At 47.8% G+C, this 69,495-nt stretch overlaps 7 protein-coding genes and 1 non-coding gene across 11 annotated transcripts in view; 2 read left to right on the top strand and 6 right to left on the bottom strand.

The window, feature by feature from the left end:
- LOC114798784 (AMP deaminase 2-like) overlaps positions 1–2,381 on the bottom strand; it is a 14,101-nt gene extending 11,720 nt beyond the window's left edge. Inside the window, exon 1 of the mRNA XM_028994738.1 lies at positions 2,172–2,381. Coding sequence (XP_028850571.1) covers positions 2,172–2,256 — 85 coding nt within the window. The 5' untranslated portion in view covers positions 2,257–2,381. The remainder of the gene's footprint in view (positions 1–2,171) is intronic.
- A 3,734-nt stretch (positions 2,382–6,115) lies between these two features.
- LOC114798792 (guanine nucleotide-binding protein G(t) subunit alpha-2-like) lies at positions 6,116–11,886 on the top strand. Its single transcript, XM_028994751.1, has 9 exons — positions 6,116–6,507; positions 8,850–8,892; positions 9,327–9,468; positions 9,556–9,713; positions 9,796–9,924; positions 10,007–10,136; positions 10,308–10,461; positions 10,570–10,779; positions 11,079–11,886. Exons 1-8 carry the CDS (start codon positions 6,390–6,392, stop codon positions 10,758–10,760), a joined length of 1,065 nt encoding a protein of 354 aa, XP_028850584.1. The 5' UTR covers positions 6,116–6,389; the 3' UTR covers positions 10,761–10,779; positions 11,079–11,886.
- A 2,730-nt stretch (positions 11,887–14,616) lies between these two features.
- On the bottom strand, positions 14,617–26,011 carry LOC114798791 (guanine nucleotide-binding protein G(k) subunit alpha). 2 transcript variants are annotated; one of them, XM_028994748.1, is made up of 9 exons: positions 25,649–26,011; positions 20,326–20,368; positions 19,481–19,622; positions 18,132–18,289; positions 17,098–17,226; positions 16,302–16,431; positions 15,636–15,789; positions 14,872–15,083; positions 14,617–14,788 (listed from the first exon to the last, which is right to left on the bottom strand). In XM_028994748.1, the coding sequence occupies exons 1-8, from the start codon at positions 25,764–25,766 to the stop codon at positions 14,890–14,892; spliced, it is 1,068 nt and encodes a 355-aa protein (XP_028850581.1). In that variant the 5' UTR covers positions 25,767–26,011; the 3' UTR covers positions 14,617–14,788; positions 14,872–14,889. The 2 variants fall into 2 exon arrangements, with proteins under 2 accessions (XP_028850581.1, XP_028850583.1); XM_028994750.1 differs by lacking the exon at positions 25,649–26,011 and adding an exon at positions 20,761–21,480.
- A 414-nt stretch (positions 26,012–26,425) lies between these two features.
- Positions 26,426–26,497, bottom strand: trnam-cau (transfer RNA methionine (anticodon CAU)). Its single transcript has one exon. It is a non-coding gene; the product is annotated as a tRNA-Met (tRNA).
- A 1,235-nt stretch (positions 26,498–27,732) lies between these two features.
- Positions 27,733–33,437, bottom strand: gpr61 (G protein-coupled receptor 61). Its single transcript, XM_028994747.1, has 2 exons — positions 33,123–33,437; positions 27,733–31,182 (listed from the first exon to the last, which is right to left on the bottom strand). Exon 2 carries the CDS (start codon positions 31,017–31,019, stop codon positions 29,616–29,618), a length of 1,404 nt encoding a protein of 467 aa, XP_028850580.1. The 5' UTR covers positions 31,020–31,182; positions 33,123–33,437; the 3' UTR covers positions 27,733–29,615.
- Positions 33,438–48,866: 15,429 nt separating this feature from the next.
- On the top strand, positions 48,867–53,254 carry LOC114798787 (amphoterin-induced protein 1-like). The gene is made up of 3 exons (XM_028994746.1): positions 48,867–49,167; positions 49,270–49,325; positions 49,391–53,254. Exon 3 carries the CDS (start codon positions 49,443–49,445, stop codon positions 50,916–50,918), a length of 1,476 nt encoding a protein of 491 aa, XP_028850579.1. The 5' UTR covers positions 48,867–49,167; positions 49,270–49,325; positions 49,391–49,442; the 3' UTR covers positions 50,919–53,254.
- Positions 53,255–53,939: 685 nt separating this feature from the next.
- Positions 53,940–60,806, bottom strand: LOC114798786 (ataxin-7-like protein 2). 3 transcript variants are annotated; one of them, XM_028994744.1, is made up of 10 exons: positions 60,671–60,806; positions 58,689–58,757; positions 58,240–58,498; positions 57,936–58,159; positions 57,764–57,846; positions 56,983–57,194; positions 56,505–56,685; positions 56,278–56,399; positions 54,861–55,662; positions 53,940–54,201 (listed from the first exon to the last, which is right to left on the bottom strand). In XM_028994744.1, exons 1-10 carry the CDS (start codon positions 60,795–60,797, stop codon positions 54,184–54,186), a joined length of 2,097 nt encoding a protein of 698 aa, XP_028850577.1. In that variant the 5' UTR covers positions 60,798–60,806; the 3' UTR covers positions 53,940–54,183. The 3 variants fall into 3 exon arrangements, with proteins under 3 accessions (XP_028850577.1, XP_028850576.1, XP_028850578.1); XM_028994743.1 differs by lacking the exon at positions 53,940–54,201 and having other exon boundaries at positions 54,511–55,662; XM_028994745.1 differs by lacking the exons at positions 53,940–54,201; positions 60,671–60,806 and having other exon boundaries at positions 54,511–55,662; positions 58,661–58,758.
- Positions 60,807–61,354: 548 nt separating this feature from the next.
- Positions 61,355–67,257, bottom strand: LOC114798795 (synaptophysin-like protein 2). Its single transcript, XM_028994763.1, has 5 exons — positions 66,861–67,257; positions 65,969–66,081; positions 65,694–65,892; positions 64,677–64,868; positions 61,355–61,770 (listed from the first exon to the last, which is right to left on the bottom strand). Exons 1-5 carry the CDS (start codon positions 66,927–66,929, stop codon positions 61,648–61,650), a joined length of 696 nt encoding a protein of 231 aa, XP_028850596.1. The 5' UTR covers positions 66,930–67,257; the 3' UTR covers positions 61,355–61,647.
- Between the last annotated feature and the right edge of the window lie 2,238 nt (positions 67,258–69,495).

Raw genomic sequence — 69,495 nt, forward strand, 5'->3', positions numbered from 1 at the left:
GTAGTACGTGGGGTTTGAACCTGGGTCTTCTGTTTCATAGACGAGTGTGTTACACACTAGGCTACTACCACCCTAGAAGAAGAACTGATGTTCTTCTCCAGACTCGTTGGCAGCAACATGGGGATTAGTGTGTTGGTCGGAGGCACAGCGAAGGATTTGTTGGCTGGTCGATGGAATTGCAGCTGTGTTTCTATCCAGTATCCAGTAAGTATTGTACGAGTTACCCTGTTCATAACTCAGCTGCTTCCCTATTCTTCCAGCGTTCACTGTGTCAGCAGTGGACTTAACTCATCGGTGATGGAATAAATCCAGCATCTACATTCAAGAACCAGTCCAGACATCAGTAAACTCCAGAAATTCCCACGTTTCTTTATCTGAAGAAACAAGGTTCTTCAAAGAAATGGGCTTCAAAGTCATGATCTGAAGGCTGCCACAGAAATAACACTGAGCAGCATGTTGAGTGCACAACAAAAGGCGGTTCTGCGGACGACCCTTTTATTTGAATGGCTCCACTACTTTCATTCTGAAAGGTTCCGAGTGACTCATGAAAAACGGGGCCATGTACACAACAGCTGCTCGCCTACCGCAGTGTCTGCAGGCCGAATTAACGTGCTGCAGCCGCCTGCATTTATGATCCAAGTTGAACGCTGCGGGGCATATTCGTGCACTGTGAAAACAGCCCGTGCACCAAAAAAAAATCTCAACAGGCCATCGGGTTTCACATGCACGTGACAATAAGCAGGCTCACTCTGGGAGAAGATACCTCTGCAGAGACCACTACTGTCCTATGCAGTGTTCATACAGTTTTATGGTTATCGTAAAACAAATGCATAAATAAATATAATGGAAACCCCGATGACAGATGACAGTCCTGCAACCACATCCACGGAGTAGCAGTGTAGAGGTCAGAGGCGCGACCTACAACCTCCATCGAAGAGGGGCTCCTACGGCAACACAGTGACACTTCAAAGCGCTCAAGACTTCAAACGGACGGATTTTATTTGCCTGCAACCAAGTCCCGCCTTCGTCACCATGGGATGGAGCTTTCTCCGACCAGTACTCCAGATGTTGCTGGTGGAAACTGACACCTGATGGACGCGGCAACAGCGTTAAAATGCCCAACCCCTTCCCATCAACCAGCGTCGCTCTTCTCAGATCTCGACTATCCGCAGTGCAGTGCAAATGAAAGGACGAGATGGTAACAGGCGTGTGGGCGTTGGAATATTGGGTCACGGTGGCCATTTACGGCGCCGCCGGGGCACATTGCACCTCCCTGCCTTTTTCTGGGGGCTGTTACCTCAGCCAGGGCTGAGCTCATAGTCGCTCAGTGGTGGTTTTTGCAGAAATAACTTAGCCCGGTGGCCGTGGAGAGAAAGAATTGTCGTGTAAAAGGATGAACGGAAAGGCTACTCCAGGCATAACATTTATGCAGGTTAACCCCCCCTGGGAACGCCGGGGCGAGATCCCTCGCCGACGGATGACTCATTTCGAATGTCTGGGACATCGCCGGCCAGCCGGACGGGACGAATTAAATGGTCGGCCTGCCGCCGGAGTGTGACGTAGGAGCGGCGGTTCATAAGGTGCATCTGATGAGTGGCGTATGAGTATTCAGAGTGTGATGCTGCTGCTGCATGTCCAAACTGTGCAGGTGATGGGAGGGCTGTGTTGCGCTTTGGGGAACGTGAGAATGTCACCTTACATAATACCCTGTAAATATATTACGGTTTGCCTTTGCTGATTTGAAATCACATTCTATGCATGGAATAAAATTGATTGCAATGCTTTAAAAAAAAGGTTAAAATTGCTTAAAATTATGATTCCCATAAATCATAAATCATCAACGCTGGCAAACAACACACTGCAGTTATTTAACAGGTCAGTCGAATTATTTTCTGTAAATGATTGAGCTGCAGCTTCGCTTTTTTCTTGTTAACTTTCTCTTAGCAACAGGTCTTTAAGGTTTAAGTCACTATAGCAAATGAATACAATGTCTTACATTTCAGCAGTTGAGTAGGAATTAAAACTGTTAAAATATCTACTGATGCGGCACAACGTCCTTACTTCCTCCTTCCTGTCTCCAAAAGACACATGCACGCATTCTGAATTCACACGTCCGGTGCTCGGCCGTCAGAAAGGACGCGTTGCCTCCGTCCGGGAGGTTCTGCGCTTACCAGAACTAGCGCTGTACTGCAGGCTGCCCCTCTTCCTGAACGGAGACATGGGCTTCTGCTTGCCTGGAGGCAGCTTGGAGGACATTTTCCCGCCTGACTGTGGAGACGCGAGCCTGAGATGCAGCGGAGGACGAGGGTGGGGATGGGGAAGGGGGCTTTGAGGAAGAGGAGGGATGCCACCGAGCAGACTGGGTCCTCAGGGGCTTTTATTGCGGTAGGGGGGGTCTTCCCACGCTGCAGAACCACTGGCTCCTCCTCCCTCCCTCGCTCACGTCCACGGGCTGGAAGCACCGTTGCCCTGGCAACCGTGAAAATGGGGAGCCACCAGCCAATCCAGATTACACGAAGGGGCCGTCACATTACCTAAGAGAGGTTAATGAAATTGAACCATGCGCATCAGAGAGACTACGGCTCTTCATCAGAACCCGACCACTGGTTACTTTTTGGCTAGTGAACCACTGTCTGCGCAGCAGTAGACACTGATCCTGGTCCAGTCCACTGCCGTGACACGCGTCCCACGGCTAACGTCAAATCTGCTCTGCACTACGGTGTGATCGGTGTGTGCAACGTCGCAGAGGCGTAAAAATGTGGAATCGATGAGTTGAGTGGAGTGACGGCAAGTGACCTGGGCCAGTTGTACGTTGCATCACTGCATGATGGAGCACAAGACAAGTGACTCGGGCGGGGCGTGTACACAGGAAGCCTGTCTTTTTACTGTCAGTTGTCTTAAGCCCTGGGATGAGCGGCGCAGCCAGGCCATTATTCAGCCTATAGAGTGTGTCTATTGAAAGTCCAGCCCATGAAATGCAGATGGCAGCACGTATGGAATCCCAGGCGAAAATGCTGTGATGGGCTTTTTACGTAACAAAAGGCTGTCCTCCTGTGTCTCTGTGGGACAGCAAGTGACAGCAGCCACCAAAAAAAAATACTCTTTGCTCACCACGTATGGTGCAAGTGGAATAAAAAAATGAAACGGAGCAAGTGCGCAAATTTTGATGACGAGGTCATATCATCTCCAGAACTCCCGAATGATGTTCCTCGTCAGGACCGACCAGTTCAGAGTTCAAAAGGTTCACGCTGGTTCTGATAGAAAGGGGTCAAAAAACACACAGTCCATCAGGGTGCCCATGCTGACCAGTGTCCACTACTCTACTCACTGCCACCACTAAAGGACTGATAATCCTGCTCACTACAATTTCACCCTCATGCAACTTTTCAACTGTTTTTTCAGCTTTTTCAATCTGCCCATGTTCATGTTTTCCGTGCAAAGGTATTTAAGTTCAGAGTAAATAAAAATGTAGCTGTTTGCATATGCATATATGTTTTATTTATTTGTATAAATGCACAATGGGATTCTGTGTGAAATTGTATTTCAATACACTTTATGTATTGATGTATTGACAATAAACCTCTCTTGAATCTTGAAATATTGCCCACAATGGTCATGTGGTACACTGCGGCACGGTCATAATATTACACTGTAGAGGTTGTAATTGACCCTGATCAAGATGTTACATTTATAAACACGCTGAGCATTCACACACACACACACACACACACACACACACACACACACACACACACATACACACACTCACACAGATCCTCAACAGTGAGGGCAGCACCCTCTTGTGGGACAGGACTAAGTATTCACATCCTCTTCTGGTTTATATAGGTTAAAATGCAGTTTTTTTGCACTGACACATGGAAAGCCTTGAAGCGGAGATGTTTGGAATGCCTTTTGAAAAGTACTTAAATGTATATATGCAATGTGTTAAATGCATGGTCTTGTGTGTATATATTAGTGAACAAATATTAGAACAAAAAATTATTTCAAAAATAATATCTAATACATGTTTGCAATAGTACAGTTTTATTTAATGAATTGCATTTAATACATTGCATATGTGCATTTAATATGATCATTAACTCTTACAGCAGGTGTTACATAACGTATTTGAAGACACAACTCCAGTCAAAAAGTGCTTCCCAAATACATTTACAGCATTTATCAGACGACCTTATCCAGAGCGACTTACAATCAGTAGTTACAGGGACAGTCCCCCTGGAGCAACTCAGGGTTAAGTGTCTTGCTCAGGGACACAATGGAAGTAAGTGGGATTCGAACCCGGGTCATCTGGTTCATAGGCGAGTGTGTTACACACTAGGCTACTACCACCCAAATACAAAATATGGCTCAGAAATTTGCTATAATTATGCACACAAACCAGAAATGCTGCACTATTGTTGTCTGCCATGTCCTCATGTCTCATGAAATTTTTATTGTCTAGACATTAATGGAGGTATATGCAGCTTTTGGTGACAAAGTGCACAGTTAAGTGATGTAAAGTCATGTGTAGCTAGCTACACCACTAACAGGTCAGCAGTAGCCTAGTGTCCAACAAACTGACCCAGAGACTCTTACTACTGCTGCTACCACCACAGTGTCCCTGATCAACACACTAAACGCTATGTTGCTACAGACTCAGTAATTAGATAATGGAAGAAGCTTTGGGTATAAATGTCACCTCAGCGACATCAGATCATGTTGCTGCAACATGCTGCTGCAACACTGGTTCTTTTGCACGTTCAGACATTCATTATATAGTGAACAACGTGTCTCTTTAAGACTTTCATAGCACTAAATAAGCGGTAAATAGAGGTAATAATAGGGGTTTCTGTGCACATCATGTCCGTTTGCCCTGAGAAGCTGGAGAAAGGCAGGAAGTTGCCATCTGCCATCATAAAAGCTCCTCGTCCCAGGTTTATCTAGGACTCGGTGAGTAATCTTGTCAATAGATCAACAGAGCTAATGCAGCGGGAGGGGAAGGGGTAGGCCAGAGAGACCGTAATGAGATTGGCACAGATGACTAGAAGGATACCATGATTAGCTTGCTCTATTCCTCTTGGAAGCATTTAGGGATTTGAGTCCCCAGCAACCTGCCACCAGCTTATTCAAAGTGACGTGGGTTTAATTCTGTCCCCTCGCAGAGAGGGGGCTGCGCTGGCAATGGTGGAATGCGGGGCAGGTGACTTTGGGCAGAAACTCACCATTTGGATATCTGGATCGTTTAATGTTGCTGCTTGTTTGACGTCAAGTTGCATAGACGTTTTAGCGGACCGGTGACTTGATGTTCCCATTTGAGTGTCTCTCAGTGACAAAAACCGACAAAGAATAATAAAAGACATGCGCAGTAGTGCATGCAAAAACCCATAAATCATGTGAGTCTGAAGATTGTTTGACCCCACCTCCGTTAATTGTCATTGCAGTGGGTTGGTGATCTCTTAAATCTATAGTGAATGTAAGGGATGATAATTAGGGAGCTTATTGTGGCTACTGCGTCACAGTGAGGGCCAGGCGAGGCATACTGACCTCTGCGGGCTTATGCCATTACAGCCAGTCCTCCGTCCACACACCCGTTACATAATGCACGACTGGATCTTCTGCAAATGTCCATTTTGCACGGCTGCCCGGCCTGTAATGGGGCAGTTAGTGCAATGCCAGACATTGCCAGAGCTTCCTAGAGACAAAAGACAGGCTCCCCCGGTCGAGGTAAACTGAAGACAGGATGTTCTGGGCTCCATTAAAGAAAAATGTAGGCCAGACTAAATGGCCAAAGTGCTGTGCTGTTCTTAGAGCTTTTTTATCCAAACCAAGTTATCTAAATTGTAATCTACTCTGGGTCACAGCGTGCAAACACAGGGACTTGGCCCACACACCCTGGCGCTCCAATGGTCTCGATTTTAGGGCGAAACCTACAGCTCAAGCTGGTCATTTTGCTCATAGATATCTCCCGCCCTCCATCCCACCCTGACAGAACTGGCCATGCTGGGCCATCACGGTCTTACGGTCTTTCGCAACCTTCACTGTGTGCCCTTGTTAGCTAGGCTAATTGGATTGGCCGGTTCACACAGGAAGATCAGAAAAAAACCCTGCCCAATCCCAACCTTAGGCATTAGGTTTGTAGTGAGAGGAATTAGAGTGGACCAAGCCTCGGAGCTGAGAGACAGTTCTGTTCACTTGGGTCCAGAGCAACCTGTCTGACGAGGGTGAGCCCGGGAGACCCAAGCCCCTAGAGTTCCTGCCAGCCTGAGCAGTCCACTCTCGGCCCGTCGCCTCGGTGGGAGCACCAGTTTCTCTGTTCTCTTTGTACAGAGACAGCCGGCAAAATTTCATTCCTCGAGGATTTGGACTCTTTGGACGGGGAAGGTGAAGACATGGGAAGTGGAGCGAGCGCCGAGGATAAAGAAATGGCCAAGAAGTCCAAAGAGCTGGAAAAGCAGCTCCAGGAGGACGCCGACAAGGAGGCCAAGACCGTGAAGCTCCTGCTGCTGGGTAAGGAGACAGTCTCCAATTTTAGGGGTCTTGTCCACTGGATCAAGCAAACATTTTTTGGACTTCTCACCAATTTCCAAGCATTTCTAATCTGCATGATATTTTTCTTCAGCTATTTATACATAATTTGCATAATGAAATGAGTGCAATGTTACTTGCTTCAAGAAAAAAAAACTAAAAAATAACAGGAAAGATTAGAGTCACACTTATCCAGGGAAGGATCCTCAGGCAATTAATATCACGTGTCATCTTGGTGAACCTCGTGAAGAGGAGACTGAGGGGTGCCATGGTTTCATTTTATTTACTTTGATCGTCTTTCCATTAAATTGCTGTTTCACACAAACAGACGTTGATGAACTTACAGTGTCATGTTGAAATTAGAGATTTACAGGCACATATATATATATATATATATATGTACACATACATTTTGATTGTCCCAGCTTCTACTCCATCACATTAATCGCGGTGATGTACGTGTAAATGAAGAGCGGGAAAATTTCTTCCCTTTCACTTGAGCCCCTTCGTTTTTCTGAAGGCAAGCTGAGGTGATGACTTCTTAACAGATCACAACCTCGGCTGCATTATGGTACAGTGACAGCGAGGGAGGAAATCCGATTACTGAGGGGTTAAATCCTGGGGCTCACACTGAGCTCATTTTTGGCTCCAGACCTCAAGGTCTAAAAAAAGACTTAAATTGTGTTGGGTGTACATAATATCACCAAAACAAAATCAAATGATCAATTAGAGTATAGATATAACATGGAATGCATCTGTTAAAAAGGCCAAATCAACCAACGACCACAGCATTCAAACCCCCCTGTCTTGTATTGTGTGGGTCCCACCTCTGACTCCTTGAGATATGGACACCATAAGATCTCTAAAGGTGTCCTGGAATCTGGTACTAATAGATGCTCAGCTGGATTGAGAAAGAGGGAATACGTGTACGTGTGCAAGTACCATCGGTACGAATGCTGGACCCAAAGTTTCCCAGCAGAACCAGGGCACCATTTCACTTCCATAGGGCCTCCTGGTGCCATTTCTGGTAAATGACACACATACACTGAACTAAACATGATTCAATGGACCCGGCACGTTCTTCCATGGCAATTACCATTGTACATGGGGTCAGGATGGACACTCTGATTGCCCCATCTGCAAACTTACAAACTGTGATGGACTCTAATGGACCAGTGCTGAAACCTCAGCAGGCTTGTTACACAACCCTGTGGCTGGATCACCCTTCCATTGTCCTTCCTTGGACCAACCACTGCATACCTGGGACACCCCCTTAGACCCCTTGTTTAGAAGATGCTCTGAGCTCATCATCTAGCATCTAACAAACCAGCTTTATTCACTCACATGAACTTCATTTCCAGGTTCAGGAAATTCATATTATTTTATTGTTTTTTTAAATGGCTTATTGGTCAATCAAGAGCAAGCATGTCATAAAAAGAATAAAAACCATAAAAAAACGGCTTTATAGATTAGAATATTAAGACGTGCAATTGCCTTATAAATTAAATCAGTATTTACCCAGACTAACAATATTCACATTTACAATTATAACAATTATAGAAAAATATATTGCCATGTTTGTGAGTGAAACAGACAGCAAAACAGTGCCATAAAGGATCAAGAATGATGCCGATGGATCGTTCTAGAAGGCAGCAGGAAGTCAAGCAGGACTTTTCCTTGCTCCTGCTAATCGTTTTATCGCATTTCATGTTCATTTCACTTTTTCTAATGATCAGAAACCAAACTTCAGGTAGATAGTACCCATTCAACTGCTATAAATATATATATATACACACACACACACATTGCTGTCATTGAAGAAATTCAGATCTTTCATTATTTGTACACTGTGATTGAAACTGATAATGGGAAAAAAATGGCACAGAATGTGACTGGTTTTGCAATCTTACATAGATATTATGGAAATGTTACATGGTCATGAAGATCCTACAAGTGCCAAGTCTCTTAATCCACTGTACACACAGTAATGGGTGTTTAGCAGGGAGGTTAGGCGGGTTGGAAGTGTCGTCCTCCTAATCAGGATGGGGAGTTAAGCCGATGAGCCGTGACGTACGTCTAGTCTAATTGAAGACCTGATCAGTTTTTATGAGACCCCCCCACTCCCCAGAGCATGTCGAAAATATCAGAGCGATGACCTTTTCCACGCGACCACACCGCAGCTTTCGTGTGAGGTTTTAAACCAGTGGCGTCATTTAAATCAAACTGATGAGCTCACGTCCCAGCTAACAACAGCAGACATGCATCAAGTAAACTGGATCAAATAAAGTTTGTTAAGTTGCTAATTCAATTTCTTATTCTTGAAGGTGCTGGTGAGTCGGGGAAGAGCACAATTGTAAAGCAGATGAAGTGAGTACTTGTCTTATTGCTAATTACTTATTTCCCCTTTTATAGATATGCTTGGGGCTTGAAACATTTGGTCCCCAGATGTTACATTAAGGTGCTAATCTTACATTTACATTTACAGCATTTACCAGACGCCCTTATCCAGACCTCAGGGGGACAGTCCCCCCACCCCTGGTAATAAGTGGGGTTTGAACCTGGGTCTTTGTGGTCATCTGGTTCATGTCACCCACTAGGCTACTAGGTCTTAACATGTAGTAACGACTACTGACCACCAAACAAGCGCAGCTCACTTGAACATTTAGAGCTGAAGTTTTGAGTAACTGTCAAAGATTAGAAATTCATGTCATACTATTTACTTTCATTACACAACGTGTGGAATGCATTGCCTCATTGAGAACGAATCTCTCGGCTTTGACCTTTATATTCTCCCTGCCTAGAATTCTTCACCAAGGTGGTTATACGAAAGAAGAGCAAATGGAATTTCGAGCCATCATCTACGGCAACATCCTGCAGTCTATATTGGCCATCATCAGAGGCATGGAAATGCTGGACATCAGCTATGGAGGCACATCAGCGCAGGTTAGCGGTTCACACCGAGCACTCGTAGGCAGGGGTGTGTGGGCCCACAGAGCGTAGCGGCCTAACTGAGGCAAAATGTGCATTCAGGAAGATGGGCAGAAGCTGCAGAACCTGTCCGACTCCACCGAGGAGGGCACCATGCCGACCGAGCTGGCTGACGTCATCAAGAGGTTGTGGAAGGACTCCGGCGTGCAGGCTGCCTTTGACAGAGCCGCCGAGTATCAGCTCAACGACTCCGCTGGATAGTGAGTACACGAGAAAAAAAAAAAAGCACCCACAATCCTCAGCGGTATCGGGGTGAGTAAAGGCCCAACCCCTCTTTCACAGCTACCTGAACGAGCTGGACAGGATCGCCAAACCGGACTACCTGCCCACGGAGCAGGATGTGCTGCGGTCTCGAGTCAAGACCACCGGCATCATCGAGGAGCAGTTTGGCTGCAAAGAGTTGCACTTCAGGTCAGTCTGGCGCGTCTCCGGCGGCGACGCGGAGGTTTCTTGAAGTCGCCGCGTCTCTAACCGGACCCTTCCTGGTGACCAGGATGTTCGACGTGGGCGGCCAGAGGTCAGAGAGGAAGAAGTGGATCCATTGTTTCGAGGGTGTGACCTGCATCATTTTCTGTGGCGCCCTCAGCGCCTACGACATGGTGCTGGTGGAGGACGATGAAGTGGTGAGTTATATTCCGCTGATAGCATCTTTCCGGGAAAAAAAAATAAGAAGGAGAAGATGGGTATCGGCCCGTCTCCTGATTCACATGAATCCAGCTCACAGGTTTTGCTGTAAGGCTTGGCCGGCTCCTGACTGAGTTCCTCCTCCTCTCTCTTCCCGTTCCGCCCCACAGAACCGCATGCATGAGAGTCTCCATCTATTCAACAGCATCTGCAACCACAGGTTCTTTGCCACCACTTCCATTGTGCTTTTCCTCAACAAGAAAGATCTCTTCCAGGAGAAGATTAAGAAAGTCCACCTGAGTATCTGCTTCCCAGATTATGATGGTAAGTCTGACGGAACCACTTCTTCTTCAGCCACAGTTCAATCTCCCCCACTCAATAAAAGATCTCACATACCGTAAGCATCGCCCTCTCATCTTCACCGAAACCCAGGCCCCAACACGTACGAGGACGCCAGCGGCTACATCAAGTCGCAGTTCGAGGAGCTGAACATGAAGAAGGGCGTGAAGGAGATCTACTCCCACATGACCTGTGCCACAGACACAAAGAACGTCGAGATCGTGTTCAACGCCGTGACAGACATTATCATCAAAGAAAACCTTAAGGACTGCGGCCTGTTCTAAGCACTTAGAACACATGACGGTACGTCCAGATCCTTTTTTTTTTACAGCATTTACCAGACGCCCTTATCCAGAGCGACTTAGAAACAGCAGTGACAGGGACAGTCCCCCCCCTGGAGACACTCAGGGTTAAGTGTCTTGCTCAGGGACACGATGGTAGTAAGTGGGGTTTGAACCTGGGCCTTCTGGTTCATAGGCGAGTGTGTTACCCGCTAGGCCGCTACCTCCCGTGTATCTTCTGTAAAGGACAATCATGATTAGAAAAGGCCCGAATTCGGGTGGCTTTGCTGTGCTGTGATGACGCTCTTCTTCCCCTCGCAGATGCTTCCCTCCTTCCTCCCTCGCCCGAGCAATAGGATTTGTTTGGTTCTGTGCTGAGGGCACAGCAGAGCGACCCGCTGCAGCTGGACCTCCACCCAAGCCCCTGGCCCTCGGACGTCCCCTCTCACGACACCTTTTCGCTGCTCCTTTGCCTGACAGTGAGCTGCGAGTCTCGACTTCAGTTCCTGCGTAGTCGGAAAAACACAAAACCCACATTTTCTTTCTTTATTACTATTATTTTTTTAAAGGCAGAACGGACAAATCTTCACTGAGCGCTAAGAGACACGTCTGGTAATTCGGCTTGTAGACGCCTCCTCATCCTGATCTGTAATTGCTAGAACGATGTGGCCCATTTTTGAAAATCTGCAAGTTGATGTAACTTATTAAACGAAGTAAAGTTATCTGAATAGTCATTTTAATCTGTACAGTGATTAAGCAGTAAATAGTCTTCGTTACCCATTACCAGAACACAGAGTCCCGCAAACCAGAACAGAACTGTTTTTGATGTAATCAGTTAAAACGTGTAAAAAATTATGTTTCTGGGGTCAAACACAGTAGGTGTGCTTTGTAAATAAGAGTAGGCGAATAAAGATTTAATTCCCAAATAATTAAAGCACCGCATGAACAACTCTATATCTATACAAGACTCGTATGAACGAAAGCATGAATGAACAGATATATATTTAAAGGTTTGATGGAAGGAGCTAGAGGCCTGTTGTTCCATTGCGAACCGGAGCTGTAAATCTCTCTTTAACCCTCCTGGCCTGTAAGTGTAGAAAACACGAAATAAAGATGTGCATCAACTTCACCTCACTGCTCCAGTCTCTCGTTTTTTTACCTCCACCACGTGTGACAGGTCAGATGTACATATATTCACTTGTCTTTACGCGTGGACCACAGAACCTCACGTAACATCTGCATTACGTTGAGAGGAAGCACATAAAGCAAGATTTGGGGATATTTCGTGGGGACATCAGAGATGAGCACCGTTTAAGCAGTGGCTTCGAAAGATAGAGCCACTTTGGCCTGCATGTGGCCTGCAAAAAGGGAGAAAAAAACAAAAATCATGTGAGCCTTTTCTGTGTCATTGGCCAGTAGTCATATTAAAATTCTTGTCATTGCATTATTAATTTTTTCTTCCTTTTTCCATAAGAGTGATCCCACAGATGAAGTGTAGCCTGTGCTGGCACTAAAAGTGGGAGAGAAAACTAGGAACAACTGGTCCAATACACAGAGCATTGCTGTAAAATGTCTTATATGCTTGAATATAGTGTATATGTCTAAAAATGGCTGAAAAACAGCAGTAGTATTTAGTAGTGGCATTGTAACGCCACCATGTCACATCAACTCTGATGAAATTCTGCCCCCTAGTGTACGGTTTTTACACTTTCCAGCTGCCACACTGTACCTTTAAGATGTTACAACTCTCCACATTACCATCCATTATTTTCTTGATATCTAAGATTGTTTATAGGGTTTATGGGAGTTTAACACGTTAATTTGCATTCCAAGCAAAGGGGAACTTTTGTCAGTGTCCGATTTCCTGGTAGGCCGATTACATTGATCAGGGCACTCAAGTCTGGAGCATCTCACATTTACTGCACAGAAATTCCTAAATTGGTTTCACAACCAATCAAAACTTGCAATCGGAGCTCATGCGCAGGTCTCTTCAATCAGCTCCATTTGCACAGGGGCAGTTTCCACATTGACAAGTTTTTTTCATGTGTTAAATGAGAAAAAAATCTGCACTTAAATGTTAAAATTTTTATTAGAATTTAATGACATCATTCTGAAAATGTACTTATATTACTTAAAATAGCAATTTATTTCTAACTTCGCCCAATTTTAGCCAGAGATTGAATTGAATGCTTTGACAATATTCATGTTCATGTCTATTATTTGATTCTGTCACCCACTATAACCCTATTAAATAATATATCATATTTTAATTAATTAATTAATTAATTGATTGATTGCAAAGACTCTGATTAATTACATTTAAAAAAAAAATTTAAATACAGAGGTAATTTGTTACTCAAGGCTACTATATATCATGATGTCGAGCCTTGAGTTACATTATGGACATCATGGGTGGAACACCTGTGTTTCTGCAGTGTGGACTGCAGCGGCTCACCATGGACTGGATCTGGACAACGCAGAAGTCTTGGATGAACATCAAAAAACAAAACCACCTAATTTAATGTAACTGTACATTACATATCAGTCTAATATTACTGTTGCTAATATAACATATTAAAATGGAAACTAACATCAAATGTAAAAGTCAACACAGGTAATTGATATTAATTAAATGAGTCATTAAAATGAGTGAAATGGAATGTCAGTCCTGAATGAACAAAAGTGAAGAACATTGTGCTTTTAATCCCTGAAGTTAAATATATGAAAAAACAAGCAAGAACAAGGCAGCGAGTCAAAATGTGATGCAGTGCTTTAATACATATTAGTGGTCAATTCTCCAAAAGGAACTGAAAGCACCGTTCAGCTGCTTGTCTTTTTGAAAGCTATAAAAGGAACAATAATAAAATCAGATGATCTTCGTGCACCATCGAACAGTGTTGAGAAACTATTCATTCGAACAAAGCCGAACTGTACCGGCTCTGTCCGCGGATCCACCTCCAGGCGCAGTGCAGCCATTTTAATAGGTGGAAGGGCTCACAATCTCTCACACAAGACCGCGGTCGGAACATTGGCAGAACATTCTCTGTACAAAGAGTGAAGGCATGCTACGGGGCCGCAGCGCCCCCGAAAACAGAACACTTATGTCCATTGAAAACGTTCCCTCAAGCACAAACCCGTTGATGTTTGGTCCAATGTAAAATTTTCTCTTTTTTGCTTTAGATGAAAATCCACAGGATTAAGGAGAAAAGGATCAAGTGCGCCTTGAGAAGAACCAAGCAGAGATGCCACGACAGGACTACATTTGAGCAGCAGTCAGCATCAAGGCCATGAGAAAGTCGATCTAGGGTGAAATGTACATGCTGGGCTGTAGTGGATCCTTACATAGAAAATAGCGTTTCATCAAAATGTCACCCATGTATTGTTAGTTGCAAAAAAAAAAAAAAAAAAAAAAAAAAAAAAAAAAAACATCAATCTGTTCTTTTTAGTTATAGTTGGCAATGGCTATTAAAATTTTCTATTGGCGAGCCTGTAAAAAGAACAAAAGAAAGAAAAAGGAGGTTTTAGAGAGTAGCACACAGTTTCCGCCAGATTCTTAAAAAAAAAAAAAAAAAAGACCAGGTTAGACCAGGTTATTAAAAGAAATATATATTAATAAGTTATCAAACGTGTGAAAACAAATCTAGTCTACTGGCGCGAGTGTGGGGGAAGGGGGAAGTCACAGTTCTTATGGCACAGACAGACACGCCCGCAGGGCGGGGCTAACAGTCTGGGTGGGGTAGTTCAGCCATGCATAGTACCAAGCGAGTCGGCTGCTTGTTATCTGGCAGCTCATCCCCGGTCACCAAAACGCTTTGCTGCATGCGGGATGCCACGTCCCAGGAAATGAAAAACAGAAAAATACGATTTTTAAAATTTATTCCCCCCCCGACAACCTCTGGTGGCTGAACATGGAGGAAAAGCCTCCAGCGTGCGGACCATGCGGAGTTTTAAATGTTCCGTGTGTACAGCCGGGTGATTGTCTCAGTTCTCCCAAATCTTTTCCTACACAGACGTCCCAGAATCCTCGAGGCCTGCAGGTGGGAGGGAACAGATCATTAATACGAGTTTTAACCACGGGCTGACGAACAAGCCACGTAGCGCCAGTCCAACACACCGTTTAAAAGCAGCACGCTCAGTAGTAAAGGCCACATTCCTTCAGGTTGTTCTTGATGATGACGTCGGTGACCGCGTCGAACACGAACTGCACGTTCTTGGTGTCGGTGGCGCAGGTGAAGTGGGTGTAGATCTCCTTGGTGTTTTTCTGCCGGTTCAGGCCCTCGAACTGACACTGGATGTAGGCGGCAGCCTCTTCGTACGTGTTTGAGCCTGAACAGACACAGATTGGCACATGGGAGTTCACCAGAAAGCGAGCATTGAAGAACAACCCTAAAATGAGCGGAACAGTGAACTTTGAAAGGGGTTCTCTGCTCCTGCCCAGCCCCATAAATCCTGTCCGTTTACACAGAGGGACGGCCACTCTTCAACAGAGCCACTCCAGGAGACCCCAGCCTGACCGCCTCACACATCAACAGAGCTCACTGGAAAACGCTGATTCTTAAAACATAGAAACTAATAATGTAAAAAAAAAAAAAAAAACGATTAAATGATTCAGTGAATTGGATTTTTAAATAAAAAAAAAATGTGTTGGCTCCTGTGAACGTTCCTTCCAATTATTGCTCCATACCTTCCATCCCACTAGAGACACTGGGCACCACGTCTCATTCGTATTAGGCGTGCAGTGTGCCAATGTACACTGTAAAAAGCATTTAAAAAAAATAATAAAACCTGAATGACAAGACAGTGCCGCAAAGCTCATGATGGATCTGAATGCGTTCATCAATAGCGCACGTTCCACAAAAACACAAAACATTTCCTCACCAGGGTATTCCGGGTAGCAGATGGTGAGAGGGCTCCTCTTGACCTTCTCTTCAAACAGGTCCTTCTTGTTGAGGAACAGGATAATGGAGGTGTCCGTGAACCACTTGTTGTTGCAGATGCTGTCAAAGAGCTTCATGCTCTCCAGCATGCGGTTCTGCAGACGGCGCAACAGAACGAACCTTTCATTAGCCCCCGCATCGCGACCCAATCGTTACGGCCCCCCTGGTTGGTCGTCCCGACCGTGCGGAATTACCCTGGCGAGCAGGGAGCTCCACAAAAGAGCTTTTATCGTGAGGCGCCCGGCTCTGCCGAAGCTCTCCAGCTCACCACCGTGATCAAGAAGACCAAAACTGACCTGCCGTCAATATAAAATCATGCGTTCGTGTGTTTGTATGGCAATTACAGAACTGGAAAGGAAGTCCAAAATCCACAACGGATCCGGTCGGTGGTGAACGTGCCAAAGTAGGGTGAGATTCGACACTCATTAAACTAAACGAGCTGGCCGATTTTTACGAGATGTCTGGGAAATGAATGAAGCTTCTGTCGTTTATTCAGACGCGTCCCCGCGTTTACGACTGGATTAATGCAGAGAAATCGGCGTATCGCTGCCCGTATCGTTACAATCTCTACTCATTACGCTCTCTACTGAGGAGATTTGCTCCTCACCATCTCCTCATCTTCTGCCAAGACAAGGTCATAGTCACTGAGGGCCACGCAGAAGATGATTGCGGTGACGCCCTCGAAGCAGTGGATCCACTTCTTCCTCTCGGAGCGCTGTCCCCCCACGTCGAACATCCTGCACGACAGAAGACACGCAACAGAAGGCATCACGATGCTGCAAAGCCCACATATTCCACATCTCTTCACATGTTCCTCTGAGCCCCGAATTACTCTCTATTAACAGCCCATTTACATTTACAGCATTTACCAGACGCCCTTATCCAGAGCGACTTACAGTCAGTAGTTACAGGGACAGCCCCCCCCTGGAGACACTCAGGGTTAAGTGTCTTGCTCAGGGACACAATGGTAGTAAGTGTAGTAGATGTAGTATACGGGCCATGATCACTAAACTCACGGTATTTATGCCTTTCAAAACAAGAAAGACCCACAAAATAGTGCAGGTCGAGACAAACTAGGCAGACAAGTAGCAGCAATGAGTGTATGTGGTATATGATCTGCTATGACAATAATAATAGTGGTAGTGGTACGAAATTATACGATCACCATAACATTAGATTAGGGGGTGGTGGTAGCCTAGTGGTAAACTCACTCGCCTATGAACGAGAAGACCCAGGTTCAAACCCCACTTACTACCATCGTGTCCCTGAGCAGGACACTTAACCCTGAGTGTCTCCAGGGGGGGACTGTCCCTGTAACTACTGATTGTAAGTCGCTCTGGATGAGGGCGCCTGGTAAATGCTGTAAATGTAAAATGTAGATTAAAGATTACGTCGGTACTGACTTGAAGTAGAGCTCCTTGAAGGTGAAGTGCGTTTCCACGATGCCGGTGGTTTTAACTCTGGTCCTCAGCACGTCCTGCTGGGTGGGGATGTAGCTTTGCTGGGATATGCGGTCCAGGTCATTCAGGTAACTGTAGGACACGGGTGAGGATGCAGTGATCAACGCTATAAACTGTTCAAACAGGAATAATTCGGGTTAATCACGATACTCAAACGGTTATATTGACAAGACCCATATTTTTTTTACTGTCTGGCAGCTTTTCATATCTGAGGTGTGAATATTAGTTTTGAGCTGTGATCTTAAATCCGCGGCGTGTGTTCTGACGCCTGGATAAAACAAGCCCGTGCAGAACATCAACACTGAAGGGTCATACGCTGCTGGCCTTCCAGCACCCTGAGACCGGGCCCTGCTGTGAGGATAGGATTTTCCCCATGTAGATTCATATAGTGCAAGAACTTTCTCTGATTGGTCACATTTATCGCCGTGGCAACAACAAAAGTAAACAAAGGAAGCAGGTTTTATATTATATTACATGAATTTACCACTTAAGGAAAATCATACATTTTGAAAATGTGGCGCGGTTCCGTCTCGAAAACAACATGCTGATGCACTGGAGTCGCCGAAGGCGATTAACCAGACAACACAGGAGGTGGCGTACATTAATCATACGTAACTGTGAGAACAACATCAAAGTGTAGCCATAATTCACCGTTGTCAAATTATGCGGCAGCGTTTGATCGTGTTTTGGGTCGGTACGTGTTCTCACCAGGAGGACCGTACCAGAGTTCGCGAAACGATTCTTATAGCTAACTATGAAAGCACCCTAAAACGTGGGTTGTGGGATAATCCTTCACGTCAGGCCTGAGAGGTCGTGTGTGGATGTGGGTTTTAAGCTCTGGACTCCCCTGCTGATATTATTTGGACTGAACTCCCTGGTGAATCGTCAAAGCAAATCTGAAAATCCACATGTTCACACAAGACCCAGGAATGCAAGATCCACCTTGCTCAGGGACAGGAAAAACAGCGTCGCCTTACTATGAGGCGGAGTCGTTGAGCTGGTACTCTCTGGAGCGGTTGAAGCAGGCCTGCACACCGCCGTCCACCCACAGCCTGCGGATGACCCCGGCCAGCTCCGCCGACATCACGCCCTCTTCCGCCGTGCCCGCCAGGACAAACAGCTGCCGGGCATCGTCCTGGACCACCACACAGAGAGTTCGGGAAACAAACGGGAGACCCCGAGCTTCCAGTCAGAGCAGCTTTCAACACAAACAGACTACAAATGGCAGACAAGCAGCCTGACTCCAGATGTGCAAAAAAGACTGTTTATTAGTTCAGGAATGACCGGAGATGACCCTGCACTGAAAGACAAGATGTCCAAAAACATATGGTTGGTCTTAAAGGTGCAATGTGTACGATCTGACCACCGGGATATTTCACACTCCACCCACTAGGGGGCAGTATTAAAAAAAAAGTGAAGTTATTGTCACTTGTGATACACAGCAGCATAGCACACGGTTCACACAGTGAAATTTGTCCTCTGCATTTAACCCATCACCCTGAGTGAGCAGTGGGCAGCCATGACAGGCGCCCGGGGAGCAGTGTGTGGGGACGGCACTTTGCTCAGTGGCATAAATGCGCTTTTGCCTCCTCTGTTTTTTTTTGCCACTATTGACCTTTGCTCTGTTCATAGTGCAGGTTCTGCTGCTTTCTGGGGGGGGGCTTTAAGACTATTCTCCAGTTTTATATCAAATGGCCTTGAGAAGGTGGTCCTGTCACAGCCGCAGTCATTCTTCCATGTAAAAACACCTCCACACTGTTAAAGCTTCTTAATCTTTTATAAATTGCTGAATGCTGAGTTTCTGCTGCCTGTGTGTGTTTAGGTTTAGCTGTCAATCAACAAAGTCAACATTAGAGGCTTTGCTTTCGATTAGTTTACATCATGGATATTTGAGAGGATTGGTGGATTTCATCCCAAGGCCATCTTAATAGCGGTGTTCCTCAGACGTCAATCTTTAGTCCGGTTTTGTTTGACCTTTATAAGTTTGGAGGATTAAAGCACAGCATGTTCTTCTGCAGAAAACTTATTTCTCTCTCAAAAACAAATCTCTACTGTGTCTCTTGCTGAGGACATTAAGAATATAGATCATGCTTTTTGGCCTCTCCAACACACTCTAGTAACAACATGCTCCCTTTCTGCCAAAGATAAACACTGTTATTAACTTCAGCTGACAAAATGTCGGCAATTCGATAAAAAAATTCCAAATTAACTCATTTGCTGCAACACCTAAGTACGTAATTTCTTACGTCTTGTGCAGGCTTGGCTCACACGGCCAAATTCAAGTGATGTGTGCTGACAACCGGGCGGTTAAGCAACAAACACGTACTGCTCTGGCGGCATCTCCGAAGTCGATCTTCAGTCGGCCCATGGCCCTGATGATGGCAATGATGGACTGGATGGTGTTGCTGTACACCACCACCTTGTACTGTTTGCACTCTTCTTCTGAATAACCATCTTCGTGGATGATCCTTAGACAAAGGAATAAAGAACTGATCAGGATGGTAAAGCTACAGAATTATAAACACTGTTCAAGGTTAATGTTAAGGTGTATAAATTAACCTATTTTCATGACCATTTCCGTTGGTAGATTCTCACTGAAGGCATCAAAACTCCACATGTGTTCATTCATAGTTATGTACTTAACAAAAAGTGGAGATCTGACCTCCACAGTCACCGGACCTGAACCCAATCCAGATGGTTTGGGGTGAGCTGGACCAACAAGTGCTAAACACCTCTGGGAACTCCTTCAAGACTGTTGGAGAAGCATTTCAGGTGACGACCTCTTGAAGCTCATCGAGAGAATGCCAAGAGTGTGCAAAGCAGTAATCAGAGCAAAGAAACTAGAATATAAAACATGTTTTCACTTATTTCACCTTTTTTTGTTAAGTACAGAACTCCACATGTGTTCATTCATAGTTTTGATGCCTTCAGTGAGAATCTACCAACGTAAATGCTCATGAAAATAAAGAAAACACATCGAATAAGAAGGTATCCAAACTTTTGGCCTGTACTGTATGTTTGTGTGCGTATGCATGAATGAACATATTTTTGTTCTATTTATCTTTATTATGCTCTCTCCTTAGTTAATGCACTGTTGTAGAAGGTGCAATGATAGTTTATGCACTACACAAAAATAAAACCACCAGGCCAAATTGTGAAAAGAAAACTTACTTCATCTGCTTCACTATCGTGCTTTTCCCCGACTCCCCAGCACCTGGAGATTAAAAAAAATAAAATAAATCAAGAGGCGATAATAACCCAGAGCCAGGCCTATGTATCCTCTGGCCAATCACAAGCCCTTCAGGAGGCTGCTACGTGATGAATGGCGCCTTTCAACTTCTCCTTCCAACATCACAAGCCCAGCAGGAACACGGGCGCAAACCTTTCTGTTTAAAGTTTCTTTTTTTTTTTTTTTTTTATTATTTCAGGGCAGATTAAATGTCATGTAGATGAAAGGTCGGCCTGACGCAGTCATCCTGGGTCCGGCGCTCTGCAGGCACAAATATTTTACCGAGCCATTCAGGGCTGGAATCAGGAGTCGATGTGGAAATGAGCGGAGTTTGGAAGAGAAAAACACACACACACACACACACACACACTTCCTACATTGTTCTAGCTTTCTGAAATCACACAGATCATCTTCAGGGCAACACTGCAGCAGGAACCAGTATCTGCTACTGACATTCTCGTGGCCCCCCTCCCGGTATCTCCAGAGCAGAACCACAGAAATTCCCAACCAGCGAGATCAGATGCGTACTGAATTCTTGCGGCCCACGCTTAGGCCAAAAAGGCATGACATTTTTTTCCCCAGCTGCGGCTCAAGAGAGAGAAGGTTAATGAGGGATCCAGCGGTAGTGAAGGAAGAACAACCAGAACTGTACCGGAGAAGGTAGCAGCCTGGTGGGTCAGACGCTCACGTATGAACCAGATGACCACAAAGGCCCAAGTTCGAACCCCGTTTACTACCATCGCGTCCATCTCTCTGGTGGTAGCCTAGTGGGTAACACACTCGCCTGTGAACCAGAAGGCCCAGGTTCGAACCCCGCTTACTACCATCGCGTCCATCTCTCTGGTGGTAGCCTAGTGGGTAACACACTCGCTTGTGAACCTGAAGGCTCAGGTTCGAACCCCGCTTACTACCATCGTGTCCATCTCTCTGGTGGTAGCCTAGTGGGTAACACACTCGCTTGTGAACCTGAAGGCTCAGGTTTGAACCCCGCTTACTACCATCGTGTCCATCTCTCTGGTGGTAGCCTAGTGGGTAACACACCCGCCTGTGAACCTGAAGGTCCAGGTTCGAACCCCGCTTACTACCATCGCGTCCATCTCTCTGGTGGTAGCCTAGTGGGTAACACACTCGCTTGTGAACCTGAAGGCTCAGGTTCGAACCCCGCTTACTACCATCGTGTCCATCTCTCTGGTGGTAGCCTAGTGGGTAACACACCCGCCTGTGAACCAGAAGGTCCAGGTTTGAACCCCGCTTACTACCATCGTGTCCATCTCTCTGGTGGTAGCCTAGTGGGTAACACACTCGCTTGTGAACCTGAAGGCTCAGGTTTGAACCCCGCTTACTACCATCGTGTCCATCTCTCTGGTGGTAGCCTAGTGGGTAACACACCCGCCTGTGAACCAGAAGGTCCAGGTTCGAACCCCGCTTACTACCATCGTGTCCATCTCTCTGGTGGTAGCCTAGTGGGTAACACACTCGCTTGTGAACCTGAAGGCTCAGGTTCGAACCCCGCTTACTACCATCGTGTCCATCTCTCTGGTGGTAGCCTAGTGGGTAACACACCCGCCTGTGAACCAGAAGGTCCAGGTTCGAACCCCGCTTACTACCATCGCGTCCATCTCTCTGGTGGTAGCCTAGTGGGTAACACACTCGCTTGTGAACCTGAAGGCCCAGGTTCGAACCCCGCTTACTACCATCGCGTCCGTCTCTCTGGATAAGACTGATAAAGTCCTTGAATGTAGATGTGGTGCCACCGCACCGAGGTTCCTGGAAAAAGGAAGAAACTGTGAGGAAGGGGGGAGGGCGCCAACGTGCACACAGCCGTGAAGAAACGGTGCTTACAGTGCTCAGGTTCCCTCACCAGCGTCAGGAGGATCATCTGCATTTATAACAAAACCGATAGATTGTCAGAAGGGCTGTTACGCATCTCCATGGGAACTGTTACGAGCGCCGCGTTGGAAAAGGAGCGCCACGGCATGCCGCCGCATTAGCATTCTGGGGGGGGGGGGGCTGAAGAATGAGTTCCACAAGAACCGCTCATCTCGGTCCTCTGGGTAAACTTGGCAAGTCTCGCCACATTTCAGTCCCGCCCCCTCAGCACAAGAAGACCCCTCCCCTTTTTAATGAATGAAAAAAAAACACACACAAAAAATTAAATTCCATCCAATTTTACTACAGAACGCAGAACGTTCCCCACCAGCTATGAAGCAGGCGTGTGCAGGGCAGTGGCGGGACAAGATTGATATGAGGAAATACAACCGCCAGAGAGGAGGAAGTGGCTTCGCACGTCGAGTTACGAAACGTTACGAGGCGCCGCTGTTGCGACAGACCCCCGGATCCCTCGCCTCTTTCAGCCAGGTCAGCGCTGCCCCGCAGGAGGACATGTTTCATTAGGCCCGCTGAATAGAGTTCCCGCCGCCCAAGCACGGCGGCTTTATGGAGTTTGCAGAAGCCGCTCCGTCCAGCTCTGTTCCAACACCAACAAAAGGGAAGCAGCCGTGCCGGGAAACCTGCTTTAAAAATGCTCCATTTTCCTTCCTCGGAGATCCTACGGCAGAACTGCTGGTATGACACAGCAGTACATTTCACAACTCTTACAGCAGACAATAAACTAGCCATTTCACACATGCTGCACACCTTCATGCACCACAAGAGCTGTTAACAGGATAATAAGTTCACCTCATGTCCGACAAGAAGACAAAAAGATGACTAACATTTCACTATCGCGTCACATCAAAAGACACCCACAGCTGAAACCAGAATAGTCCCAGACAATAACTTCATTTTTACAACCACTGCATGTGTCTAGGCCCGGTGACCATCATCTAGTTGGAGCCCAGTGACCATCACCTCGTTAGAGCCCGGTGACCATCATCTCGTTAGAGCCCGGTGACCATCATCTAGTTGGAGCCCAGTGACCATCATCTCGTTAGAGCCCGGTGACCATCATCTCGTTAGAGCCCGGTGACCATCATCTAGTTGGAGCCCAGTGACCATCATCTCGTTAAGAGTCCGGGGACAACCATCTCGTTAAGAGTCCGGGGACAACCATCTCGTTAAGAGTCCGGTGACAATCATCGCGTTAGAGCCTGGTTACAATCATCTCGTTAAGAGTCCGGTGACCATCATCGCGTTAGAGCCTGGTGACAACCATCTCGTTAAGAGTCCGGTGACAACCATCTCGTTAAGAGTCCGGTGACCATCATCTCGTTAGAGCCCGGTTACAATCATCTCGTTAGAGCCCGGTTACAATCATCTCGTTAGAGCCCGGTTACAATCATCTCGTTAGAGCCCGGTGACAATCATCTCGTTAGAGCCCGGTTACAATCATCTTGCTAGAGCCCGGTTACAATCATCTCGTTAGGTCCATCATCTCGTTAGAGCCTGGTTACAATCATCTCGTTACAGCCAGGTGACCATCGTCCTAGTTACAGCCAGGTGACCATCGTCCTAGTTACAGCCCGGTGACCATCGTCCTAGTTACAGCCCGGTGACCATCGTCCTAGTTACAGCCCGGTGACCATCGTCCTAGTTACAGCCCGGTGACCATCGTCCTAGTTACAGCCCGGTGACCATCGTCTCGTTACAGCCCGGTGACCATCGTATCGTTACAGCCAGGTGACCATCGTCTCGTTACAGCCAGGTGACCATCGTCTCGTTACAGCCAGGTGACCATCATCCTAGTTACAGCCCGGTGACCATCATCCTAGTTACAGCCCGGTGACCATCGTCTCGTTACAGCCAGGTGACCATCGTCTCGTTACAGCCAGGTGACCATCATCTCGTTAGAGCCCGGTTACAATCATCTTGCTAGAGCCCGGTTACAATCATCTTGCTATAGCCCGGTTACAATCATCTCGTTAGGTCCATCATCTCGTTAGAGCCTGGTTACAATCATCTTGTTAGAGCCCGGTGACAATCATCTCGTTACAGCCCGGTGACCATCATCCTAGTTACAGCCCGGTGACCATCGTCTCGTTACAGCCAGGTGACCATCGTCTCGTTACAGCCAGGTGACCATCATCCTAGTTACAGCCCGGTGACCATCATCCTAGTTACAGCCCGGTGACCATCATCCTAGTTACAGCCCGGTGACCATTGTCTCGTTACAGCCAGGTGACCATTGTCTCGTTACAGCCAGGTGACCATCGTCCTAGTTACAGCCAGGTGACCATCGTCTCGTTACAGCCAGGTGACCATCGTCTCGTTACAGCCAGGTGACCATCATCCTAGTTACAGCCCGGTGACCATCATCCTAGTTACAGCCCGGTGACCATCATCCTAGTTACAGCCCGGTGACCATTGTCTCGTTACAGCCAGGTGACCATTGTCTCGTTACAGCCAGGTGACCATCGTCCTAGTTACAGCCAGGTGACCATCGTCCTAGTTACAGCCAGGTGACCATTGTCTCGTTACAGCCAGGGTGACCATCATCCTAGTTACAGCCAGGTGACCATCATCCTAGTTACAGCCAGGTGACCATAGTCTCGTTACAGCCAGGTGACCATCGTCTCGTTACAGCCAGGTGACCATCATCCTAGTTACAGCCTGGTGACCATCATCCTAGTTACAGCCCGGTGACCATCGTCTCGTTACAGCCGGTGACCATCGTCTCGTTACAGCCCGGTGACCATCGTATCGTTACAGCCAGGTGACCATCGTCTCGTTACAGCCAGGTGACCATCATCCTAGTTACAGCCAGGTGACCATCGTCCTCGTTACAGCCAGGTGACCATCATCCTAGTTACAGCCAGGTGACCATCATTCTAGTTACAGCCAGGTGACCATCGTCTCGTTACAGCCCGGTGACCATCATCCTAGTTACAGCCAGGTGACCATCGTCTCGTTACAGCCAGGTGACCATCGTCTCGTTAAAGCCCGGTGACCATCGTCTCGTTACAGCCAGGTGACCATCGTCTCGTTAAAGCCCGGTGACCATCGTCTCGTTACAGCCTGGTGACCATCGTCCTAGTTACAGCCCGGTGACCATCGTCTCGTTACAGCCCAGTGACCATCGTCTCGTTAAACCCTGGTAAAAAGTCTTCCTGCATAGCAGCCCGCCAGTAAACGTCCATGGTTCTGGCAGAACCAAACACCGTGTTAGATCGGTGTTAAAACGCCGCATGCAACGCTCTGAAGAGCCCGGAGAACGTGCTGGAACGCAGCAGCAACGCAGCCCAACCTATCCAGACCGAGAAATGGTGGAACAACAAGTGCGTTCCCAGTTCTGGGGAAACTTCTTGTTCTGTTCTCTCTCTCTCTCACCGAGCAGGAGCAGCTTGACCTCCCGGGACGCCTTCTCTCCGTCTTCCCGCAGATTCCGGTCGATCATTTTACTCCTCTCCACCGCCGCCTTGTCCTCGGCGCTCAGCGTGCAGCCCATCTTAATTCCGCCTTTTTTAAAAACACCGACGGTGGACCCGGCAGCAGGAACGGACGCTTCTCCGGACCGGGAGGAGCGCGGGGGGGACGCGGGGAAGGCGGCGGGGGGGGGACGGCAGGCGGCGCCACTTCCCACGTGGGAGAGGCAGCTTCACGCCGAGAGCCACGACGCGTCCGATTCGGCGCTCGCCGTCACGCCGCAGCCATCGAGGGGCTTGTTAGCACGACGAGCTAACGGGCAGGAATTCCGAGAGAGGGGGGGGGACCCTCCGGAGGTCAGGGGTCAGTCTGCGGGACAGGGGGGGGGGTCTGGCTGAGGCTGAGAAAGTTCCTGATGCCGCCGCCGCTGCGAGAAAAATGCAGAAATGCCGTAAAAAAAAAAAAAAAAGAGGGATGTGGTGATGGTGGGGGGTTCTGGGAAATGTAGTCCGAATTCAGGAAACGGAATAACTAATTAACTCTCAATTCATTACACGTACGTAATTATCTGTACATGCCTATAATAACCGACGATTTATATCGTTGTGTCTGTACATAGTCGAATAATATTAAGAAAGTGATACCATGGCACCTTGGCGGATTGGTATTCGAACCGGCAACCTTCTGATTTATGGGGCCGCTTCCTTAACTGCTCGGCCGCCACTGCCCGTAAAATATTACTAGCAGAGGATGGTTTCGATCCATCGACCTCTGGGTTATGGGCCCCGCGTGCTTCCGCTGCGCCACTCTGCTGACCAAAAAGACTGCTGAGACCCGGATTCGAACCGGGGATTCTGCAGCCACAACGCAGAGTACGAACCACTATCGCTCCACTGGCCCTGCTGTCAAAATAGAAAACTACTGTTAATTATCCAAGCGACATGTTGCTCGTAGTTGTGGTGTGAAGCCTGAGCGGGGGACCGTTTTGCCTACACTGGATATTCCGGCGCAGTGTTTCCAGCACGCCTGACATCGTCAGATGAAGATGATGGCGGAGGGTGCGGCATCGTTACCCCGAAGTGACGTTTAAACGCTCTTCCTGTGATATATGCATCCGGCGTGGAAGGCCCAAAAATAACACCGTCCGTGCCGCTTTCATCCTTGAAAGGTCAGACTGTTTGAACCGCCCTGCCGGGGACTTCTCGCACGGACAGGACATCAAAGTACATGAGTCACTCGATCTGCTGTGTGTGTTTGTGTGAGAGAGGGACTACATGAACAGGCCGCGTGTCTCCGAGACGTTTCTAAACGCTGCGATCGCCGGCCCTCTGTAAACCTCTCGTGATGCCAGCTGTACGTCTGGCCAGCCGGGGCACCTGTGGGAAAGGTGCATGACTCCTTGCGCTGCGGCCGTGGGTTCGAGGGCAGCTGGGGTCATGCGACCTGGACCGAGGTCAACGCGCGACGAAGAAGAGCTCCTGGGAGTAAAGCTGTAAAAATGGATCAAGTTTCAGAATCATTTCAAAACGACCGAACTGAATCGAATCATTTAGTTTCTAATCCAAACAAATAAAGTGTAGTGATTGTCACATGTGATACACACGGTGCACACAGTGAAATTTGTCCCCTGCATTTAACCCATCACCCTTGGTGAGCAGTGGGCAGCCATGACAGGCACCCGGGCAGCAGTGTGTGGGGACGTGAGCAGTGTGTTGCTCAGTGGCACCTTGGCGGATCGGGATTCGAACCGGCAACCTTCTGATTACGGGGTCGCTTCCTTAAGCGCTAGGGCCACCACCGCCCCATAAATCTCAGTAGCATCATAGAGGAAAAAAAAAAACTCCACTCCAAATGTCACCCCACCGCCCCTTCATCTGCTCCTTCTCTACCTTCCTTTCACCTGCTAACCACCAGCAGAGCCGCTGGCATACATAAATATCAGATTTATTATTTATAATGTGGCACCAGAACAACAAAACACGCACACTTTGTTTTCTCTTTGTATTTTAATAAGGAACATCAACCTAGAGGGATACTACATTGTCAGGGACCACAAAGGTTAGAGGTCAAAAAAATAGTAATCATTTTTAGATACAAGGTTTCGATGTTCATCAAGCTTTTACATCTTTTGCGGTATAGCCAGAGCACGGAATTGTGGATATCTGAGCATTAATGTCGTTCTGTTTTCAACCATCCGCGGTACATCACACTGTTTTCTGACAACACACAGTTTTAGAACTAAAACCCTGTTCAGCAGGGCTGACTTGGGGCAGGCCATTAATAATCATTAATAATAAACGTTACAAATAAATATTTCAATATGATTTGAATACAAATATGCATTACGTCTTCATTCTATTCGTACAAATGAACACAGTGGTTGTTTGCTGCTCAGTAGGTTCCAACTTTGGCCATTTGTTCTCTATATTTTAATGGCATCTGGCTCATTGCCCCTGGTTTGGATCTCGTCGTAATAGTTCCAACTGAAAAACAAGAGTCACCTCTAAAGTCATTAAAGAAGATAATTTGAAACATCATGTTCCTCTCCACAAAAAAAAAAGGTTTCTTTCTTCACGTAGGTTTTCCCAAAAACCTTCCAATGGACATTTAAAAAAACAAAAAAAAAAAAAAAACAGCTCTCACACAGGGCAACGCGCTGAGATCATGTGATTGAAAGGAATGTGTGCGATGCCGTTTCATCATTATTATTGTTGATCGTGCATATGTTGACTTGGAGGGTAAAAAACTCTCCACTCTCCGCTGCCACGGTGAAATGTAGTCACAACAAGCCCGGCTGCTTGTGGCAAAACATGGTTGTACCATGTTTTTTTGTTTTTTTTCTTTTCGCAGGTTTCACCTGTAAACACAAGGGTGTGAATTTCAGCTGAAATTATTCCCTCTGCTGTCACGCCACGTTATTCTGTTGCCAGTGATGCTGATGGTCATGTAAGAGCGAGCCAGGAGGCCAGTCCGGCCCATTTCTTCAAATCTCAGTGTCACATATGTCTACTAGAGGGCGTTTGTGTGCTCGTTGTGTGCACACGGTGGCACAACGAAATGCTTTTAACCCATCACCCTGAGTGAGCAGTGTGCGGCCATGACAGGCGCCCGGGGAGCAGTGTGTGGGGACGGTGCTTTGCTCAGTGGCACCTTGGCGGGTCGGGATTCGAACCGGCAACCTTCTGATTACGGGGCCGCTTCCTTAACCGCTAGGCCACCGCTGCCCCAAAATAAGTCCTTCGAGCCGGAACATCTTCGGTGGGCCCTGCTGTGACTATTAACTGAATAAAAGATACCAATTCGTTCTGGGTGGAGTGCCGTGGTTGTAAATACGTCCAACGGCAGCTTCGATTTCAAATCTTAAATAAAACGTGTTAACCAGATGAATGTGTTAATTAGGATGCTCCCAGCCTTCCGGAGGAATTTGCACCCGTTTTTCTCGCTGGTGTTGGAAGGTTGTCTCTGCTGCGTAGAGGAACCTTCTTCAGGGTTCCTGACTGCTCTGCGTTTTTACTTTTATATGTATAACACTGCAATAAGAATTTCAATGTCTCAAACACACTCATACCTACAGACAGTTAACAGTTGCCATTCCTCTAGCGAGCATGTGCTTGGATGGCAGGGAGGAAACCGGAGAACCCAAAAATGGGGAGAACATGGAAACAACCAACTCACGACCTTGGAGGTGTGACGCCATGCCATTAACCATGCCACATGTACTGTTCCTCTGTAGCTTTATTAAAATAAAGTTATGCCTGGATATTCTTGACCGGGTTTGATTGTCAAGTGCAATTACAGAAAATAACAGTACGACCCTGAGTCCAGAGACAGAAAAAAACTTCACTCATGGCTTTTTATACACAGTCGCAACATTTCTTAAACAGTTTCTTGTAGATTAAATTAAAACAGACACGAAGAGGCGTGGCATTCACTAGTGCTCGGGCAGTGTCCTGCGGCAGTTTTCGGATTTGTTGAGATCGTTATTCAGGTGCTGTTGCTCTGTGAACTCGGACGTCTCCTCTGCTATCTGGCCCGGGATGTGGAACTCGACAGAAGGCCTCTGTAGGCACCTCGTGGTCTGCAGTGCCTGAGTGGAGAGCCCGTCGTTCCTCTCCGGGCGCAAGTTCCGGGGCTCCAGATTGCAGCCGGTGCCCTGGAGGAACTGCAGGAAGTTCTCCTCGATGGACGCCTCGCGGCTCGGCAGCTGATCTTCCTCGCGTGGCCTGCTCCGCTTAAAGAGACAGGCCAGATGCCTGGCCAGCCCCTCCCTGATCTGCCGGTTCAGGCAGCCGTAGAAGATGGGGTTAGAGGTGAAGCAGAAGTATCCAATCCATGTCACCGCGTCCTCCAGACGAGCCAGCGAAGCAGGAGTGGAGGACACCAAGGCTGAGTAGATGTGGAATGAGAAGTAAGGCAGCCAGCAGCATAGGAACTGGCCGCCGACTGCGACCAGGACCACGGCTGCTTTACCACCCCCGAAAGTCCTCTGCGGGGTGGTCCGGGAGCCGCCCAGGCTGGCCACCATGCTGGAGTGGCTGCTGAGGGACCCTGAGCGTTGCCGCGGCGCGTCCGCCCACGTGGGCAGCGGCCCTTGCTGCATGGCGGCCACTCGCGCCACCTTGAACATGTTGCAGTAGACCACCAGGATGATGAGAACGGGGCACAGGAAGTACATGAGCGTGAAGAGCACGGCGAAAACCAGGCAGGGGATGCCGCCGTCCGTCCAGTGCAGGGAGCAGCGCTTCTGTCCAGGGATGTCAACTTGTCCAGCACCTCTGTCCACTTGGAGCATCCAGCCCACCAGGGGAAAGGCCGACATGAGGATGGCTTTTATCCATATTCCCACCAGCACAGTGACCACCAGGCCCACTGTCATCTTCACCTCGTAGCGCATGGGGTGCACCACGTAGTAGTAGCGCTCCACGTTGACGGCGGATATGGTGAGTATGGTGGCGCTCACCAGCCCCACGCTCAGGCAGAGGTAGGCCCGGCAGACGGCGTCGCTGAAGAAGGCCTGCTCGGAGAGCATGCCCATGGGCATCAGGACCAGAGCGGCCAGCAGGTCCACGAGGCACAGGTGGAACACGAAGACGAACTTGCGCAGCTGCGGCGTGCACGCGATGACCGCCATGATGGCCAAGTTGCCCACGATGGCCAGCAGGTCCATGAGGAGCATGGCGCCGAGGCCTAGCGACTGGGCGACGGCCCCGTTGGCATGCAGAGCTGCTTCAGAAGCGTTGATCTGAGGAAATGAGGGGAGCCCGTGGCTGGAGCGTGAGGCGTTCCACACCGCTCTGGAGGTGTCTGGAGGCTCCATGAGAGGATGGGTGGTCATTCGTGTGCCTTTCACACATCCTCCTGGGCCTGAGCAGGGGTCTGGAGACCGAGGTTTCAGATCCCTTATGAAAGGAACTCATTCATGGAGATCACCCATAAGGACGAGAAGTTGTCTCTCTTCTTGTGGACCATATCTCACACAGTCCATGCTTCTCAGAGGCCTGTTGGCATGCAAACAGATCAAAAGTATGAACAAAGGGGCAGAGAGACAAACTTCTGTGCTAAATGTTTACGTCTACAAACCATGATAGCTTGTCTATTCGACATCTATGTATGTTATTAAATGTTATACTGGTTATACATCTCAAAAAATAAGAACATCATTAAAAAGGTCATGTATTTTCCTAGTTTAATTCCAAAAGGTAAACCTTCATACACGATTTATTAATTACAAGCAAAACGAAAAAATTGTTAATGTCGATGAGTTAATATTACAATATTGCCCATGATTCATAAAAAATTATTCTCCAATGCAGACATTTGGGAAAATTCTAAAAACTCTTTGTTTACACAGTCAATACTTGGTTGAGGCTGAAGGGGTGAAGGTTTGCCATTTGAATAAAAATATGAAAACAAATGACCTTAAAGATAAAAGATATTTAATTTTTAGATGATCTAGTACATGTATTATTATATGCTTGTACATTTCACACTACCATTCAAAAGTCTGGACGCCCCTAATAATCTTGCATTTTTTGCTTTATGGAACAATGTTGAAGTCACCGGACTATGAAAAAACACACATGAGGTTATATAATAAAACAAACAAAAATAGCAAACAAGGCAAAAAGTTGCATCTCTCCAAATCAGGGAGCGTTTGCTGTGACGGCAGCATTTCACACTCTTGGCTTCTCTCCACCACCTTACGTTGGACAACGGGGACGTTTTCCAACAGTCCTGAAGGTTTTATGCTGAACGCTTTCTCATCAATCACTCATGTTAATGTTTCATCAAGCGGCATTTGATGATGACAACAGTGAACAAAGCCACCATGAAGATACAAAGAGGAAAAACCTGATTGATCAAACACACTTCACTTTCTCCTCATACTACAAATACTAAATATGCTTCTTGTACTGGATTCTTCCAAATGGCTCCATCTTTAGTCTGCACAACCGCCACAGGGTAGGGGCGTCCAGACTTCTGACTGGTATTGTACATGCACATGCATCCAGGAAGAAGGGCAAAACAAGCATTTATTGCACAATATAATTCCGTTATATGCTTAATTATTTGACCACGTCGTGGTAAGCTGGGAACGTTAATGCCCTACTTTTTGGTTAAAGTAGCTTTTAAAATGTGGGCAAAATCGCCCTGCAAATTAAATCAGACTTGTTTAGAGGGGTTTTTGGAGAAGTAGGCAAATTAAATAGAGGAGGCCTGGTGTCACATTAGCTGGACAGCGGCATGAACAAGTTATTATATTAAGGAAAGAAAAAAAAAAAAGCCGAACACAGCCAACTTATTCTTTCGTATGACGATTTTGGAAGGATTGTGATCTCTAAAGCAGCGGCCACTGTCATCACACCCTTTACCGTGTCCCTTTAAACATACAGCCTGATTAGGGCGAGCCATTAAGAGGTAGATCTAATGTGTGCAGAGATGCCCAGAAAGCAGCGGCACAACTTCAGCAGCCTCATCAACTTTGCCAAGCGTCCATTTCCAGAGGACGCATATTTAAACGGCAAAAATAAAAAAAAAAAACCCTCTGAGAAGAAACTCTGCCCGCTGCCAAGCGAGAGACATATGACTCTGTAACACGCACATGACTCTGGACCGGCTGTGACAGAAAACAAGCGGCGTTGTTCAACAGAACCGTCAACTCTTCCCTCTTTCTCGCAGAATGATGGGAATAATAATTCAGAACAAGCTTTCCAGAAGTGAAAGGTCAAAGGTTCAGCACTGGGAATGAAGAGATAAAAAACAGGCTGGTTTGAGGGGTGGGGTAGGGGACTGAAAATGTTGAATATAGACACATATAGGCGGGCCCACCTCCCTATTTGCATTGGTGCTCCCCCCCCCCAAAAAAATCTGTCCCCTTCCACGCGTCCATGTGACAGAGATTCGCTGTGAAAAAGCAGAGATGGAAGAAGCCACGTACCTCAGTGAGGAGACGGGAGAGAGGGGGGGCGTCCAGTCCACTTCAGCTCCGCCGGCACACAGAAGTGGGAGAGGCGAGGGGAGCGTGGGTCTCCTCCTCACCTGGCCCTTTCATCCACACCCCCTCATCTCCTCCTCCTCCTCCTCCTCCTCTCATCCGCCACCAACCCCCATGCTGCTCTCCAGGCTGGAGCCCAGCCCAGACGGCCACGCCGATGCCGACACCGGGATGACACGGCGGAGAGAGAGGAGACGACGTTCTCCTCACGCTTTAAAAAGTGCTCACACACACACACACACACACACACACAGGCGTGTGCTCACAACCACACACACACACAAGCACAGGGCCAGAGTGGAGCAGACAAGCGGGCGGGCGTCACGCAGCCCTGCGGCCTCCTCTGGGTCTTAGTGCCTCGCAGCGGCGTGCTGCTGGGGGTCAGCGCGGGTCTCCAGGAGAGTCCGGAATAAAAACCATCCTAAAAAAAGACACCAAGCCCCGCCCCCCCTCTCCCACCCCCCTCAGAACAGCATGTGAAGGCCTCCTGCGATCCTATCTCAAAAGGCCTGTTCACCAGAACAGATTAATTCTTTGTGCCAGCGGAGGCTGCGGGGGGAAAATAAAATCACAACAGTTCCATTAGTGCTGAACGTTACTAAACCTGAAAAAGTTTCCGCGGATCTAATTAGCATGCTCCACAATGCCCAAGGAATGTCAAGGTCTAATTTATCCATGATTCGTAATTATATAAAAAAAATATATAGTTTCCATATTCACGGATGTGAATGTTGAATGTTGAATGTTGTGATATAGACATACACACACACACACACACACACACACACAGGACATGGATAAAAGTTTCCTTTCCCCAGGTTGATTTGAAACAGAGATGAGTTCTTGTGATAACTCATGAAAGCGCGTTGTTGTGGCGTTTGGTTGATTCTTGTCACGCTAGACCTGTAGCGGTGCACAAAAAGTGCTTTATTGACGTGTAAACACAGCCACCCACGTGGAGCTCCAGGTGTCTGCTCGGTCTTGTAGCCTGATGAGGTTTAGGTTGTCTCCTTCTCCGCCGTTTTATGGTACAGGGCTCCACAATGGAAGAACCAAATAATGGCTCAAGACCTAAAGGACGTTAGACTTGCTAAAAAGGTCTCTATTTCCAGGGCTTCTTTGTGAAGGACACAGATTCGATGGCATTGGCGCTCATTAGCTGCGCTTCAGTGAGAGAAGTCACCATATGTGACCCTGTTACAACACGGACATTGAGCTTTCTTCCGCCATTATGGCTCCATTAATTGCAGGGTGCTTTTGAAGAACATAGGGCCGTCGTCCAGCTGCTGCATGAGAGCTCAGCCTATGACGGCGGCCCTGCAGATGGCTGGAAGAAGGCCCCAGGACTGCCTCTCCATCCAAGTGAGGTGCGGATGTATGGATCAGCTGGGCTCCCAGCAGCCCTCCCTGGGACTTGGAGGGAATTCATTGTTGGTCCACTGCCACATAAAGTGAAGTGATTGTCACATGTGATACACAGCAGCACAGCACACAGTGAAATTTGTCCTCTGCATTTAACCCATCACCCTGAGTGAGCAGTGGGCAGCCATGACAGGCGCCCGGGGAGCAGTGTGTGGGGACGGTGCTTTGCTCAGTGGCACCTCAGTGGCACCTTGGCGGATCGGGATTCGAACCAGCAAACTTCTGATTACGGGGCCGCTTCCTTAACCTCTAGGCCACCACTGCCCCCGCTAGGCCACCAATGCCCAGAACAGAACTCAGTCTCAACAATGTAGGGGTTCAAACATTTTATTCAGCAGTGAAACTCATCTTTGCAACTAAGACACACCAATAACAATGAAAGTGGCAATATTGTCGATGTGCACTTGCAGAAGAACTCTGAAAACTAATGAACAATCTCCTACAACCAAACGTCTACAGATGGAGAACAACATTGCATTGCGCATCATATTTCTTGCAGTAGTGACATTTTTGATGGTTTGTTTTGGTGCCCAGTAATCGATGTAATTAGCGCTCCTGCTCGAAAGCATCGGATTGTCTGGTGCAGGGAGGAATCTGTCAGATTCTCCAAAGTGGTGTTCGGCTCCTTGACGCACCTGGTATCGAACCCTTGCAGGCCAATGAAGCAGATCCTGGCCAGCCTGAGAGCCAATAATCAAAATCTTAAAAGATAAGCGCAATCTGAGCTCGGCTCGAATCCTTACTACGTGTGGGAAAATTGACTCGTAATGCAGACATGGCCTAAATTTGCCTGCATGCCTGTAATAACTATGCTGAAAACGGATTTCCTGTGCAAATGTGTGTGTGTGTGTGTGTGTCAAAGGTGTTGAATAATGACAAAAATAGCAGACACTTGTTCGCTCACGCTGCGCCAATCACAGCAGTGGACAATACACCGGTTACTATGGCAACCCAGGACCTAGACTCCAGCCTCCCCTGCCGAAGTGGAACGATGTCCACACGCGAGGAGCCCAGGGCGAGCGTCCTGCCATGGACGGCCACCGGCATGGCGCTCCATCCCGCGCCGGGGCCGTATAGCCGCAAACGTCGCCGCCGTTCGCTCCGCCCCTCCGCCCGAGATGTTTACAGAGCGTTCTTTGCACAAGGCTTTTACAGTACATGCCATATTTATTCGAGTGAATGTGCTGTTTGTCTGTTTATGTTGAGCCACATGCGCCAGGAGGATGTCATGACCATAATCTCCATGTGGAGCACCTACAATAGGCTCAGTGTGTTGGTAGTAAATGAGATAAGACGGGGTTTTTTTATCACCTGCCAGCGTGATTTATATAGAACTTGCTCACATGAACAGGGCTTCACTGAATTGTAAATTCTTTTATTAATGTGGAAAATGGCCGTGGACCAACCACTGGGTGGCAGCTGTGCATAAAGGAAGCACCGAAGCAGCAACAAGATGATGGCACTCGGCAGAAGGGGGCGCTCTTCAATCACTGTTGGCGGTAGACCATTGTTTTCATGTATAATTCAACACTTCATTGAACCACAAAATCTTTAGGCTTCTTTTTTTTTTTGTAAGCCTAATACACACAACAGGAATATACAGGATAAGGTGTGATGATCTGACGCTATTCTCTGCTGACTAAGACCCACATTAATATTATAACTGAAAGGTCAAAATGAGCAATCTCGAGCGTGACTCAGCCGCTGTCCCCTCCACAAGGGACATTCAAACGCCGCGCATCAGGCTGCAAACAGCTCTGCGGCACGCGAGCTATTAACCCGAAATCTAAAGGGCCAGAGGATCGTCATATGATCATCTTGTCGGAGTGATGCTTACTGCCACTCCGAGCTGCGCAAGAGCCACCAACCTCGTCCTTCAAAACTCTGTCCCTCATTCACGGCATCGTGGCACGCAGTCAACCGGACTGAGGAATTGCTCGGCGCCATTAGCTGCACAGGGCTGATTGGGGCGTAATGGCCTGGAATTGCCCTGCTGCTCGACTGGCATCAGCAACCCTGCATGTGTCAGGTCAGCAGCACCGGCTCCCTCACTCTTCATTCCCACTCCACTCATCCATTAAATTTATCCTGAGCGTCTTACAATCAGTAGTTACAGGGACAGTCCCCCAGGAGACCCTCAGGGTTAAGCGTCCTGCTCAGGGACACAATGGTAGTAAGCGGGGTTTGAACCTGTGACTTTGTGGTCTTCTGGTTTAGGAGTGTGTGTGTTATTAACTAGGCTACTACCACCCCATGGCCACGCCCATTCCTCATTTTGCACACTTATTTCCCCCTCTGCAAAAAGGTGCTTTCTGGCCTTGTGTTGGTGTGTGTGTGTATTTTCCTAGTCCATGTTTGAGTGCTATCGTGTGTCTGCCGTCCCCACTCCTTTTCCCGGAAGTACTCATCCATGAATGCCATTTGTCACACTTTTGTGTGTTTCAATAAAAACCCTCTCCCCACATCTGCGCCTGAATCTCAGTCCTTGTTCATGTCGTGACATTAAGCATGTAAACATGTAACGATGCCATTCATGATCTGAAGTTCCCACTTTCTAAGAATGAGATAAAGTTGCATTTTATAATTAAAAAAAAGACATTTTGTCTGTCCCTCCAGGACAGGAAAATTTGACACAAGGCGCATTTAAGTGTCCAGCACCATTTGTACACAGAGTAATCATACAGAAAAGGCCAAAAGTATTTGGCCACTTGTCCCACTTAAAAAAACAATACTTTCTGAGGACCATCATACAAATAAATTCATATAATAAATTCACTATACAATTAAAAATCCTATTACATTCTGTCTCTCACAGTTGAAGTGAAAGTGAAATGATTGTGAAACACTGCAGCACAGCACACGGTGACACAACGAAATGTGTCCTCTGCTCAGTGGCACATCGGGGGCACCTTGGAGGACTGGGATTTGAACCGGCAACCTTCTGATTACGTGGCCTCCAGGCCACCACTGCCCCTATGTACCTATGATGAAAATTACAGACCTCTCGAATCTATGAGCGGGACAGCGTCTCACTGTATGCTGTAAAAACACCACATAAAGCAATCAGTGGTACTCAACATTTACAGCATTTACCAGACACCCTTATCCAGAGTGACTTACAATCAGTTTTTACAGGGACAGTCCCCCCGTGGAGACACTCGGGTTACGTGTCTTGTGTTAAGCATTGGGCTACTACTCAACACTGCTAACACAGCAGTACACATAACTATTCATAAAAAAGTCTCACACACACAAAAATTTAAACAGAATTATGAGTAGTAGTGTAGTAGAGGAGTTTCTAAAAATGAAAGTGTGAGATAAATTTCAGCGAGTACGCTGAGTCGTGCATGAGGCTTCTCTCGTTTACTGCCCTACTTCCACATCCTAAAGAGAGAGGGCTGATTCTGAATCACAGGACTGATCACACACTCTCGCTCTCATACACACACACACACACACACACACACACTGGAGTCCTGCAGGCCGGAGGAGCCTGGTAAATAATTCCCTGTTATCTAACCGCCCCTAGCTCCAGCGCATCTCCTCTGCTGCCACACCATGATTCATCTCAATATTTAAAGAGGGGGAAAGAAGCAGCTCAAAAAAAGAAGGTTCCAGATTTTGGGGGCCACGCACCACACCCAGACATGGTGTTCTGTTGTTAATTTCAAATTGTATTTGAAACTGTCCACGAAGAACAATGGTCGTTGTCATGCCCTAGTTCTGCAACTATTCGCCACCACCTTCACTGTTATAAAAACTGAATGAAGTGACACAAAGGCACCTCTGCTTTTAGCCCAACCCAGTGGGCAGCCATGACAGGCGCCCGGGGAACAGTGTGTGGGGACGGTGCATTGCTCAGTGGCACCTCAGTGGCACTTTGGTGGTTCAGGGATTCGAACCGTCAACCTTCTGATTACGGGGCCGCATCCTCACCCCCCAGGCCACCACTGCCCCTCTCATTCAATAGAGATGAAACCAAAATACCTCTAGCATGTTGTCAGTGCAGCATGTAATATGGCATGTCATACTGTAGTAAAGATTTACTGAATCAGATTTACTGAAGCCTGATTCAACAGTTTGGATGGAAAAGGTGACAAATAGGTGGCAGAATTTGTACCGCAGCCAGCCAGCAGGGGGCGATAGACCAGTTCTGCCATTGCTTCCTTTCAAGATGATGCAAAACCCACGTTTTTATGCAACAGACATTCCGTTCCTCGTCTATTAGGCTATTATTTGTGGTGCCAGTACGGTGAGTTGATAGGACCGGAGAGTCCATTTGCAGCGTCGGTTTAAGAGTAATATGTAGCTCAGAAACATGCCACGCTAGTCCTAAATATAACCACCAGCCGTAGATTTAATGAGTAAGAGTCCCCTCTGGCAGCAGACAGGCCCCTGCTGGCGTGTTCGTATGTCTGCATTCGCATGCGTCAACGTTGCTCTCTTATTATGCACAAACCTTCGCTGGAAGTGAAGAGGAGACGCTGGAAAGAGACCACGACTCGCTGTCCTACAGACATCACATGGACGCAAGAAAGCAGGAGCGGACTCCGGTGGAACGGGGGTTTGATTAAAGTGCAAATAAATCGATTGATTTAAACATTTACATTTACATTTACGGCATTTGGCAGACGCCCTTATCCAGAGCGACTTACAACATGCTTTTCAAAAGCCTGGCAACGGACGAGAGAAGCGTCTCCTGGGAAATTACACTCCGCATCCTGATGCCAGTGGGCCTCGGCCATATGTCCGGTAAATGGGGGGCCCTGGGGGGCCCGTCCGAGCGGGTGGAGGGATGGATGTAACCGTACGCGGGCCATTTCCTGCAAGAAGCGCTAGCCGCGGGATGTGGTTGGAGTTGGAAACGCAGAGTGCTGTATGTGAAAGGCTGCCGATGGCCTTTTAGCGGTTCTCCTCCCCCTCCCCACAAGCAGATCTGTGTATAAAAAAGGTACCTTATCCCGAAATGTCAGAACATCGCAAAATAAGCTCTGGGGAGGGAGCCGTGACCTTTGGAGAGGTGAAAGGACACTAATGTCACTCTGCCTCGGGAACTGGGGACACCGCAGACAGGAAAGTGACACCGGTTTGCCGGTGCTGGTACGTTCTGATGGGTGTCCGTGGGCAGCGGGGGAAATCTGGACGCCTGCTTTCGAGTTCCATCTTTGAGTGGATACCAAAGGGGAACCTCCTTGTTATCTGCATCGACCTGGCTGGCAGAAAGTCCCAGGTTCAAGTCCCTGAGCAAGACACTTAACCCCGAGTGTCTCCAGGGGGACTGTCCCTGTCACTCCTAATTGTGAGGCACTCCGGATAAGGGCGTCTGGTAAATGTCTTAAATGTAAACGTAAGAGCACTCACCACACACCAGTAATGAGGTGGAAAGGAGGTCAAAGATTTTCGAAGGGCCGAGTCTTTTCTGAAGACACCCATGGATCTGTGGGTTCAGGACCCCTGTACCACATCAACACCTCTTCCAACAGTAACCAAATCCCCCCAGGCAGGTTTATACAACTATTAACTTCAGTGGAAAACCTTTTCTCAGCACAGCTACACACGTTACGAAACTGGAGACACACATAAGAATAAAACCTGGAGCAACGGCTGTGCAAAATGCAGCTTCTTTGCCTCATTTTTGACACGTTTACTCCTTTGGACCGACTCTCACCCGTGGACCAACTCTGGGGCAGTGGTGGCCTAGTGGTTAAGGAAGCGGCCCTGTAATCAGAAGGTTGCCGGTTCAAATCCCGATCTGCCAAGGTGCCACTGAGCAAAGCGCCGTCCCCACACAATGCTCCCTGGGTGCCTGTCATGGCTGCTCACTCAGGGTGATGGGTTAAATGCAGAGGACAAATTTCACTGTGTGCACTGTGTGCTGTGTTGCTGTGTATCACATGTGACAATCTACACTTTTTTTTTTTTTTGTTAAAGGCGACTTTATACTCTATATTTTCTGTATAGCTCACGATGTTCTATTGTTTCTAATTGAAGGCAGAACATTCATAGATTTGCACACACACAATAAAAATGCCCCACTACATAATGCTTACTAGATTAAAGTGGAATATTAATCTTGCACATTTCCAGCACTCATTAGGTATCTGCCACCAGCCCACAAATCAGGCAGCTTAAAAAGCAATTAAAAGAGTTCTTGCTGGTGAGAAGTGTTTATTTCATTCCAGGCTCGTCCGTGATCCGCAGCTGCGTTTAATGCAGATCCTCCGTTAATACAGGTGACATTAGGGCTCTTTAATTGGCACAATGCTGAATGAAGGATCCTGAGGATTAACGTTCTCCGCGTGCCTCATTAGAAAAGGTGAGCTGACGCTGCAGGCCACCTGTCCGTGAGGACGAACAGCGGGACACCTGCCGCCTGGAGCGCTGCTGAACGGCAGAGACGTCAGTTTCAAAGACAAAAGGGCAGACAAAGATGGCTCCTGGAACTCCATCGGACTGGTTAAAAATGTAAACGCTTGCCTTCACGCTCAGAAACTGTCAATATGAGGAAATGTGCAATCTCAGACTCAGGCTGGAGGTTACAAAGCATCTCATCACTCAAATGGGTCCACTCTGCACCCTCTGGTGCAGTGAAGATGAGGGGATGAATTGAACCTTCATCAGAAGTGTTGAAGGCTGCTGGCAGATGTGCGTAGAACACGACAGACTGGCAATCTGTGGATATCCTGTCTACATGATTACATAAATCAGTGGTTTACAGGTTGACCTTCCACTGTTCCATCACCTGAGAAGAGTGCAGAACCCAGTGAATGGCATATGGGCGAAAGAGACATTCTGGCTGAAATTGAGATACTGCTGATTTTGTAAGGCAAACACACAACCCGTCTATAATTTCAATTGTAGGTTTATTTGAACAGTGACAGAACAATAACCAAAAAATTTTTTATAATATTTCCCTGACTGTATACATATGAAATGAAAGCCCTTACTACTGTTATATTAACATGAATAAAATGATAGAATTATTTAACAAAGCCAAATGACTTAACACTGTTCACACAGAAGTAGTTGATGCCAAAAAGGCTAACACTGTCATCCTTGTGTTATAAAAAAAAAAATCAGCATTGAAGCGCAGCCATTTATTTTGTTTTTTGGCAAATTTTTAACTACACCAATGTGGTTCTCACTTCTCGATACACTCTACACGCTTTATAGTGTGAATCTTAATTTGATCATCAATGCATTAAAGGCATTAATCCCACTGCAATTTAACAGTTATAATTGTTTTATGGTTTATGTTATTGTCTGTGTATACTGATCGACACTGATAATTGACAGCAGTTTTGCAATATAAATGTGAAAGAAAAGGGAAGTGATTGTGATACGCAGCAGCACAGCACATGGTGCACACAGTGAAATGTGTCCTCTGTATTTAACCATCACCCTTAGTGAGCAGTGGGCAGCCATAACAGGCGCCCAAGGAGCAGTGTGTGGGGACAGTGCTTTGTTAAGTGGCACCTCAGCTGGTCAGGATTCAAACCGGCAGCCTTCTGATTACGGGGCCGATCCCTTAACCGCTAGGCCACCACTGCCCCTGTGTACGTGCCACTGAAGTTGTTCACTGGTAACATGCTCACGTCTCAGTTCACTCAGACAGAGAATGCCAGCACCTGGCAAGAGTGTGTTTTGTGTGTTTGTGTGTGTGATGGGAAAATGAAATCATTTGGAGAGCGCTGGTTACTGCCAGAGATCAGTGTACAGTGTTTGTGTACAGGATTATAGCGGATTAGAATCTGTTCCTGAGAAATTGTCTTGGGCCAAAGCTCGTCTTAGTCTGGGACAGATGCTGGACGCTCAGTGTGGAATGCAGAGCGTACAAAGCTGACCTGGGCGAGGCTGGTCAGATTTCTGCAGGGTAAAGAGTTCAGGATGATGAATATGTGACTACTACCCACAATACATTGTGGCGTAAACTCCACTGACCGGTCGCAGTAAATGTCAAACCGATTACTGATAATCCACTCTGCCCCCCCTCTGGAGAGCCTTGTACCTTTTTGTATGAAAATCGTCACGTGTTATTCAAAGAACTGCATTTAAAAAACTAAGTCCATGCCGCACATCTCCTGGGTTAGTGAGCAGGAAAAGTCCTGCTGGGCTGGAAGTCATGGTTCCTTCCCTTTCCTCCCTGCCAGCTACAGCTAATTAGCATTGTTAAAATACACCCTGCTGTATTTATTTCTCTCTTCAGATGCTGTTTGCAGAATAAGAATTTATTGGGTTTTTTTTTTTTGTATTTTTTGGTTATGCAGCCTTATGTCTGTTGAGTATGTTACACTCTTATATTATACACAGACACAGTGACTACGAGGAAGGAAGTGGGCCTGTAATGCTTAGGAAATGTTCAGATTAGGCAGGATGAAGGGTGGGCTCCGTTTTTCTTTTTTTTTTTCGGTGTACCGTACCGCCGGGAAGATTAGCAGGGACAGGCCGGATCGGTGAGGATGCCTTTAAATCCTTTAAATCTCACCACAAGGCTGCATTCCGACGGGGTAAGATTATCGCTCTGGCACGGGCTTTATTTTAACAGTCTCCCCTCCGCGTGACTTATTTTTTTACGGCAAGACACGGCGCTTTCATAACCTGCAGAGCATAATATGTATTCCTCCTTTTAATGGTTAATCTTCTACGGCAGAATGGAGAAGCCTCATAATTCTTTCAATGTGGCCTTTTGCTTTATGCATTTCACCTTGTTACAGAACGAAAGTGTTCCTCTCAAGAATCAGGCTCCAGATTTTTTGGGGGATCTTAATGATCGACCCTGGTCAGTCCAGACCTCTGCAGCTACAACAGAGGAAACGTGGACTTCAAATCCTCCACGAAGCCCGTGCAACGGGAAAAAAAAGCATTGTCCCCACACAGTCTGTTGTCTGGTTGCATAACCGATTGTCTGGTCATCTGGCAGCTCATGTCTGTCCCTCTGCATGGACCTTGTGAGGAACATTCTGATTTTCCATTCCAATGTGACATTACATGACACCCAGAACGTTGATCCGGTTCCTTCAGCCTCTGTCCACGTGCTGTCCACGTCTTCCGAAATTTCTCCACAGATCTTCTGGCCAGATGAGTTTTGTCAGACTCTTCCCATCAGTCTGGAAGACAGCTGTCCCATCAAGATAAATCACAAAATATGCCTGACACTCGTTGATTTATCTGACTATGGTGAAACCAATACTTCATTCAATATAATGATAATACATTATCCAACAATTTACATTCGAATATATTATGACAGAGTGACAATGGTGGTAGTAGCCTAGTGTGTGACACACTCGCCTATGAACCAGAAGACACAGGTTCAAACCCCACTTACTACCATTGTGTCCCTGAGCAAGACACTTAACCCTGAGTGTCTCCGGATGGGCCTGTCCCTGTAACTACTGATTGTAAGTCGCTCTGCATAAGGGCGTATGGTGAATCCCATAAATGTAAATGTAGAGTGGGACCCGCTACTGTGCTGTGTCAGGTTAATGGATTTCTCTCCGTGGCCCAAGACCATCTGCTGCAGCCAAAGGCAGTGAGGACCAAGTGAACTGGAAGATGGATGGAACCCGGAGCAGACCATCCCTTCTCCCCAGCTCGACCTTGCTGATTCCCTGGAGGGAGTCTTAATATTTCATTACCCGCATTCTTTCACGCCTTACGGATGCGTCTTACGCAATATGCTTGTGCTGCCGGAGCCAGGGGCGGAGGCTGAACTCGGGAGACCCCTGGCGAAAGCTGTTATGTCCTACTCGCCGTCTAGTGGTTCCTGATCTGCAGAAATACTGTCTGCATTGGGAAATACTGTATCACTGCAAAAAGTTATTATACCCATTTACATTTTACATTTATAGCATTTACCAGACGCCCTTATCCAGAGCGACTTACAATCAGTAGTTACAGGGACAGTCCCCCCTGGAGACACTCAGGGTTAAGTGTCCTGCTCAGGGACACAATGGTAGTAAGTTGGATTTGATCCTGGGTCTTCTGGTTCATAGGCGAGTGTTTTACCCACTAGGCTACTAGCACCCCTGCTACATACCCATATGATGATCCATAAAAGTCCCTTTAATGATGACCTTTAAACTCCTCCTTCATTATTTAGGCCTCAGGGATGAATAAATGAAGACGTATACGTTGATATGAGGCTGGTCAGTGCAACGAGACACTCCAGGACCAAAGCAGCCTCCTGCCACCGGCCAGTCATCAGCATCATGTGTCACTGCTGCCGCGTTCTACAGAAAGACGGGGAAATGCTACAGCCAGGCTTGTACTGCTCACACGACAGCAAGAATGCTGCGGCACCTTGATTTTCTTGCTGGAAAATCAAGACTCACTGATTCAGCACTTGACCCTTGGGTCCTACTAATTCCTTTTTTTTATGAGCTTCTTTCATACTAATAGCTTGCAATTCAGCAAATGAGAAGAGTTCGTATGTAGTGGATCTGTGTGAATATTACAGTTAGTAGTAAACCTTCAGCTTGCAAACCAAAATGCATCATTTTGCTATTTGCCATTCAAATGCATTATATTTACGGCATTCATCAGACGCCCTTATCCGACTTACAATCAGTAGTTACAGGGACAGTCCCCCCCTGGAGACACTCAGGGTTCACTGTCTTGCTCAGGGACACGATGGTAGTAAGTGGGGCTGGAACTTCTGATTCATAGGCGAGCGTGTTACAGACTAGGCTGCTACCACCCTAGCACAAGTGATACACCAAAATAAAGTAAATAAAGTCAAGACCTCAGTGCCAAGACCCTAGGGGCAGTGGTGGCCTCGTAGTTAAAGAAGCGATCCTGTAATCAGAAGGTTGCCGGTTCGAATCCCGGTCCGCCGAGGTGCCACTGAGCAAAGCACTGTCCCCACACACTGCTCCCCGGGCGCCTGTCATGGCTGCCCACTGCTCACCAAGGGTGATGGTTAAATGCAGAGGACATGTTATGTGCTGTGCTGCAGTGTTTCACAATCACTTTCACTTTAAAGACCGTGGCCTTTCTTTTTAGGGAGAAATTAGCAGTTTGAAGCGCCACCACTGAGCCTCGTCTGCTGGCGAACCTGTCCAGAGTTGACAGGTCTGCAGGCAGGTCCAGAGCTGCGGTGCACCAGGCGATCACCCGAAGCACCGGCGGTCATCAGCCGCCAGAGACGGGGCTCCACTGCCGGCCGATGGCAGGAACATTGCAGCTGGTTGTCTGCCAGAGTCAGTCATCCTTGTCTGTTTACTCTCACTCAAAGGCCTGACTGGGCCAGTTGGCCAGTTGAGTACACACACACACACACACACACACACACACACGAAGCAAAAGTTTCAACCTCATTACTTCAACTCCGTGCTTTGTTGTCTTTCCACCATCTGTTATACACACAATGAGTGCAACCATGGGATCTACTGTAAAGGTAATGCCACCTAACCTTGGAGTATTAGGGTTGCCACACGTTCCTCAAAAGGTGGAATTGTCCCGTTTTTGTAATCAACACCGGACGGGGGTTGTCCCGGACTTCCGGGTTGTGATGAACGCAGCTCCATCCCATCCGGTGGAGCATTTTCTGTATGTTAGCACACTCGCGGCTCCATTCCTGACGTATCAGTGGCACGTTCCAGGTGGCCGGTGGGCATCATTCTCCGCGCTGTGAAGGGCCGTCTGGCAACACCGTAACGGGGGAATCTTCTAGATCTTCTAGGTCCCATTTTCAGCGCCCCTTCTGAAGGCCCCTCCCCCCCAGCCACCACTGCATCTTCACCGGCATCTATTATTGATGGCGAGCATCTAGAGTGCCATTAGCGTGCAGCTCGCCCTTCAGATTGCATTCGCGCTATTTAATGGATCCCGGCAGTCCGGGTGAAGTTTCAGCCGCCGCCTGCTGCTGTCTGACTGGCGGTTGCATAACCGGATTTTCACGTGGCTCCCCGCGCTCCCTGTTCGCTTTATGTTCTCAAGGGACTAGCAGGTGGTGCTTGTCACCGGGTGATTTCTGGAGCCGTGGATTCCCTGAACTCCGTCCAAAAATGAATGTGGTGTCTGCTCGCGGCGTTGGGAGGGGGGGGGAACGCGGCCTTCACACGTTTCATTCAAAACATGTTTATTTTCTTCGCGTTTATTTCTTTATTTATCAGGGACGTCGTACAGATCGCTGCAAAATTTCATACCCGATGCCGCGCCGATGAGGTGACCTTGCCGGAATCCGGCGATCCGCGAACGGGGCACCTGAGAGCAGGTGGACTACGGGCACGTGGAGGCGAGCGGTGGCGTCCCAGCGGGCAAGGAAGCCGGTTCAGATCCCAAACCGCCAAGGTGCCCCTGAGATGCCGCTGGCCAGGGTGCCGTCCCCACACGCTGCTCCCCGGGGGGACCTTTCGTGACATTTTATTTGGTGCACCATGACAATGACAATCACTTCACTTTCAAATATGTCAACACTGGACCCAGTGACCACAGAGGACGCCACCGTCACATCATTAGTGTTCAAACAATATTACAACAGCAACATTTATTTATAGCTTACATAGCCCATAATCCCACACAGTATGTCTCGATGGACTTTATTTGGCCAAAAGATGAGAGCCCGGGTTCCGGCAAGCAGAAGACAAACACGTCCCTTCACCTGGACTCTTCTCAATCTTCTAAATCTATAACATTCACATTTACAGCATTTACCAGACACCCTTATCCAGAGCGACTTACAGTCAGTAGTAACAGGGACAGTCCCCCCTTGAGACACTCAGGGTTAAGTGTCCTGCTCAGGGGACACGATGGTAGTAAGCGGGGTTTGAACCTGGGTCTTCTGGTTCAAAGGTGAGTGTGTTAGCCCACCAGGCCACCAGCACCCCACACATAAATAAACGATTTGGTTGCGGTATCGTCAGGTACTGGCAGGCTGGAGATAATACGCCCTTGGATGCATCATGGATAATAGCTTTTTTTTTTTTTTTTTTTTTTTTTTAAAGGCAGCCCTCAGCGAACCCCCCCCCCCCCTCAATAATAAAAGGCCATCCACAGCTGGTTGCTAAGCAATGGGAGGCGAGAGGCAGGGGCAGACGGTGCCCGTGTTTGTAGAGTATCATTAGCCACTGGCCTGATGAGTCCCTTTGCTCGAATGCTCAGACAACGTCCGACAGCGAGAGGCGGACGAGGGTGCTTCAAACGTCGCTCTCTGGGAAGAACAGATCACCTGGCCCGCTCCTTCCTGTCGGCCTATAAATAGCCCCCTCCCCATTTATCCCGAGCATTTGATTCATGTCACCACTCCGGGGACCTTCTCTTCGTGCGGCCTCGCCGCCAACCGTATCGTTTGAAATGTGACAACGTATTCCGGCTCCAGTCAAATAGCACCTTTACCTGCTCACACCGCCTCGGGACCGGAATAAAATTAGCCGCGCCGTGCGTCAGACCCCACCGGGCGTCGCTTCCTGTTAATTATGATGCATGAGAATCCGGGGAATGTGTTTACATGCGCATGGAGAGGCCAGCTGGTGCATGTATACGGGGTTCAAGCAAACATCATATTACTCACTGAGCACAGGAAGAGATGCTCCTTCATATCTTATCTGAGCCAAAAAAAAAAAAAAGGAGCAAGGTATGCAACATGCAAACAGGACCGGCGGTCGCAGGGCCCTGGGGTGCCCGGGGTGAAGCAGATGTTCCGGAATATCTAAAAACGGAAGCGGGGGGGGGTAAAAATGACCGGGAAGCCATGCACAGCACATGCCAGGCCAAAGAAACAGTCGCCTGGCAACACTGCGCCTGTCGCAGCCGGAACCTGGTCCGAAAAGGCCGCTAGACAGTCGATTTACTGCTGCCTGCTGTACTACTGGGTTTTTCAGGGTTTTTTTTTTTTTTAAATCCTCTCCCACCCAACAACAAGAAAAAAGATGATGTCAGCGTCTTCTGAAGAGCATGTGACCGCTCTGTCCAATGGCACTTCGGCCGAGGCCCAGTAACCCTGCAGCCCCTCCTCAGGACCCTGGCTGCCATGGCGACTAACCTTACAATGTCCCCGGCGTCGTTCTTCGCCTCAATGTGCCGCACTGTGCTACGTGGGGACGAGCACGTACGTGGGGCTCCATGCGTGTTCCCCTCGTCTCACCAGCAGCGGTGACATTTACAGAATTCACGACTGAGCACAATAGTGGCATCTATAGTGACAAGGAACGAGGTGTCCAAGGTGACCCCGCGCTGGTGCTAATCTCAGCGGCACCACAAGTCCATCTGTCACCCCGGACCCCCCCCCCCAAAAAAAACCTGTCCAATCCTCATGACGTTAAACTGGCTGCATGAAGCCCCACCGACGTGGGCTCTGGTTTCAGCCTGAGGACGATGGAGCGCGTCACGTGTCGGGTCTGTAATTCCACTCAGGACGCCGCTCGGTGGGTGAAGGATGCTCGCCGGAGCCACTGCTCATGCGCCCCAGCGCCGGACCGATGCTGATGCTGACGAGGACGAGGATGAGGATGAGGAGCTCCGCTCTGGACGGGAACGCTGAGCTCGAATAGACGGATTCGTCGCGACGCGACCACCAGCTCACGGCGCGTTCGGCATCCGAAGCCGGAAAACGTCGCGGTCGGAGGTAAGGAAGCCGAACGAACGAACGGACGTGGCCGCGCCGCGTGTCGTCGGTCCCGGGAATGGTGCAATGCAACACACGTTTAACTTTGTCACCATCTTGCAGGGAAGGACATGCTCGCCGACACCGCGGCGTGGGGTCGTCCAGACGGACCGCGCCTGGTGAGTTTTTGGGTTAAATGCACCCACGTTTCAGTCTGCACCCTGACCGTCGTCTCCTCTTGTAGCCCTGAAAGTGCCACGGATCTCCGCCGGAAAAGGCCGGAAGGATCGGCAAGGATGTCCCTGCCACGCTCGTCCTCGAAAAGTGCCTGCTTCCCGTGGGACCTCTGCGTCCTGCTGTTCCTCGTGCGGTTCTCGGCCTCGCAAGGCTCCGCTCTGAACTGCCACAAGACCTGCATATGCGCCAGCAACATTGTGAGCTGCTCCAGGATGAACTTGAGCGCGGCGCCGACAGCGCTGCCTCCGTACACGGCCGTGCTGGACCTGAGCTTCAACGAGATAGCCAGGCTGCGCGCGGAATGGACGCCCGTCAAGATGCCCAAGCTCCACAGCCTCCTCCTGAGCCACAACGGCCTGCACTTCCTCTCCTCTGAGGCCTTCGTCCACGTCACCAACCTGCGCTACCTGGACCTGTCCTCCAACGGCCTGCGTCAGCTGGACGAGTTCATCTTCGAGCCGCTGGCGCGCCTGGAGGTGCTGCTGCTCTACCACAACCACATCTCGCAGATCGACCGCTCCGCCTTCGCCGGCCTCAACAGCCTGCAGAAGCTCTACCTGAGCCAAAACCAGGTCTCCCGGTTCCCGCTGGAGCTGGTCAAGGACAAGAACCGGCTGGAGAAGCTCAGCCTGCTGGACGTGTCGTCCAACAGGGTGAAGGTCCTCCCCGTCCAGGAGCTCCAGGAGCTGCCCGCCTGGATGAAGAACGGCATCTACTTCCACGGCAATCCTCTCCTGTGTGACTGTGCCCTGTACAGCCTGCTGGCCCACTGGTACATCCGCCGGCTGAACTCCGCCTTCGACTTCAAGGACGACTACACCTGCGTGTTGCCGGGGACGGAGAAGAGGACCGTGGACGCGTTCGAGCTGAACGTCCACTTGAACTGCAGCACGTTCAAGGAGGAGGACGAGGAGGCCTACTTGGACCAGAAGCTGATACTCAGCTGTGACACAAAACACCGGGACATGACCAAAACCTGGGTGCTGCCGGGCAACGTGGCGCTGTCCCCCGACAGCAACCGCAGCGCCGTGCTCCTTCAGGACGGCAAGCTCCAGATCAGCCCCGTCCGCGCCGAGGACTCGGGCGTCTACACCTGCTTCGCCGTGAGCGACGCCTTCAACGAGACCCTGTACGTGGTGGTGAAGGTGCACAACTTCACCCTGAGCGGCATGGGGGACACGCTCAACACGGCCTACACCACGCTGGTGGGCTGCCTGGCCAGCGTGGTGCTGGTCCTCATCTACCTGTACCTCACGCCCTGCCGCTGCTTCTGCTGCCCGGGCCGCGGCAAGGGCAAGAACCCGCACGAGGACAGCATCCATTCGTCCATGCTGAGCGCCACCCCCACCCACGAGGACCTGGCGTCGAAGGCGGAGCTAAACAGGCACGTGGCCTTCATAGACCCCAAGGACCTGCAGAGCCAGAATGGCAAATTTAACCCAAGCGGTGAGGAGGAGCAAGGGAAGGGACCTCGGAAGAAGTCGGTGGCCGAGTCCATCAGCTCGGTCTTCTCGGACACTCCCATAGTGGTGTAAGGGGGGATACGCGGTGGAGGAACGCGGTGCCACTGAAGTCTGAATACTGTGACTCATTGGAAAGCGGGTGAAGAGGTGTGGCATCACCATCCCATTCAAAAAAACCCTATCCAGCATTTAAAATCTGTAGCACATAAAGTCCATACTGTGAAAAGGCCTGGCACCGTACGTGTCCAGTAACTAGTAGAGACAGAAACAGAAGATCGGTACCCCGGAAACTGGCCAAAAGGAAAGAAAAACCGAGCATGAACCTCACAGATCTGTACTAAAAACTATTAGCTTAGAATAGATATTAGGGCCCACGATCTCGGCCCCCCCCCTCCCGCTAACAGTCCAGCGTCATCGTGTTTGTGTGCGTAGTCTTCGTCGGTGGGTCATTTTCCGAGGAGTGGCACGACTGGGAGGCGGGGCTTTAAAAGTCTTTGGGTTTGTGGTGCATGTGCATTAAAAGGGGGCGGGGTCTCCTCACCGAATCTCGACAAGCCCTTTCCGGCTTGATTAACAACACTTAACATCGCCGATATCTGAACTCATGGAGACCCGCGCGAACTTTTATTGTAATTCATTGAATTCAGTCATTTGCTAAATTTGGACATTTTAAAGAGCATTAATATTCACTGTACAGCCGTGAAGCCATTGATACTAGTGACCCACCACAATTCAGGGATAATTATACTAAAAACTCTTTTATAACCAGTGATAGCAGTAATTCAGGCTTTATAATGAATTATGAATGCACTCTTTACACATTATACATGTAGGCTGTAAGTAGAGTTTTAAAAAAAATTAACAGCCCCATTTAAATCTGTGATCATCTAATGTAGTTCATATCTGAGAGGCATTAAATATTGCATTACATAATGCTCACGCGTTTGTAATATAATATTCCAGAAAGATTTAAAGTGGTACTTTCCCGGTGTTCTGTATCTTGGCATTTTTGACTGACAGCTCTGTTTAATTGCATTTCATTAACATTTAAAGTCCAGAGGAGCTTGTACCCGTCCACCAACATCTTAATAACGCGTCCCGCCCACCGGCATAAGCACCAGCCTCTACATGAATGCGCTTCCCATCAACAGTTCCATCTTGTGAAAAATGCAATTCGATATTTCATTACATGCGCGTCCATCATTGTGTCTGCATGTTTCAACCCCCCCCCGTCAGTCAGAAAGCCGCATGAAACGTCACTATAATGTCCCACCCGTTCGTGGAATTATGCCTGACTGTACCGGATCCAGCATTTTTTTGAAGTGCATATTCATGGAGAAAAAAGGAGCATGATCAATTGCATTTGTATTAAAACACCTCCCATGAATATTAGTGCGAATTACCGCGCGCTGCTGATGAAGTTTTACCCCTAAAGCCGCCCCCTCTGGGACGTTGTATGTGGTCTCCCTTCCCTCGTAATGTTGCATTAGTGAAAATGTCAGTGTGCTCTTGGCATCTTGTGGTATGTTTATCTCCATTGTTGGCCAGGTCCTCGTCTCGATCGCTGCCATTGCTTTCTTTAACCTGAGAATCTTATTAGCCTGATGCTGTGACGACGCTCAAGAAGTGGAACCTTTTGGCCCGACACTAATGATTACTGGCATTAATGGCAATAGCACAAAATAGCTGATCGTCAATGTTCTTATCGGATAGAAGCGAGGGGTTCAAAATGGTGTCTCGTCTCAGGGAGATATTTTCGGCTCTCACCTGGAATCGTTTTATTTTGGGCCCGACTCGACTGTCAGGGGTGGCGGGGTGGTTTGTCCTATTTTTGTGTCCCCTCCTCTTCAGGAGCAACCCAGGAGCCAGGAGCCCACCACGCTGTTACTCCGCATAGATATTCAGAGGTTCATATTCCGTATTTATCTCCTCTGTGCTGTTCTTAGTGTTCGTAGTCGCCGGGCCCTATTTTCTCCTGACCCGTCCACAGCGAGTAGTGATTTTACAGATGAAATTGCTTGTGTGTGTGTGTGTGTGGTCGCTCTTGTGGTCACATGAAATGTCCCTGCTCTGAGCGTACAGCGGGCGAGATGGGAGATAAGGGCGTCAGGCGGCTTACTAAGCCATGCAAATCCCGAAGTGCTCCGGGAAGACGTTATCGGCCATCACACGCACAGGTACCCGTGGGAGAGACGACCGGGAATAAATGCACTTCTCGAGTATCCCCGATCTGTGGTAGAAACGCAGTCGGAACGTTCACGGGAAGTGAACCTGGTTGGCACGAGAGGGGAGAAGCAGTGGACGCGTATGGTCAAGCTTATCCCAGACCTAATGAAATTATACTGTAGAGGAACTGTTATGAAAATGACTTTGAGAAACAATAAAGTATATATGACTATATGACAATATTTGTTCGGTGCTTGGACCCTTTTTCAAAGTAAAACTGTCTTGGAGCAGATGTGAAGATAGTCAGCGTAACGAGAGTGGTGATTCGCGTGTTCTTTGTTCAGTTCCTCCACCACGTAAGCGTTAAGTCACTTTTCGGTCCTGTCTAATGGCGATTGTCATCGGCCAACATTCACATTACCGCAGGACCGTTTTACATTTTATAACGTGAACGGATTCTTTTTTTTTTTTGTCTTTTTACATCAGTTCGTCTGATCAGGCATGCATACCCATCGTATGAAGGTCGTACGAGGCGTGGTTTTGAGGCCGTGTAAATTGTATTCGCGCAGAGCAGGGTTTGCGGCTTGTAGCGGTCGCGTGTTACAACTGCACCCCCTGCAGGAGTTCATGAGAAACTAGTCATTAAATGAGTCATGTTCAGATATTCATTTCTGAAGGTGGAGCGTGCCACGATGAAATCCCCAATAACACGGCCACGCTTCGTAATAACCGGCAAAGTGGCTTACGCATGCATGCGACGGACAACTGACATTTCAGTACAGTCAAGGGGGAGGAGGAGGAGAGGAGGCTGAAGGCACAACCAAGCGTCCAAATCACCTGCATCTGCAAAATGCCGACAAGCTGAGAGCCACCGTGGAACGTCACGCGGATCCGGAGATTCTTTAAGGAGGACACAAAGACGTCGGCTCAAGTGTTACGAGGTTTTAATTTGTGTCGCCACTGATACCTTTCAGCAGCATCTCAGGAAGGTCTTGAGGTATATCTATACTCGTACACGCAGGTAACCCCCGCGCTGTCTCTCTCTCACACACACACATACACACACACACACACACACACACAACCCTGCCGAGAAATACATAAACAACACAGTCTGTGGCAACAGATGGCAGTAACGTCTCCTCCAAGTGGATTTATAAGGCAGAGCACCTCAGTGATGAAGTTTTGGCTGTTGAGAGAGGAAATTTGGAGCATTAGCATCAAAATCTGTTCATTTCAAAGGCGAACAAACAGTACAGCACACAGATTTTACAGCACAGCTCCCTATAAAATATTTTTTATATATATATATATATTTTTTTTCTGTTTAAACCCTACAGTCGATCCTGGCAGCAGATATGGAGGAAAAAAAATCCAACATCAGGCCTGACGGTGGTCAACACGCCACATAACGCCATTACAAACACTCAGGATTCACGGCGAAGGGCGATTTGGCCCTTCAGCCCTGCTGCAGTCCATATTGCATGCAGTTTTTAACAGAAGATGTGGCACCTTGGCCAGCAGCTCAAAGTTGAATTGCTAGGAGAATTAAATACTGAAGCCCATTTCATGTCTTTTTATCCAGCGGTCAACCTTTTGAAATAAACGGAATAATTGGACCGATCAAATAAACACTTCATTATACTGCAAGCCCTTCACTGGCAACGTTCCTGATCTGCATTCAGGGTCATATCTTGGTAATCTTCATATTTTTCAGCATTTATCAGCAATATAAGGAATGACCACCAGATGGCGATCGGATGAGCATGTAAACGAGCTGCTGGACTTTACATCCAGGAGACGGCGGACGGAGCCGGTACGGTTCGGAGCCAGGGGTGGGGATTTCACCTTCTGAGTTTTGGGTTTCTTCTCCAGCCCAAGCGAGCCGCCGCCGATCTTGCTGGCCTTCTTCCAGGAGAAGAAGTTGGGGCGCGTCGGGGACGACAGGGCGTGGGATTTTTGGGGACGTGCGGGCGTGGAGGAGGGCGAGGCACCACTGGTCTTGCGTCTCTTGCTCAAGCCCTTGTGGTCGTAACTGAGGGCTCTCTTGAGCAGTCCGGAACCCTCCGCGGCCGCCACCGCGGGGCTGGAGGTGTCAGTGGGAGGGGCAGCGGCGCGGGACGCTGAAGGGACAGAGGCGCGCTTCACTGGGGACGGCGGCTGGCTCTCCACTACGTGCAGAAGAGGGCGTGGCTTCTTTCCAGGTGAGAGGGTACCATTGATTGGTCCATGAGCGAAGGAAGCGGCCATTCTATCCGAGAGGGTGTGGCTTCTGCTCCATATTGACTGGTCGTCCGAAGTCTCCTCCCCCTGCCCCTCTGTCCTCACACTCTGCTCCTGCTCCTGCAGCCGCAGCTGCTGCTTGCTGGGCCTCCCCGCAGGGTTCCGCGGTCGGCCAGGTCCGGAACCCGGAGCGGTTCTGCTGCCTTTAGTCGCTGGTTGTCCTGAGGAACTGTTCTCCCTCCCCGTGTGCTGCGGAATGAAGCAGACGCTAGTCCTGAGGGAGGAGGAAGAAGAGGAGGAGGAGGAGACGCTGCTGTGAGCAGATGCACGACCAGAAGCGCTGCCAGAGGAATTATGGGATCTCAGGCCAGATGACGCCGCCACGGGGGCCTGATTTGAACGCACTTCTGCCAGTTGGGGAATCTTCCTGCGGGGATTCAAACAGTTTCATGCTTGTGTCTATTTACCATTGGGGAAAATAGCATCAAAATACTTCAAATATGAAATTATTATCATAATCATTTCAGGCATGGTGATAAACACTGGTCAACTGTTCTCATGCATTATTTGATCAATGTAGTATTATCATTATGCCGACATGATTAAAATGGTAATTCAGTCATCACTAGCAGGAAAATTGCCAGTCATATTTTACTGTTTTCTATGCAGAAGTTCATATTTTAATGTTTTCTGTGCATGGATTTTTGAGCTGTTCTGCTGTTATGTACAATTTTGGTACTTATTTTATTGCCTCTTTTATCTAGTTCTTGAGTAATTGAGTGTTTTTTGCCATTGGAATATTGCACATATTGTACAATGTCTCATTGCTACAATGAAAATAAAGATAAAAAAAAAAAAAAAAGAATTATTATTACCAAATGTTGTGCATAACAATGTGAAAAAAATAAATGTTGAATGGTTGCCCAGCACTAATTCTGATATCATAAACTTTCCATGTGGTGGAAAGCCTACTAGGCATTAAATGACTTTTATAATACAGGTCTAAATGAATAAAAATAAATACCCTTATCAGACCACTCACTTCCACAGATGCGCACTGAGATGCTGTTCCACCATGGCACTCAGGGCGAAGCGCAAGCGATGCAGCCTCCTGTCGAACGTGAAAACGCCGCAGCCCAGCACGCCGCTGCTGAAGGTGCACAGCTGCAGACAGGATTGGGAAGGACAGAAAAGACATCTTTCTACATTTTAAGTGTTTTGTGGGAACATGGGAAGGTTCTTTGAGAGATTTATTAAAAAACCTCCTACCCCAAGTGGTTGCGGATGCCACGGTCTAGATGGGAGGTCCATGAGCTCCTCATGCCCCTCCCCTTCACTGTCGTCACTGGAGAGGTGACTATGACCGGTGGCCTGCTGGGACGACGCTTCTACCTTCTCAGAGTGTTCCATCTCGTTCATCTCCACGCCACTTTCAGAGGGAGTCCCGGACCTGCCAAGCAAAGACACTGTCAACTTCTTGCACGACCAATCTCACAACAGACCTGCTTATTCATGGCCCTTTCATTTTCTGAGAACTTCTACATTGAAGAACAGGTTATACAAAAAGTTGAATGTGTTAAATTTGAGGTTTCTGGATTTTTGTGTATGCTAATATTGTGTTGAGCAGCCATGAATGTAACTCTGAACATTTGACTCATGTACTTGTTTTGTTCAAATAGAAAAAAAAGGTAGGTGTAGGACTAGGTGTGCCCAACCTTGCCCGGAAGCGTGACTTCAGGTTTCTTACCTGAGAGGTAAACAATTATTAGGCTGGCGTTTGGTGGGCGGGTCCCCTGTTTGCACCCCTGCTGTCTCAGAGCAGGGTGACGGGCCTTGAAGACTGTCTTTAGGGAATGGCACTCGCTCTCGAGCCTTTGCACCCATTTTCAGCTCTGCAATCAGCTGGTCAAAGTTCTTGCTCCGGCCAGCAACCTGCCGCCGCTGGTGAATGGAATGAATCTGGAAGAATAAAGCAATTTTAATATACAATTTAATAATTATGTATATATATATATATATATATACACACACACACACACACACACACACAAACACAGATAGAAATAAAAAGGTGTTTCTCAACAAAGCCCAACACTTGCAAAATATATGAAAATAACGGTGGTCTTGCCTAGTGTGTAACACACTCTCCCATGAACCAAAAGACCACAAAGTCCCAGGTTCAAACCCCACTTACTACCATTGCATCCCTGAGTAAGGTGCTCTGGATGAAGGCATCTAATTAACTCTGTAAGTGTAAATGTATTATATAAGAAAGCACCTCTAGATGGCACATTTCCCATTTTTGGATAAAGCCTAGTTCAAGACTTAAAAAGAACAAAGTTCTACATTCAGAAAGGCTTTCTGTCTACGATTAGTCTTAATTATAAAACTCATTTTAATTCCAAAATGTCAAAAGTATCTCTTTGCTGATGGTCTGAAGTATACTTGACTTTCTTTTAATATGAAAGTTGATGATGTGATTTGACCCTAAATCACAGTTGAAGGGCGGATATGAAGATATTTCTTACATTACATGTCAACAATCTGGTGCACTGCTTCTTCCTCTCTGGGTCCAGCACCCCACAGTGCTTGTCCAGGTCACATTCCTTCGCTAGGAATGGAAACGGCACAAAATTCCCATTAATGCTGCAACATGTTCTGAGTGCATATGGCTCAAGATCCACAAAGCAGGCTACCTACGTGGAACTTTTTTGTAGGTTCTGCTGTATGTTCTCGGCCCGCGTAAAGGGCTAAGAACGTCAACAGGAGGACCCTGAATACCCTTCTGAAGAGACTTCTCACACTGTGATGGGAGAGTGGGTTGCACAGTCCCATGTGGCCATGGGGGGTCTCTGGGACTGGGGGCTGAAGAGCATGGTGGGGATGGAGGGGGTGCTTGGGACAAGTTGTCCACTGGTGAGAAACTGAATTGAAAGAGGAGAATAAATTCATGTTGGCCTCATGTCTGCATGGCGTGTTATATAATCTTCATATGGAGTCTAACCTGAACGTCTCTTTCTGGGCTTTGGCCAGTCTGTGCATGGCAGCCTGTTTACCGTCCCGGTGCTGGACGGGGGATCGACCGACACAGGGCTGCTGAGGAGGGCCGGAGTGGGCGGACGGGCTATGGAGTTTAGCAAACAGGCCATGGCGCCGTTCACAGTGCTTCTCGAACGCCTGGGGCTTCACGACCTGCCCACAATGGCTGCACACCACCAAAAAAAAATCATCGTAGGCTGGTCGGTGGCCATAAATCGCCATGTCTGCATGGGGTGAGAGAAGTTTGTGTTTTACAGGTTATAAACAGTAACAGTTCTTAACAGGTTAAAATCACAATTATAAGAAGCTGACAAACAAAACTACAATTTCCACTTGAACGTTTGTTCCTGTTTTTTTTCTGAGCACCTAGACTTTTAACCACTGACCTATAACCGCCACATAAGAAGTACCAACCCTCTTTCCTGAGAGTCATAGTTTCCATCCTTTTCTTCAAAATTTTGCTGCATTCTTCTGTGCTGGACCCTTAAAAAATATGTAAAAAAAGATATGTAATATGCATATTACAAATATGCGCGCGCACACACACACTTGGCATTTACCACGTTTATTTTATGGAATTTGCAAAACAACGACCCAAAGAATAATACAAGCGTCCAATATGATGCAATCACCGATAATCATCAGCCATGTAAATATCTGAACGAATGCATGATGAATAAAACTCTGAGGATATTCATCATACAAGTGCAAGCCATTGGGCCAGCCAAACAGAAAACATCCATAAATGTGTGCAGATGTTGGGGGGGTTGGGGGTATTAAGATTGAGGATCAAGAGAATAACTGGTGGGATACAGCACAAGACCCCTCACCTTACTTCCGGTTGTGTGCAGGCCTCAGCAGTGTGTCCTGCTACCACCCTCCCACACGTCCGCTTCTACAGCCGTGTTGCCAAGTCCGCTTATTACACGCGAGGGTCAACGTTCGCTTTCACATTAACTGACATAAATGTCACATAAGGTTATTATCAGTAACGGTTTTGGGGCTTCGTCTGGGTACCAAATCGCTCACCACGGAGGTCGACCGGTTTCAAGTACGTAGGTTTAAGAGACCTATTCGCTTGTTTCACACGCGAGGTCTGGCAACATAGTTCACACGCGTGTGTCGGGTACCCAGGAAGCGAAACTATACAGCCTGGGGGTGCCAATCGGCAGGGATTAAAACGGTTTATTGACACTAAACGGCGTAGTCTTGCTGGCGTTGTGGGATTAATATTACTCTTCGAGAGGTCTGACCCTAGCATAGAGCCAGGATCCCGGTGAATTTGCTGAAGACTGCGTACTTCAAACGAGTGACAGTGTTGCCAGGTGTTTGGGTTGCAAAATTCACACGAGCATTTCTTTAGCCACTAACAAAAATAGTCTGAAATGTGATCATTCAGCTCTTCGCGTATTTCAAAGACGTTAAGCGTTATAAGGTTAATAGTTTTGCTTTTATGCGTTAATTCTTTTCCCACGATATTTATTAAGGTGTTCCCACTGTTGCCAGATTGGGCTCTAAATAGTTTCACTTGATGAACAGTATTATTAATATGATGACCAGATACTAGTCACTCTATACACATTTAGAACAAGTTTCCATACTAATGAGTTACCAAAATGAACATTTCATTTGAAAATTTCAATTGATTTCGAACCTTTCAATTTCAAACACCTGTACATAATTTAATGAGTTAGAAGAAAACTGAGAGAAGAATTAATACTAGATGTTCCTACTTTTTGAGAGCAGATGACAAAACATTTCAATGTAAGACATATATTTGTGGCACCGCAAGCACTGAAGCCCTTAAGCATTAATCATTTCACATATTATCCTTAATTTTTATATAGTCAGCATCACAGGAGCATGAACTGCTTTGGATGTTGCATCCAGACAGCCCAGAGTCTCCAGTTCACACAAGCTACCTGTTTTTTTTTAAAAAATGACACACGTTTAAAAAATATAGTCTCTTTCATTTTAAATACATATGGAAAAAATCTAGACTGGCTCATATTATTTAGGGTCATTTTAAATTGTGTATATTATGTTTTTATTATTATTTTATTTGTTATTTCAGTCAGTCTTATTTTCCACATTAACTTTATCTAAATAATAATATAATAAATAATATTATTATATATATTATTTAATATAATTATATTATTATCTTAATTATACATGCAAACACACGGGAGGCTATACTTTGTCAGGGAATCGTGAATAATCCGAGTGCAATCGTCAGATTCTGGCAGGCCACACACCCAAGTGGCGCTAGGACCCCGCGGATCTTTTGTTTGGGTGTCGCTGTGTGGGTCCGGGTGTATTTCACAGGAGAGAAAAAACGGCCGCCGGTTCCGCCCCAAAACCTTCCCCGTGCGGCGGGTCGGCGGGTCACCTACCGTCCGCAGCGGGGGTGACGGTCCGGTCCGGCCAGCGGCTCCAGCTCTGCCCTAGCAACTCGTCCGGGACGGAAGCCCGCCGATCCGGAGCAGCCATTGCCGCCGCGGCGCGTGCACGTACCGCCATCGTCGACGTGCGGCGCGCCACCGCGCGTGCGCGGGATCGCCGCCGGGTACGCGCGGGCGCGCGCGGCCAACGGGGTCCGCGCCGGGTTTTTTATTTCTATTTCGGTACTGAGCAGCGTGTTGTTGGGTCGGAACACCGATTCTGGTTCCTGTCCGCGACGTTTTAATTTCACTGTCAAACACACAAAACCCTAAAGAACCCAGAACCCAGGGGCAGTGGTGGCCTAGACGCCCCGTAATCAGGAGGTTGCCGGTTCGAATCCCGATCCGCCACGGTGCCACTGAGCAAAGCGTCGTACCAACACACTGCTCCCCGGGCGCCTGTCATGGCTGCCCACTGCTCACCAAGGGTGATGGTTAAATACAGAGCACACAGTTCTCTGTATTTAACAATCACAATGACAATCACTTTCACTGAATTCTCAACGACAATCCAGACGTGCGTGGCAAGGACAACATCCCTTTCAGATGAGACCTCAGGACCAGAAGCGGCAGGCTGACAGCTAGCCGTGTTGATCAAATATCAGACAAAAAATGACAATGAATAACAACTCAGTGTTTCCTGCATCCAATATACTGTTTATTTCAGTATTTAATCAAAGATTTTGCTTTTTTCACCAGCAAAAGGCACTTAAAACACCGTACAGACCGACTTACTATGAATTTGCAATGGACACAATTTAATAGTTTTGTTTGTTTAACAATATTAATGTTTTGAACATTGTACAGATAATACATTCACTTGTGTTGAAACATGGGACACACATCAGTTCCTCCACTCAGGCACCACAAGGCCACATCACCCTGGTTTCGAACGACGGGAGAGGGGTGCAGAAGCGGTGCGTTTTTTTTTACGAAGGCAGTTCTCCCCGCCGCTCGCTGGCCGGGGCATCGGCAGAACTGTGGAGGGGGGTTTCCTTGTAGACGAACCAGCAGTTCCCGCCCCACAGGATGAGATTCAGAAACCCGCAAGTCTGAAACGAGAGAGATGTGTACATGCGAGTCGCGTGGGTTTTTCCACAAACGCGGCCTTTCAGGCACGGTTTCCAACCGCCCCGAACTGGGGCAGTGGCGGCCTAGCGCTTCAGGAAGCAGCTAGGCCACCATGGCCTAGCCATTACAATAATTTAGCTATTAGAATAATCTTCTAATAGACGACCACCGATTAGAACGATTCAACCTTATTAAAGAGCATGAATTAATCAAATTAATCTCATCGTCAAATCAATGTACTTGCGCTTTGGATCCGATTCCAACAAGCACCCAATATTATAAATTCTATCCTCAAAATTGTTAACTCGTCGCTTAGCACCGGCCACGTACCAAGTTCGTTCAGGGTAGCAGTCATTAGACCCCTGATTAAAAAGCCGGATCTTGATCGCAGTCAGCTTTCAAATTATAGACCAATATCAAACCTTCCGTTCATATCAAAAATCTTAGAAAAAGTCGTAGGCCAGCAGCTGAGCGCATACCTAGACTGTAACAATATCCACGAAGTATATCAATCAGGATTTAGACCTCATCATAGCACTGAGACAGCGCTGGTTAAAGTGGTTAATGACCTGCTGTTGGCCTCTGATCAGGGATGCATCTCGCTGCTTGTCCTGCTTGATCTGAGTGCAGCGTTTGACACTATCGATCACGCTATTCTCCTTGCCAGGTTAGAGAATGTTATCGGGATTAAGGGAACAGCCCTTGAATGGTTCAGATCATATTTGACCAACCGATATCAGTTTGTTGACATCAATGGTGTTTCATCTTCACATAGTAAAGTCGAGTTTGGTGTTCCACAAGGTTCTGTCTTAGGTCTGTTACTTTTTTCTCTATACATGTTACCTTTAGGCGACGTCATCCGCAGACACGGTATTAGCTTTCATTGCTACGCTGATGACACACAGCTGTATCTGTCAGCAATGCCAGATCAGAGGCAGCAGCTGAACAAAATAGAGAATTGTCTGAAGGACATTAGACAGTGGATGCTCACCAACTTTCTCCTGTTAAACCCTGACAAGACAGAAGCGCTTGTACTTGGGCCTCAAGCCTCAAGCAGCCAGGCATAAACTGGCTGACAATACAATAACCCTGGATAGCCTTTCTATCTCACCGAGTATTGAAGTGAAGGATCTAGGTGTCATCATTGATGCAGGTCTCTCATTCAATTCGCACATAGATAATGTCACTAGGATAGCATTCTTTCACCTTAGAAATATTGCGAAAATAAGAAATATCATTTCAATGCATGATGCAGAAAAGTTGGTCCATGCATTTATTACATCAAGGTTAGATTACTGCAATGCATTACTGTCTGGATGCTCTAGTAGGTGCATGAGTAAACTCCAGCTAGTACAGAATGCTGCAGCCAGAGTTCTAACCAGAACCAGGAAATTTGACCACATCACCCCAGTCTTACAATCACTGCACTGGTTACCCATCAAATTTAGGATTGACTACAAAATCCTACTTTTAACCTATAAAGCTCTAAATGGTCTCGCCCCACAGTACCTGAGTGAACTTTTGGTTCTTTACGAACCACCACGCCCCCTTCGATCAATGGGTGCGGGGTCACTACTGGTACAAAAGGTGCAGAAGGTCACAGCTGGGAGCAGATCCTTCTCCTATAGAGCTCCGCAGTTGTGGAACAGCTTGCCTGTCAGTGTCCGGGACTCAGACACAGTCTCAGTGTTTAAATCCAATCTCAAAACCTATCTGTTTTCTCTGGCTTTTTGCTAAAGTCCTAGACACTCATTTCACTTGATTTTGACGCAGTGTCAATTATAAAGTCCAGTTTATCACAGAGTCCCCATGTTAGACACAGACAAAGTTAAATTCACCCTAGTTAGGCTGTCCTAGTTAGGCTACCGGGCCACTGCAGCACCAATATACCATTATAACCACAGATTTCAGTATCGGTCGTACAGTGCAACCGTCTGCCGCTGTTTCTGTTTGTTTTTCTCCAAGACACGGAATCAAGCACCCAGACTACTGGCAGACCCCAGTGAAGAGACCAGCAAATAAATCCTGGTTCCTGACAACTGCTTTACAAGGACAAAACATGAAACAAACCAGAGGGTCACCACAGCCACCACCACCGTTACAACTACAGCTATAGGGATCTTCAAGTGGACCAGTAACATCATTATGGACACGTAATCTAGACCATGACACTGACTACATCCTGGACTTCTCCAACCCTACAACTGTAGGACTTATTATTATATCATCTCCAACCCTGCACTGACACCATTTGCAGGCTCACACTACCCTGGAAGGGGGTCCCTCTCTGTATCACTCCTTCCCAACGTTTCTTCCTTTCTTTTTTTCTCTCTCCTAGAGTTTTTTTTGTGTGGAGTTTTTCCTTGTGTGCAGAAGGGTCAAGTGTGGGGGTGTCAACTGTAGGGCCTGTCAAAGCCCATTGAGACATACTGTATGTGATTTTGGGCTATATAAGAAATAAATGTTGTTGTTGTAATCAAAAGGTTGCAGAGCCACCAAGGTGCCACTGAGCTGCTCCCCTGGCGCCTGTCATGGCTGCCCACTGCTCGCTAGGCTCGCTTTATAGAGATCTATTATTATGGCCCGGCTAATAAAACAGAAAACTTCACATCCCATAATGCAGTGCTTCAGTTGCCTTGCCGAACGCGATTTCCACTTCAGACCCCCTCCACACACACACACACACACACACACACACACAAATATACATGCATTGTGTCCATCATCTGGCTGATCATGGGAAAATTATCCATTATGCTGCTGGCGTGCAGTCAATTTGCAATATTGCACGAATATAATAATCGTGCAGTCGAGGCACCTGAACCAGTCTCACTTAAACAGGAAGTGCATGCTCTGCGGTCGGGGTTTCTGTTCGGCAGATGCATACCACTGAAGCGTTGAGGCGCCCCAGGTGCGGGAGGGCGCCGGCCGTGCATTTGTAACGCGGGTCCCCGCAGACGGCGGTGAGCCTGACGAGTGTGGACGGACTCGTGGACCACCTGACGTCAGCCGCGCCTTTGGCCCATGCAGAGGAGGACACCAGCCAGAGGAAGGCGAAGGCTGCCGTCACCAGCAGGTCCTGTTATTAACACCAGAAAAGTGGTTAAAAGCGGGTTCTCAGTCAAATTCAAATTTAATTTGTCACATACACAGTCGTACCCGGAATGACATGCAGTGAAATGCTTTGGCGACTGCTACAGACCACAGTACTGCAAATGCAATACCAATATTCAAACATAACCAAATATTACACTTTTATGTCTTTAACATAAAACATAAAATATGTGTAACAGGTAAAGAGTAAAGAGTTTGTGCAAAAATTCTGGGGGGGGGATTGAAAGGAGAGGTTCCGAAGGTCTTTTCTTCCAACCGCTGTCAGACTCTACGACAAAGACCTCACAGTTGACCACACACACAGACAAACAAACACACACATCAAATACACCATGGTAATTACCAACTGTACAGGTTTACCCATTGTACATGTGTAGATTTCAATTGTACATGTGAAGATATATACATATACATATTTATTTTTGGCTGTTATTAACTCTGTTTCTAGCCACTTTCTGCCGTGACAAATGCAATTTCCCACTTGTGGGACTAATAAAGGTTCATCTTATCTTATCTTAAGTGAAAGTGCTGGAGTGTATTGGAGTTCTATGATGAAGTTAAGTGATTGTCACTTGTGATACACAGCAGCACAGCACACGGTGCACACAGTGAAGTTTGTCCTCTGCATTTAACCCATCACCCTGAGTGGGCAGCCATGACAGGTGATGTGATTGTTGAGAGTCTCCCGGTCAGGGTCTTTACGATACCAACTGTCACCTGCCGCTTTCTCTATAGGTCCTTAAATCTGGCACACGGAACGTGATTGGCCGATTGAACCCGAGCCACTCACCACAGTGGGGCCGCGGCTGCTCCGTCTGTACACGCGGTCGAAGGCCAGGTAGAGCACCGCGGTGGCGGCGCTGTACAGGAACGCCAGCACTCCGACGGCGACGAAGAACTCGGCCGAGGAGGAGGGGTCTCCGGTCAGGTGCTGCACGGTGCTCCCGTTGGTACCGCAGTTGGGGACGTCGTATGAACTGGCCGCCAGCCTGAGACGGGGGAGACCTCCTCAGTGTCACGGACACAAACGGCCGCGGGAGCGAGGCCGACGTGTTCGGCGCTTACTTGAAAGGGTAGCCGAACTGGGCAGTGACGCTAACCTCCTTCTGGCAAGAGACGATGAAGCTTGTGGACCCGGTGTAGCCTCCAGTCGTGGCAAATGCGAATATGGAGAAGACCTGCGGGGACAGGGGAGGGGACGCTGCAACTAAAGTTTAAAGTGAATTTAAAGTGAAGTGATTGTCACATGTGATACACAGCAGCACAGCACACGGTGCACACAGTGAAATTTGTCCTCTGCATTTAACCCATCACCCTGAGTGAGCAGTGGGCAGCCATGACAGGTGCCCGGGGAGCAGTGTGTGGGGACGGTGCTTTGCTCAGTGACACCTCAGTGGCACCTTGGTGGATTGGGATTCGAACCGGCAACCTTCTGATTACGGGGCCGCTTCCTTAACCACTAGGCCACCAGTGCCCACAACTGTCATCATAGCACAGCACGCGGTGACACCCCGAAGCGTGTCCTCTCTATTTGACCGTCACCCTTGGTGAGCAGTGTGCGGGGACGGCGCTTTTGGCTCGGTGCCACCTTGACGGTTCGGGAATTGAACCCGCAGCCCTCCGATTATGGGCCCTTGCCCGCTAGGCCACCTCTGCCCCTTCTTAACCACGCTGCGTTGGTGTGTGTCAGTCACCTGTGGGACAGTGGTGGCCTGGTGGGAGCCGTAGTACTCGGAAGGTTGCCGGTTCGAATCCCGAGGCGCCGTCCCCACACACTGCTTTCCTGGTGATGGGTGACGGTGTCGCCGTGTCACCTTGTGCTGTGGCGTGCCACGCGTGACGAATAATCGCTGTCACGAATACAACTGCAGAAACAAGACACTCCCTTCGTCCAAAGCCGCTAGTTGAATTTAAAAACGGAACGTTCTGAACATCCGGGCTACTGCGCAGCACTCACCCACTCTAGAACGCGGATGAACCCCAGAGGTTCCTTCAGGGCTTCCAAGTTGAAGTTGAACCCGGTCATGGCTTCTTTTTTTTTTATCGCAATTATTCCCCCAAAAGCCCGAACCGCTCAGTCCAGTCCCGTTCGGTACCGGAGTCCGGCTCCCTCGCTGCTATGCAAGTTCCAGACAGGAAATGCAGATTTTTCTTTCTTTCTCTCTCTCTCTCTCTTTCTTTCTCTCTTTCTTTCTCTGCTCGGAGTAGGAAGGCCTGAACTTGCGAGACGACGCAAAAGCACAAAAAAATAAATTCAACAATATTCCAGTAACTGTGCTGTAACTGCCTTTCTTCTGTTTCGTGTTTTAAAACGACACGACGCGGAGGAGAACGTGTGTGCGGAGTTGCGCCCCCAGTCCGGTCCCGCCGGGGGGCGCTATCGGTTAAAAAAATCATTCAATCTGTATTTTACAGATTTATTGTGTACAAGTGTACCTTATGTTAGGGCCAATACCAAGAGACAACCTTTCTCAATGTGGCATTAATTTCAACGTTGTGGGTATAAAAAGCTGGTATTGTCAGTAAGTCATTCCAAGTTCATCATCCAAAGAGCCACGAACACACAACGTCACTCACCGGACGAGCAGTGTCACCTGGTCGTCCGGGCCAAGTGACGGTGGCAGGCAGTGAGAGTTTCCAGACAAACCATTCACAACCGACTCCACCACTTTGGCTTGAATGCCAGACAACCAGTGCAGGTGCCTCCACTGACACCAAGACACCGCCGTGAACGTTTGCAGTGGACATGGTCCCCCCGGGTGGAGGAGATGCAACAGTCTGGGCAGCCATCAAAACAGATTTGGTCATTGTACATGGCTCAGTCTCTGCACGTTCTTACCTCAGAGACATCATAGAACCTTCATCTTCATCCCCCAATTCCGCCAGCACACCCCCAACTTTCTGTTCATAACTTTCTGATAATGCTCCATCACATCGTGGCAGAATTGTCACAGCTCGCCTTGAGGAAGTCGGAGTGCCTAGTATGGTATGACCATCAATGCCCCCTGACTTGAACCCCATAGACCACGTATGGGACCAGCTGAAGCAGGGACTGAATGTACCCCACCCCCTCGTGACCTGGCAGAACAGCGTGTAGCGCTTGTGGAAGAGTGGAACGCTTTGACGCATCATCATGAAGCTAGTGAGGAGCACAAGACGTCGCTGTCAAGCTGTCATTGCGGCAAAATGTGGAAACACCCGCTACTGACATTTAGAGCTATCCCTGTTATTGTCTAGATAACAGTGTAATAAATATTATAGTCGTGAAAATGGTGTTTCTTCTCATACATTAGTAGTAATATCAAAGGGAACTTTTACTCATTTCATTAAAATTCGGAGCAAATAGGAAAAGCAAGCTGAGCTTTGTCATTTCTGCTACATACAGGGAGTGCAGAATTATTAGGCAAGTTGTATTTTTGAGGAATAATTTTATTATTGAACAACAACCATGTTCTCAATGAACCCAAAAAACTCATATCAAAGCTGAATGTTTTTGGAAGTAGTTTTTAGTTTGTTTTTATTTTTAGCTATTTTAGGGGGATATCTGTGTGTGCAGGTGACTATTACTGTGCATAATTATTAGGCAATTTGACAAAAAACAAATATATACCCATTTCAATCATTTATTTTTACCAGTGAATATAACATCTCCACATTCACAAATATACATTTCTGACATTCAAAAACAAATCAGCGACCACTATAGCCACCTTTCTTTGCAAGGACACTCAAAAGCCTGCCATCCATGGATTCTGTCAGTGTTTTGATCTGTTCACCATCAACAATGCGTGCAGCAGCAACCACAGCCTCCCAGACACTGTTCAGAGAGGTGTACTGTTTTCCCTCCTTGTAAATCTCACATTTGATGATGGACCACAGGTTCTCAATGGGGTTCAGATCAGGTGAACAAGGAGGCCATGTCATTAGTTTTTCTTCTTTTATACCTTTTCTTGCCAGCCACACTGTGGAGTACTTGGACGCATGTGATGGAGCATTGTCCTGCATGAAAATCATGTTTTTCTTGAAGGATGCAGACTTCTTCCTGTACCACTGCTTGAAGAAGGTGTCTTCCAGAAACTGGCACTAGGACTGGGAGTTGAGCTTGACTCAATCCTCAACCCGAAAAGGCCCAAACCAGTACTCCACCTCCACCTTGCTGGCGTCTGAGTCGGACTGGAGCTCTCTGCCCATTACCAATCCAGCCACGGGCCCATCCATCTGGCCCATCAAGACTCACTCTCATTTCATCAGTCCATAAAACCTTAGAAAAATCAGTCTTGAGATATTTCTTGGCCCAGTCTTGACGTTTCAGCTTGTGTTCAGCCTTTCTTACCTTGGCCATGTCTCTGAGTATTGCACACCTTGTGCTTTTGGGCACTCCAGTGATGTTGCAGCTCTGAAATATGCAAAACTGGTGGCAAGTGGCATCTTGGCAGCTGCACGCTTGACTTTTCTCAGTTCATGGGCAGTTATTTTGCGCCTTGGTTTTTCCACACGCTTCTTGCGACCCTGTTGACTATTTTGAATGAAACGCTTGATTGTTCGATGATCACGCTTCAGATGCTTTGCAATTCTAAGAGTGCTGCATCCTT

This window comes from Denticeps clupeoides, chromosome 10, assembly GCF_900700375.1.
Source record: "Denticeps clupeoides chromosome 10, fDenClu1.1, whole genome shotgun sequence".
Lineage (NCBI taxonomy): Eukaryota > Metazoa > Chordata > Actinopteri > Clupeiformes > Denticipitidae > Denticeps > Denticeps clupeoides.

Coding starts and splice junctions, on each gene's coding strand:
- LOC114798795 (XM_028994763.1), bottom strand. CDS start 66,929: ATGACCGGGTTCAACTTCAACTTGGAAGCCCTGAAGGAACCTCTGGGG. Junction 66,082..66,860: donor TCATCCGCGTTCTAGAGTGG/GTGAGTGCTGCG, acceptor CTGTCCCCGCAG/GTCTTCTCCATATTCGCATT. Junction 64,869..65,693: donor GCAGCCGCGGCCCCACTGTG/GTGAGTGGCTCG, acceptor TGTTAATAACAG/GACCTGCTGGTGACGGCAGC.
- LOC114798791 (XM_028994748.1), bottom strand. CDS start 25,766: ATGGGCTGCACGCTGAGCGCCGAGGACAAGGCGGCGGTGGAGAGGAGT. Junction 17,227..18,131: donor CTCAACGACTCCGCCTCATA/GTAAGGCGACGC, acceptor CGTGTCCTACAG/TTACCTGAATGACCTGGACC. Junction 15,790..16,301: donor TGGCAGAAGATGAGGAGATG/GTGAGGAGCAAA, acceptor CGCCGTCTGCAG/AACCGCATGCTGGAGAGCAT.
- LOC114798786 (XM_028994743.1), bottom strand. CDS start 60,797: ATGGCGGTACGTGCACGCGCCGCGGCGGCAATGGCTGCTCCGGATCGG. Junction 56,400..56,504: donor GGCATCCGCAACCACTTGGG/GTAGGAGGTTTT, acceptor TCCTGTCTGCAG/CTGTGCACCTTCAGCAGCGG. Junction 55,663..56,277: donor CTCAGTGCGCATCTGTGGAA/GTGAGTGGTCTG, acceptor GAATCCCCGCAG/GAAGATTCCCCAACTGGCAG.
- LOC114798792 (XM_028994751.1), top strand. CDS start 6,390: ATGGGAAGTGGAGCGAGCGCCGAGGATAAAGAAATGGCCAAGAAGTCC. Junction 8,893..9,326: donor ACAATTGTAAAGCAGATGAA/GTGAGTACTTGT, acceptor CTCCCTGCCTAG/AATTCTTCACCAAGGTGGTT. Junction 9,925..10,006: donor TGCAAAGAGTTGCACTTCAG/GTCAGTCTGGCG, acceptor CCTGGTGACCAG/GATGTTCGACGTGGGCGGCC.
- LOC114798787 (XM_028994746.1), top strand. CDS start 49,443: ATGTCCCTGCCACGCTCGTCCTCGAAAAGTGCCTGCTTCCCGTGGGAC.
- gpr61 (XM_028994747.1), bottom strand. CDS start 31,019: ATGACCACCCATCCTCTCATGGAGCCTCCAGACACCTCCAGAGCGGTG.